The sequence below is a fragment of the Coffea arabica genome, chromosome 4c, assembly GCF_036785885.1.
Source record: "Coffea arabica cultivar ET-39 chromosome 4c, Coffea Arabica ET-39 HiFi, whole genome shotgun sequence".
Classification (NCBI taxonomy): domain Eukaryota; kingdom Viridiplantae; phylum Streptophyta; class Magnoliopsida; order Gentianales; family Rubiaceae; genus Coffea; species Coffea arabica.
The window spans coordinates 27,765,963-27,838,051 of record NC_092316.1 but is presented as its reverse complement, the minus strand read 5'-3'; the positions used below and the strand labels follow the sequence as shown (position 1 = coordinate 27,838,051).

Sequence of the window (72,089 nt, the reverse complement as noted above, 5' to 3'; positions counted from 1 at the left end):
TCATATGGAACAATGTCTTTCTTATGTTTTTAAAACGTTCCGTTAGCAAATTTAATTTTCGGAGGTTCGTTTAAGTGAGAAATAATAAGTACATGTGTTTCGAGGTGATGTTCTATTCGAGAGTGTAATTATCTTGGGGAAATTTATAATGATCAATAGTAGATTAAGAAAAGTTAATTGACGAATTAAAGGTGAATGAGTTCTAATTAAGTGCATACCGCTCGCGCGTCGTTAGTTTTGCGAAAGACGTGCTGATACAAATTTATTGGAGAGTTGAGGAAGTAATACTAGACTCATGTGAGGACCGCGAATTTACTTATTTTAAACTGCTATTACTGGCTTATTTAAATATTTAATTGGCCGTTTGCTCCGAATATTTTATTCCAACCTTTTTAGACCCAATTACATGAAACTATGGCTTACATGTATTTTTAAAATGACTTGTTACAAGAATTTATTTTGAAAAACTCGTTAAGCGAGAATAGTGAATACGCGTTGGGAGTCAATAATCAATTCAAGAATACAATAAGGTTGAAAAATTGGAGACTTGTACATTAGCCTTGAAATAGGTATTTTTATGTTTAATTGTTTAATTATTAGTTAGTGATACTATCGTTATAATAATCTCTTGAAAATTCCACTTTATCGCGCACAAATCGAGAGTTACGCGTTTTTGCGTGCGCGATTAATTGAGGGACTTAAGACCATTATTTCTAGACCATTAAGAGTGAATAATAATAGTGTGAATACAAGTGCATTAGAAGTTTAGTGCACTAGTGAAACAAACTCGAGAGGAATCGAGCACAAAACGCGCGTATCCGCGCACGAGAGAGAGTTGACTTTTGCTCAATTTTGGACCACACATTAAAGCTTCTCTTGGAAGCTTCATTTTGATCAAAACTCTCTCTCTCTCTTCACTCCATTCCAGCTGGCCAAAGGAGAAGAAAAACAACCCCAAAGCTCTTCCAATTTCTTCTTCATTTCTTCATCAAATCTCCACCAAATCACACCAAAATTTAACCACACTTTGCTAAGTACTTGGTGATCATCTTAAGCTACCAAAAGAGCTTCATTTCCACGGATTTTCTTGAGCATCTTTGGATCGAAATTTCTGCTTGATGTCACCAACAAAAGTAAGTGATGATCAACCTTGAAAATCTTGATTTATGGAAGTTCTATTGCACATATAAGCTCATGCATGCATGTGGGTAGCTTTATTTATGTTGGAAAGTTGATGTGTGGGTTCTATGAACTCCCACTATGGTTGGATGGACTGATTTGATGAGTTATGATGTTATTAATGTTGGTTTAGTGCTTAAGCTAGTGGAATAATGTTGTGTTGTTGTGGAAACTCAAAGGATGTGAAGAGGGAAATTTTTCCATTTCTGCCCCTGTCATTCCCGTGACCTTTAGTGCATTTTTTTGGTGGTTCTAATGACTTTCTTCTGATGTATATGTGTAACATAGGTTGTGTATGAAGTTTCATTAAAAAATTTCAAGATTTGGTTGGCCAAATGATATGTTTTCGGAAATAAAAAAAAACTGGAAATTTTCCCGTAACTGCTCTGGCAGTGTTTTTATTTTGGCTATAACGTTTTGCTCCGACGTTGAAATTGAGTTCCGTTTGCGGCACTGGAAACTAGACATTTTCATATTTCCAACGGTATAAAATTCACATCCTGGTTCCACCTGAGTAGTCCATACCAATTGTTTCCAATCGTTTGAACATGACTGTCCTGTTTCGCATCTACACTGGGAGCTCTGTTTTAAGCAGCGAATTGGTGCCCAAATATGAGCTAGTCGTGGACTGATTGTGGAAATAATTTCTTCTAGTAAATTTTAGCTTTATGAATCTAGTTTTCAACGCCACTAACCACGCTCAATTCCAAGTTGAATTGATTGAGTTGTGACCAAAATCCGAAACTGACTCAATGATTTGAAACCCTCTTTTTGGCTAGTAAATGTCTAAATTTTGATTGGGACTTGTTGTTTCGAAATTCTTGGTGTTAATCACCCTACCAAATGCATCTCGGATGTTTCTTAGACATTACCTACACAAAGGGACCGTGTTTGAGACATTTTGTTGGCCAAACATTTTGAAAACGGAAACCTCATGTACAAGACAGATTTGCCTTGGAAACTTGGAAACTTTGGTGATCTGGTTAACCAACTTTTCGTGCGTATTTTTCCATGAAAATTAATAGAGGAATATCCCTCATATGGTAGTATAATACTGCCAAATTTGGTGCCATTCAGAGTTCATTTCGATGCTCAAACAAAGTCCCAAAGTTTGTAAATTAAACCTGGAAATTTGCCTAACTGTCTCAATTTTTCAGCAACTTTAAGCCGCCATATCTTGGTGCTCAAAACTCCGATGCTTGTTCAACTTTTTTTGTTTGAAACTTTGATTGCAACTCTAATTGTGTTTCAAATCTGAGAGGCAAGTTCAAATTCTGTGATTTTTGCCGAATTTCCAAAGTTAGCGAAAAATCAACCTCAAAACTGTCTCGCAAGCCTAAAATAGTAACTTTAAGCCAATTTTTTAATGCCTTCCGTTGGGAATCATGGGAAAGTGTATTCTAAGAACTTTTAGTACTTTGGAAGGAGTTTCCAACGGTACCATGTTTTCCAATTTTGGATTTGTAGAGAGAGAGATACGATTTTTCAAAGTACGTACGACAATTCTGAAATTTCCTAAATTAAGGAAAATGGAGTTTTTCAAACTCTCTCTCTTCCATTGATATCGGTTGATCATTTTGTACTTGATTTCAAAGATGAAAACTATATTTCTCTTGTGTTTTAAAACCCCACTCTTGAGTCTCGATTTACGAGTAATTAAGGCTCGTACTTGTGAGATTTTCTTAGATTGTACTAGCATACTTCTCATTTGAAATGAATGGAATGAAATGTATTAAATGAAATGAATGATTGAATGATATTAAATGATTGAATAAAATGAAATGGTATGCTATGGCTGCATACGTCGCTGGAGTGAATCTCCTCAACTCACAAATGAACATGGGGGACGCCCAAATCTCACTGGCTAACCTTGGAATCGAGCCAGCATGGGCTTGGTCGGGCTCCTTGGTGAACCATGAGAAAATATAAGCTTGACCTATTGAGAGGTTTTGCTTGGCATACTCGAGCAGTATTGCCTCAAACAAATGACAGGCGGGCCCGATACAGGGGTATGTAATGGTGAACGGGGACATGATAACTGTGGTTCTACGGACTATAACCTACCCGATTGACAGAGTGTCAACTCGTGGAAGTTCTTGATCGTGCAAGTGGAAAATAGCTCCTGAGAGCTCCTATATCCTTGAATTATTTCTGTGTACTCTTCTTGTTCGAATTGTCGTTTACTTGAATATTATTGTTTTACTCGTTAATTGGGATTGTTACTTGGACAATGTGCTTGCATGTGTATTCTTCGCCTCACGAGCAATCGCTCACCCCGTAGATTTGTTTTCCTCAACAGGAACGGACTTGGAGTGAATCTCGGAGAAACCCTCTGGATGTACTTGTGTATTGGGGTTTCGAATGCAATTGGCTAGATATTTTGGCTGTTGTATATTGTGGGATTTGATGTGTATTTTGGGAAATCCAATGTAAGAATTGGATAATCGCTGTATTTTGAACTGGTGGTGTAAGACTTGGACAGTCGGTTATGGAAGCGACTTCTCTTTAGTAGGCTTGTATTAACTGTATATATTGTTAAGTTTGAAAGTTTCCACACTTTCTTACTTTATCTTGTCGGGATGGCTAATATTGTATTAAGATTGAATCGAATTGTCTTGAATCCTGGCGAGAGCTGGGCAGGCGTTCCGCGGATCCCCTTTAGTTCGCCTTAGGGAGAAGTGAGGGCGTCACATGTTTTGTCTCGAAAATCTTGATGTCCATTGCTTTTCAATTTCTTATCAAATGTTTCCAAAACACTGGTTTCAAAAATGAACCGAATTGGAGTTGATTTCATTGGGCAAAATGTTTGAAAAGGAAAGAAAAGCAAGAAGACAGATTTGCTTTGAAAATTTCCTAAACTTTGGTGGTTTTGTTAACTCCCTTCCCGTACAAGTTTCTACATGAAAATTGTCGGTGAATTAGTCCTCATATTGAAGTTTGAGTGTACCAAATTTGGTCATATTCTAAGACCATTTCGATACCCAACTGAAGTCCCAAAGTTTGCCTTTCAAATCTGGGAAATTTACCGAACCGCCCACTATTTTAGCCGACTTTGAGCTACTATATCTTGACGCTTAGAACTTTGACCTTAGTTCCATTTGTTTTTTTGGAAACCTTGATTGGAACTCTTAATGTGTTACGAATTTCAAGGGCTGTTTGCTAAATTTTCAAAGTTTGCCGAAAAACATGACTGAAACTGTCTTGCTTGTTCAGGTCAGCCATTTTGGGCTCAAAATTGAATGTCTTCTGTTTAGAATTTTGGAAAAGTGTCTTCTAGGGACTTTTAGTACTTTAGATCTAGTTTCCAACGGTACTAAGTTTTCCAATTTTAGACCTACGGAGTGTAAGATTTGATTTTCTAAAGATTGTCGTGCAAAACTGAAATTTCTTGATTTTGTATGAAACGCTTTTTTGAGAACTCAATACTCCTTTTCGATATTGATTGATCATTTTCAACTTGATTTCATGGAGGAAATTTGTGACGCCCCACATCTCCCTAAGGCGGACCAAAGGGTATCCGCGGACGCCTGCCCAGCTCACGCCAGGACTCAAGCACTTCCATTCAATTTAAAATCGAACTAAACACTTCGACGAGAGCAACATGAATACAATAATGCGGAAGCGTTCAAGCTTAATAAGTCACTTAATGTATATCCAGTACATCGGGTAATCATGAAACGACTCAAATTCAAAGTACACATCAGGGCCCAAACTTTTCAAGTTTACAATTTCCAAAAGTACAACCCAAACCAGGGCCTAGTCAAAATATATAACAGGAGTCTTAACAAAATTACAACGGATGGTTTCTCCATATCTCTCCAAGAGTCGGTCCTGTTAAGGAAAACAAAACTATAGGGTGAGCTAATGCTCGTGAGGCCAAGAACACACATGCAAGCACTTAGTCAAATAACAATCCCAGATTTAATAAATAAAGCCATGTCTTTTCAATAATCAATCAATCAAACAGGAAAAGTAATCAGAAACAATTCAAGGATATAGTAGCTCTCAGGAGCTAAGTTCCACTCGATCTGCCGTTGTCATTCGTATACCTTCCCGCATTGACCCTCCTGTCAACCGGGTCGGTATTTCCATTTCCGTAGATCACCACTTACTTTCCTCCGTCCACCGTACACCCCAAGGGCCCACAATGACCATTATTGGGCGATACTCAACGAGTATGCCAAGCAAGACCTCTTATTAGGTCGAGCTTATGTGTATCTCACGGCTCGTCCAAATCCCCGACCAAGCCCATTGCTGGCTTGAGTCTAAGGACGGCCTATGAGTTTGGGCGTCCCCCATTCATTTGAAAGTCGAGGAGGTTCACTCCAACGACATAAGCATTCATGACATAACATTGCATTTCATTCATTCATTCAATACATTTCATTCATTCATTTGAAATTAGAACGAGTGCGATAAAGTACGCACCCGCCCTTATTTTTAAAACTTTCAACAAATCCCACAAATAAGCAAGTATCAAAATTCACACACTTGACACTCACCGATCAATTCAATAAGAATTATTTTCCGGAAGTTCAAGTGTCCACGGTGAGATCCTCTTGAAGGTCTCCTTGCGCGCCTGGCAATTTAATAGCGAATAATCATACAATTAACCCTCTTATCAAGAAGATTGTACACTAGTACAATCTAAGAATTATTTTGCAAAAAGGAACCTCAATTATACGTAAATCGAGGTTCAACTTGCCCTTTATTAGGTATAATATTATTTGAGTTTTTATCATGAAAATCGAGGGCAAAACGTTTGAATAATACTAAGAGAATTAAGAGTTTTGGAAAAACTCCTTTGCCTTGAAAAGTGAGAATTTCAGTTTTATCCTAAATCTTTGAAAAATCGTAACTCGCTCGGTATAAGTCGAGAATTGGAAAACTTTATACCGTTGGAACCCTCTGAGAGAGTAATATAAGTTCCTAGAAGACACTTTTCCATGAATTGAAGTGAAAAGTGGTCAAAAATGAGCTTGAAGACGCAGGGTCGGTTTTCATGGCAGAATTAAGTTGGATTTCGGCCAACTTTGAAAATTCGGCACGATTCACACGTTGCAAACCGGCCTCTGAAATTTGCAGCTCAATTAGGGTTACAAGTGAGGTGTATGAAAAAACAAGCGGATCAAGAATCGGAGTTTCGAGCACCGAGATACGGTAGCCCGAAGTTGAGCAAATTCAAGACTGGATGAGAATTTTCCAGATTTGAACCTCTAACTTTAGTAATTCAATTGGGTATCGAAACGAACTTGAATTGGCACCAAAATTGGCAGTATTTCAATACTATATGGAAAGTATCTCTCTATCGAACTTCGGGGAAAAATACCTTCGGCAAGGTAGTTAATTAGCCCACCAAAGTTCAAGAAAAATCCTAAGGCAATCTGCCTTTGACTTGCATTTCCCAATTTCCAATCGTCTAACCAAGAAAGTTATCCAACCATGGTTCATTTGTGAAATAAGGGTCTAAGATACACCCATAATATCTTTGGTAAGTGTTTAATATCAAAAACATCAACTAACAAGTTCACTCCAAGATTTTGTTCCAAACCAGTCCAAAGATTAGGGTTTTCCAAAACAGAGCAGTCCACTTGCTTCAGTCACAACTCAGTCATTATAGCTCGAAATCGAGCATGGCTTACGCCGTTGGAAAATACATTCATAGAGTTAAAATATCACAGAAGAAATCGTTTCCAAATTCGGCACCCATCTGGTTCAAATTCGGGCATCAAATTGCTGCCTGAACACTTCATTCCAGAAGAACAGAGTAACAGGACAGCGAACTTAAAACATTTGGTTCGGCTTGCTCACAAAGAATCAGAACGTGAATTATATACCAAATTAAAGCTAGGAATGTCTAGTTTCAAACGCCACCGACGGCACATGATTTCGACATCCGAGGACAGAGTTATAGCCAAAATACTACTGCTGGTCAGAGCATACGCGAATCAGTTTTCCAGATTTGCTGGTTTCTAAAAAAAATTCATTTGCCCATTCAAACCTCATTATTTTTCAATGAAATTTTTCACACCTCTAATACATCATATAAGCATCCAATTCAAGCCATTAGTTCATTAAAAACTGGCCTTAAAATGACCGAATAAAACAGGGGTAGAATTGGAAGTTTTTGCTTCTTACACCCAATGAAGTTCCTACTAATTACCCACCACTAATGCATCATTATAATCACTAAACCAACAATATAATCACCATCAATCATCAAATCAGCAAAAACAACCCAAGTGTGGGAATTCCAAGAGCCCACAATCACATTTTTACACCATAATCAAGTAACTAAGGGCATGCATGAGCTTAATCTTGCCATATAATCTCCAAAAGATAAGAATCCAAGGGTTGATCATTACCTACTCCTTTGGTTTGCAAGGTCAGAATTTTCGGCCCTCTTGAAGCTCCAAGAAACCGTGAAAGCTCCCCTCCTCCTTAGCTAGATATAGTCTCCAAGTGGTTTGCTAATTGGTCTCCAAGTTTGGTGTGATTTGGATGAATTTTAGTGCATGAATTGAAGATGAAAAATGAAGAACAATGGAGAGCTCTTCTCCTTTCTTGTTGCACGGCCAAGTGAGGTGAGGAGAGAAGGAGTGTTGGTTCAATTGTGGCTTCCTAAGAAAGATTCATTGTGTGGTGCAAAATGCATCTCAAAGTCAACTTGAAATAGTGCAATTAGGATGCGTTTGGACTCGATTTTTCTCGCGCGTTTGGTTCACTAGTGCACTAAACCTCCAATGCATATATATTCATGTAAATATTATTCACTCTTAGTTGTCCCGAAATAAGGGTCTAAAGTCTCCCAAATAAATTCGCGCGCGTGAAAACGCGTACCGCCAAATTTAACGCTATAACGCGAAACTTTCGGAAAATTCTTATAACGATTGCACTACTAACTATCACTTGAATATTTATTCATAATATTACCTATTTTAGGACCATAGTACAAGTCTCCAATATTCCAAGCTTATCGTGCTACTACGCGGATAAAATCTCCAAGCACTATTCACTATTTTTACGAAACGCGCTCTAGGAAATTAATTTTTTGAAACGAATCATTTTAAAAATATAACGAAGTTACGTTACCATGTATTTAGGTCTAATAAGACTAGAAAATATTCCTTGGAAATAAAATCCAATTAAATAATTTATTAAGCCATAAATTAGGCATAAAATAATAGTTTTTGCGAGTCCTCACAAAATTAGTTTCTCTTGTATTATTAAACCCTCACTCTTGCATCTCGATTTTTGAAATATTGAGGCTTGTCGAAACATTGTATTAGTTTGAAAATGAACGTACATTCTTCCTTGTTTGGCAGGGAGTTTGTATGTATTTATGAGTGATTGTTAATTGTTATTTGCTCAGGCGCTCAAGAGGATCTTGAAGAGAATCCCGCAGTTGACTACTAAAGGCCTTTTGCACTTACTCCCTTATTTTGATTTGGTGAGTGTCAAGTGCATGTTAAATGCTTATGTGATTGAAATTTGAATTGTACAAGTGTTCTAAATAATACGTAAACTTGTCGAGACAAGTGTGTACTTTATTGCGCTCTTTCTCCTTTAAGTGATGCTACAATTGAATTATGCTATGTGAATTGATATTCGAATCGGGTGAAGTGAATTGTTATGTGAATTAAATGAAGTGTTGCTATTGCAAACCATATTTGTATTGTGATGTCGAGTGGAGTGAACCTCCTTGACTTATGTGTATAGTCGTGGGGACGCCCCTGTCCCCTCTTTCATTGAATTATGCGATATTTATTACATGAATACATATGATCGGTAATTGTTCATAAACATGTTTAACTCGTAAGCCCTGAGCGGATGCATGTACCACACCAATCTGGATGGGAGGTACCCCTCATACCGTCTCAGTGCTATAATCGGTTATCTGAGCAATAGCATGTATCACACCAATTTGGGTGGGAGGTACCTCTTATGTCGACTCAAAACCTTAAACAAATAATTGATTCTCTAAGCGATAGCATGTACCACACCGATTCGGATGGGATGTACCTCTCCTGTTGACTGAGTACCATAAACAATTGTAATCGGTTCCCTGAGTTATAGTATGTATCACACCGATTTGGATGGGAGATACCTCTCATGTCAGCTTAGAACCCTAAACCATTTTCAGTCGATTGAAGCAATGTTTCATCGACCACTCATACGTGCCATAATCGGTTCTCTGGGTGATAGTATGTACCACACCGACTCGGGTAGGAAGTATGTGAGAACCCGTAATTTTCTCATTTTCTAGGGTTTTATTCTATTTAATGGCTTGTTTTCTGCATTTTCTTTATTAGAAAAATTTTCTAGATAATTTTTATGAGTAAATATAGTTTTTAGGTGATTTTTCTAGTATCGGTTAGTTTTTGAGAAATTAAGAGCGTATACCGGATGTGGGACCCGCTAGTGCGAAAAGTTTGGAAAAATTCGGCCAACTAGGTCAAGTTTTGGATACTGGGCTTAAATTATTAGGTGCTAGGAGATAATTAGAGGATACCTTATGGATTAGAGTGAGAGGGAACAAAAGGATATTCATGCATTTAATGGGGTGACAAGTGTTACCATGTGATTAAATCTTGCCATTTTGACCACTATTCATGCCTTTACCAAATTAATATCAAAATTCACCAAAAATTCATCATTTTTCTCCCTCTCTTGGCCGGCCTCTTCAAACAACAAAAGAAAAGAAAACTCTCCACAATCTTGTCTTCAATCTTGCCCAATCTTTCAATTAAACCGATTAATCTTCCAATTACTCCATAAAACCTCTTAGTTTGGTGGAGTTAAGCTTGGTTGTGAAGTGGTTTGGAAACTTAAAGTGTTAAGTTGCTTCTTTCTTGACTTGGTAAGGTGAGTGGTGGAGGAACTCCTTTTCTCTCTTCAATAATGCTTAATTAGTGATTAATGTGAGCTTAAGTGATGATTTTAGTGGTTATTTTGTGATTTTTGGATGAAATTGGTGAAGTTTTATATTTATTTGATTGTGTGGCCATGTATGATGGTTGTAAATGATCTAAAATGAAGCTAGAGGATGTGAGTGGTGGTTAATTGTGGAAAATTTCCGCATTGAACGGAAATTTCGGAAGTTAGGGTTTCGATTACCCCCTTTCTGCCTGGCACTGTTCATCATAGCTAGAGGCCGAATTAGCCTTGGGTTAAAACATGAAAGTTGTAGGGAATGATATTTTAGAGATGCCTGCAAAATTTCAGGCCAATCGGAGTAGCATAGCTTGTGAAAAGACTGAAATACCCCTGCTGCCCTGTTTTTACCCGAACTTGAGAATTGCTTCTGTAATTGGCTATTTTGGTTGGGAATACTTCTGAATTGGTTGTTGAGGTCTTCTGAAGAAATGTAGCCTGATGTCTTAGCTTTCGGATGGCTTTGGAATCACTTGATTTGGACTTAGGTAGCCTGAATTACAGTTCGTCAACCAGAATGCGGTTTGTTCACCTGTTTTTTCTGTTCTGGTTTAGTATACTGCATTTTTGACCTAGTTACACTATGAACTGAACTGCGTGACCTTCTGTAAAATTGTATCCCTTTATATTAGCTTCGAAATGGTATAAATTACACCCCAATCCGATAAGCGTAGCTTAGGTTACGATCGAAACATCGAGAGACGTCAAACCTGCCTGTTTGGCCTATTGTCTTTTAAATTGGTTTTTGGTTACATTATTAACCTTGTGTTGTAATTGACTATATATGCATGGTATTGTGACCCTAATTAGATGTTTTTAATAGCTTGTGAATTATGTTTGAGGTTGTGGTTGATTTGGTGTTGAATTGTAGGGTGAAAAGTAAGAAAAACAAGGGGAAACGCTGTTAAAATTTTCGCAGGAACCCCGGAGCAGTTCTGGGAAATCTGCAATATCTGGATGTCGAAATATCAAAATTGAGTTCCGTTTGTTGTGTTTTAAACCATATTTACAGGGGTATGAACCGTGTAAATTTCAGTCTCTGGTTTGGTCTGTGGGATTTATGGTGATTTTTCAAAGTTGATCGAAATTGTATACCTGTTCTGCCTTTTCTGGTTACGACAGCAATTTGAGGCTCGAATTTGATTGGCTTGTGATCTGAATCTTCTAAATGTGTCTTCTGAGAAATTTTACCCCTTTGAGTCTATTTTCCAACGGTGTAAATTTTACCAATTTCGGACTTAAGAATCCTGAGATATGATTTTCAATTAGGGGTGTGCAAAACTGGAAAAAATTCTGTTTTCTTGGAATTATTCTCGCTTTCAATTTCACCTTGAGATATGAGCTAGTACACCATTGTAAGTATGATTTTGAGAGGAGTGAGGGGTTTTGGGGTCACGTATGTCCTTAGGACCAACCGTTTTCTTTTATTTTTAAGCCGTCTTTTATTTTTCGTACTAGTATATAACTTGGAGAGGTACCTGACTAGTAATCGAACCTCATTTGTGCATCCTATTTACTCAGTTTTGGATGAAGAAATGTCAACTGTTTTACCTTTGTTATTCTTAGGGTTTCATGGTGATTAGGCCACTTTGGGTGGAAATTTTTGGAAGTACCTGTACCTGAACTGGTGAGTGTACCACTCCCCTTATTTGTTACTTAACTTGATTTCTGTACTTGCAATCTGTGATCTGAATGACTGTGCTATCTGTTTATTCTGTTGGAGACGAGTACTCACTTGCTCTCTTGTCTGTCCATATGCCTATTTACTATGTATAGTCTGTTAACTGTATCTGAATCTGTTCGGACGTCGTTTGGAGGCTGGTATCCAACGACCTTTCTGTGACCTCTGACCTCAACACCTATGGCTAGTGACTCAAGTCGGGCCGGCAAGGGCCTGGTCGATTAGATAATGAACCACAGTAGTCTGTTCTGGGAATCTTTGGGTATTGAGACTCTTGATTCCGGTATACTCGAGTATTACCATTTCTGTACTGTATAGAGTTCGGGCCCGGTAGAGGTATGTTTGGTGGACGGAAATTGGTGTAAAGTGGGGTTTACGGACATGTTGGTTCTAATTACGTTGACGGAGAGTCAACGGGTTCGGATCAAGTACTACAAATGGAAATCTGGTACTGCAAATGGAGAGCCACTCGTATCCTTTTCCTTTGAACCATGGTGTTTAACTGCTTTCCTTATATCTGGTATATGTATCTGATTGATTCAACATGAAAGGCCATGATTTTATCCCTATATGTTTGGTACCTCATTGAGCGTAAGCTCACGCCTTTCTGTTACCTTTGTTTTCCTTACAGGGAACCACTCTTTGGAACTGTGACTTTGAAGCCTGAGTTGAGCTAGTTAGATATTTTGTATTGCTCCTCAATGGTTGGAAACCCTAATTGTACTTGCTCTTTTGAAAACGAAGCCCTAATTGTATTTTGTGTAGTATGAATACCTCGGATTGTACTGTATGTTAATATGTTCAAGACTCCAATGAAAATATATGTAGTTTCCGATTGTTCGTTTTCTTTGGATCCTTTCGTACGTACTATGTTGGGTTTGTGGGAATGGACTCCGTAGTCCTGGCGAGAGCTGGACAGGCAGTCCGCCGAACCCTTTGGTTCGCTTTAGGGTGAGGTGGGGCTGTCACAAAGTACCTCTCATGTCGACTCAGAACCATAAATAGAGTAAGAGAAGTTTTACAAAATTAAATACCTACCCGGTTGACGGAGTGTCACCACGTAGAGGTATTGGATCGAACTTGGGTAAAGCAATTGGAAATTAGCTCCTGAGAGCTCTTGTATCCTACTCAAGTGTGTTTAATTGTTAATCATGATTTGCTTGATTGTTATAGCTTTTCTCCTCATACAAGTGTTATTATTACTTGAACTACGTGTTTTCATGCTTTTCTTGACCTCACTGAGCATTAACTCATCCCATTCCATTTGTTATTCCTTAATAGGAAAGTGACGTGAAGGTTATGATTCGAAGAAACTAGTGAAGGCTAGTCTTTTGTGCAGTTTGGTATGTTGTAACTGATCTTTGAGAAAATTGTGAGATTTGGAACTCGATGTAGTTGACTGAGATTTATATCCACGGATGTACTTGTGCAATGAAATATTATAGTTGTGACACCCCACCTCCCCCTAAGGCGAACCAAAGGGTTCGGCAGGTCGCCTGTCCAGCTCTCGTCGGGACTCACTTACTCACTACAGTTCTCAAATGAATTACAAGATAAATCCCAAATATTACATCCAATTCTCCAAGAATTACATATCACGAGTACTAGAAAGTAAATTCTAGAAAAGCTGATAACTACAACCACCACGACAACTATATATATCTTACTCGTCAACTTATAACAAGTACAAGTTCAACTATTTTATAGCTCAAAAGTCTAACACCTGCCCGAGCGATCCCCGCATCGGCCCCCTGCTAAGGAAAACAAATAGAAAGGGATATGCTATATACTTAGTGAATAATTAGGGATAAAAATGTAAACTCACATAAGTAAACAAGTAAATCAGGATAACTCACATCAATAACCGAAAGGTAACATCACAATGATAGGATACGGGTGGCTCCAAAGCCAGTTCAATTCCCCGAGCTCGAACGCCTATTGACACTCTGTCAACCAAAATACTCATGGTCTGTAGACTACACTTAACTTTCCCCGTTCACCTTATCAACCCCCGCTGGCCAGTCAATAGCACACAGCAGCTCGAGCGAAACAAAATAACTTAGCTTTCGTCAAAGCTTTAACAAGGAACTAAATTCCAAGTTTAGCATGGAACTATCTTCGACCAAACCCCGACTGGCTCGAATAGTTCGTCTACCCTTGGAACCGAGCTGGAACCATGCCCTGAGATATTCAATCTCTCAATAAATGATATCTCTCGGCAAAGTACGCAACAAGGTACTTACCCCAACAGCACACAACAAAAAGGGGTTTAATTCAAGTCATGTAATCACCCCCATCAGCACACAGCAAAAGGGTGATACTCAAGTCATGTAATCACCCTCATCAGCACACAGCAAAGGGGTGATACTCAACATAAGGCATGTATTCTTACATAGGAAATCAAAACAAAGGATGGGCTTAGGTCGAGTGAGATAAAGTACACTTTCGCCTAAGTACCCATTTAACATATACAAAGCACTTTAACAATTCCACATCAATAACAACCCAATTACTCACTTGATAAAGCTTGGCACGAAAAACGATACAATTCACAGAGCTTGACTGTCACCGTCAAAAGCCTCACAATCTGTATTGACAGATTATATACACACATAAGTGAAACGGCCATACAATTGCAGTTTATAACTTAAACGATCAAATACGGTCGAAAACGGTAAAAAATAATAAAAAACGGTCAAAAATGATGTTAAGGCCAAAAGAATATCGAAATTGGCCGAAACAGCCAGAATGGTAACAAAATAACAAAAGTAGACCTAAACAGTCCAAAACGGCAAAAATGGTTGAGAAACGCACTTGCGCGTGCGTGGAAATGAAAATGGTACAAAACGGGTTACACGATTTTGTCCATAACTGGAGCTGTGGTTATCGGATCAAAATGTACTAGGTAGTGTCTCGAAACTTAAACAAAAGGTTACAACTTCCATGAAGACACCTCGACCCAGTTTTTAGTGTATCCAAGTTAAATTTGCAAGATACAGAACTAGAACTCCAAAGGCTAGTTTAGTCCTCTAGTGAAACTTTGGCGGCATGTCCCTTGTGTTTACCTATTTTCCAGCCATTTATGGCTTCAATATTTTCCTCAAATAGTCCCAAAGTCACACATGAAATAACCTCATTTCAATAGCCGTTCAATAGGCTCAAAGTCATACAAATACAAAATTAAACTAGGTACATGTCCGGAAATGAATGTAAGGCATAAATCAAAAGATAGATTCGCCGTCACTTAGCGTATCGGACACAACCAAAGCTACACTTATCAGATTGGGATACAATTGATACTGTTTTTAAGCTAAGACAAAGGCCTACAACTTTGATGGAGACCACTCAGTCTATTTCATGGTGTATCCAGGTCAAAATTTCAAATAACAGAACCAGAATCTCACATTCAGGCTAGTAAATCGCACTATGTGTAACTGACAATAACTCAGGCTACCGAAGTCCAATCGAGGCCATTCTAGGGGTCTTAGAAAGCTAAGACATAGCACTACAACTTTTATGTTTTGGCCAAACACTACTTCAGTACGCATCAGCGTGAACAGACGCGGTCAAATTGGTGAAATGTCAAAACTGTCCCTACAGTTCTTCCTATGGCAGTCAGGGGTATTTTTATCCTTTCACATGCTACAGTGACCTGATTGAGCTGAAATTATACAGGAAACTATAAAATATCATTATCTACAGCTTTTATGTTTTGTGATAAGCCTAATTTGGTCTCTAACATGGTGAACTAGAACCGGGCAGAACAGGGGAGGTGCAAAACCGAAAATCTGGAATTTATGCCTACAAGTGCTAATCTTCATAATTCTAGCTTAAAACACTACCTCACCTTCTTATCTACACTTATTTCCATCATAATCCATCTAAACAAGAAGAAATATGGCTGATCAATACAATCCCTAACTCACCAATTCTCCCAAAATCACCACAACTACTTCCATAGCTACCAATTTGACCAAATCATGAGTTATATAACAACTTAAACAACAGTAAAAGAACCAAAGATAAGGGACAGCCAATATACCTCAAGAACAAGCTTTCAAAGGATATCCTTCACCCCTCTTTGAAATTTTTGGTTCCTTAAGCTTCCCAAGCTTCCAAACTAGTGATTAATCGGTTTAATTTTTCTTATTTGCGGTTCAAACTCAAGAGCTCGGCCAAAACAGAAAAAAATGAGGAAGAATGAGCTCAAATAGAAGATAAGAAGGTAAGACTTTGGCATGGTCAAGGAACCATAGGTGGCCAACACTGTCACCACCAAAACCAACTAAAATTTTGTTTTCTTTTCCTTGCATTTTGGGTCAAATATTTTGGCTATAAGGGCTGAGAATGAGGGAGATATTTTGCAACAATATCAAGGATATGTGGTGGTAGGGAAGTGGTAGTCAAGTGGTGTGTTCAATCGGTAGTGATCGATACTCGTCGGTTCAATCTATTTTTACTTAAATCGCGTATACTAAGGTTTGAACTTATAATTCACTCACTTATTATTGCCACTTCTAATCACACATTATTTCTCATCTAAAACTCACTCTAAATCATCAAATTTAGTACACACCCCGTACCGGTTAATCACACTACGAAAAGACATGAAAACCCTAATTCGCGCTAACTTAAAAATGGAAAGGGAAAACCTTTACTTTCATGTTCATTTGCACTTATTGTGGGGTGATTAGGTGGTAGGGCTACTATAAAATCATAAGTTCCAAATAAAAGAGGATTTTTAAGAAAAACGTGAGGGGTTTTACAATTCCATAAATTGAATTTAGGGTTTCGGTTGAAATATGAGAAATTTGAGAAAACGGTCAGTCACAAGTGAAACTAGGGTTTTGATTAGACTTTTAGGGTTTCTAGTCTTTTAAAATAAAACAAGGTTTTAAATCAAACCTAAAGAAATAACTTTAGTTTCTTCTTTAAAACAAAATAATGGTTTAAAATAAAAATAAACTAAAGAAACCGTAATATCCTATTTGAGACTAAACAAAAGATGATCCTAAAAGTTGGGGTATCACAATAGTAATGTTATTATTTTTGGCATATTTAGATGAAATCATTGGAATTTATCTGTCTTTCATTTGAGGATTGAAGTGAGTCCCGGCGAGAGTTGGGCAGGTGGTCCACCGAACCCTTTGGTTTGCCTTAGGGGGAGGTGGAGTCGTCACAGTTGGTATCAGAGCTTAGGTTTCAGATCTTTGTAGTGTATCCTAGGCTTAAAAGTTTAGGATGCCGGACTGTGGGATTTGATTGTGTATTAAGTGCAATGTGATCTTGGTGCTTGAGGTTGTAGCACCAGTTTTGCTCACAAAATACTGTAAAACTTTAATCTTCAAATTAAGTTGGAGGTGAGTCAAGATTAGGAAATCTAAATGGCCATCTGGTGAGTTTAAGGGTTAAAAACCTTGCTTTTCCCACTATTTTGCTTGCTGAAATTTCAGAAGAAAAGTTGAACCATTTGAATAATTTTGGACTCCACTTTGAACTTGAAAATGAGACATCTTTTGCACTTCTTTTGGTTTGACTTATTACCCTAGCCTGTATAAGAACTTTCACCTTGAATTTAGTGAGAAAACTTGTATTCATTGGAAGTTTTAGGCTAAAAATTTAGAAAGTAGCTTAGGCTTTTGAATGGAATTTGGAATTTATCATCATTCGAATGATGTGGCTGGGTATCGTGGATTCTTCTAGTTCTATTCCTAACTAGGCTTATGGTTTTTCTTTTGATCCTGCCTAGGCTAGTAGGTGGTTCGCCTTGAGGCTTTTTGTAATTTGCTTGCATGTACTCTTATATTTGTGGCACTTAATTGTCTATGACCTGTATTTGATAGTACTATTAACTAATTATATGCACATTGACATGTGACATGACTTTTGGCTTATGCAAATATCTATGCCCGTGATTTAAAGTGTTCTTGCAATGTGTACATGTTTTTCAATTCATGCACTTATATTTTCCTCTTTTATTATGCGCTTAGAATCTTGCAAAAAGGATCGGTGAGGACGTGGACGGGGGCGTGGGCATGAGCGTGGGTTTCGGCAACCCTGCATTCCCAAGAGAGGTGAGGGATCCACGACTGGACCAAACTAAAACCCTAGAAACGAAAAGGGTGACCAAGTAGCTACGGCCATTAACCGCATGACAGATATTCTCGAGCGCTTAGCTGAGCACCAAAGACCTGAACCAGTCAACCAACCTAGGAACCAAGAGAGGGGTGGGGATAGAGCCCTAGAGCGATTCTTGAAATTCGCTCCACCTAAGTTTCATGGAGGGTCTGATCCCGAGGTAGCGGAAAATTGGTTTGAAAGCATGGTTGATATTTTTGCTGCTTTAGATTATACCAAGGAAAGGCAAGTGAATTTTGTTGTTTTCCAATTTTAAGGGGCAGCACGCTCGTGGTGGAATGTTGTTAGTGCAAAGTGGAAAAGAGAACAAACCACTTGGACTTGGGTAAACTTTGAGAAGGAGTTTAATGTCAAGTTCCTCCCACCAATTATACAAGAAAAGAGGAAGGACGACTTTATTAAATTGAAGCAATGATTATTAAGTGTAGCCGAGTATGAGGAGCGGTTCACCAAACTTTTCAAATTTGCCCCTGAACTTGTAGTCACCGAACAGAAAAGGATAAGGAAGTTTATTCAGGGGTTAAATGTAGAAATCCAAGAATCTCTAGCAGCTACCCAAATTACCACTTTTACGGATGCCTTGGATAAAGCACAGATGGTAGAGAATGCTAAATCTCAATCTAAGGCTTTTCATGCCAGAAAGACGGGTAACCCAAGTGATACCCCTAAACAATCCGAGAGATCTACCCAACCCATTAAAATGGGAAAAGGGGTTAGAGAAGTGAAGATACCTGAAAAATCAGGAGAAACTCTATCAAGCGAAACCCCACAAAAAGGAAATCAGAGTAGGCGAGGTCAACAAAAGGGGAAATCTCAAACTGGTCAAACCGTGACTCCTCACGTAACTTGTGGATACTGTAGCAAGATTAACCACACTGAGGCCGAGTGCTGGAGAAAGCAAGGAAAATGTCTGAGGTACGGTAGTACCGAGCGTAAGTTTTCAAATTGTCCTAGAGCTTCTAAGGGAGAAGGAAATTCTCAACAACCTGCTAAATAGACTACAAATCAGTCGAGTGCCAGAAGGAGTGATTAATGCTAATGATTGTAAGAGGGATCCAAGTAGTGGAAACTCTACGAGTAGGGGTGAATCTAACTCCATTCGACAAATAGGGATTGTAGTTTTACCCTAGCATAGACTGGCACTTTTAGAGGTTGTAATCTTTTGTATAGGGGATGACATCCTTTTGTTATATATTGCGACTTAACACGTTTTGATCTTGTTGTTTCCCCTTTTCTTTTGCAATTATTTGATGAACTTATTATAACTTAGTGTAACTATTATGATCTTTTATGACATATGAAAATTTACTTTGCTTTTAACTGGTTTTACGGTTTATATGTATATTTAATCTATTGCTCCACACCTCTAGATCTGTGATAAGATCATGAACGGCACCTGAGAATAGTTAAATTCAATAAGTGTGAGTTTTGAATGGGAGAAGTAGAAGTGATGAAAATTGGTCACATGAGGAAAGGGCCGGTAAAGATTTTGATCGAAAAGTGAAGGAGTTAAAACGCAAGCAAATCCCTCTAATGAAGGTTTTATTGAGAGATTATGGAATCGAGGAAGCAATTTGACAAGTTGAAGAGGAGACCGGAAGAAGTATTTAAGGTTATTCATACATCAAGGTATGAATTTCGAGAACGAAATTCTTTTATGGGGGGAAGGATATGAGGACCCGAATTTTATTTTCTTACTTTTATATTATTTTAATGGCTTAATTAATTATTTATTCACCCGTTTATTCCGAATAATTTATTTCATTCATTTTAAAACCTATTTGTATGCAAAAATGTCTCTTTTATATTTTTAAAACATTCCGTTCGCGAATTTAATTTTTCTATGGCTCATTTAGTGAGAAATAGGAAATACACATTTTTCGAGACAATATTCGATTCGAAAGTACAATGATCTTGGAGATTTGAGGACTCAGGTTTTCATTCCTAATTTAGTCATCTTATAAGTTATCTGCCATAGAGTTAGTTAAATATATTTTAGTGGCATGAATTACCCTTAAGTTTTGCCACATCGCGCGTGAATCGGAAGTTCTTGTAAATTGAGTCGGAATGATTAAGTGGAGATTTAAAAAACTTATACCAGACTACTAAGAGTGAATAATTATTGTGTTAAAGGAACTACATTAGAGGATTAGTGCACTTGTATAACAAACGAGAGAGAAAACAGTGGTATGATACCTGCGCGCAGCACTATTAAGAGTTGACTTTTGAAGAGCTTTTGGCCACAAATTCAATAATCTTCCAAAGGAAGATTCACTAAACACAAAACCCTCTCTCTTCTCTCTATTAGTGCCGGCTGAACTCCTCAAGGAAGGAGAAGAGAAAGCTCTTCATCTATCTTGCTCATTCTTGCTCCAAATCACTTCTAAATTTGAATCCAACCTCAAAACTACTTGGAGAATAACCTTGACTTGGAGGAAAGCTTCATCTTGCGGTTTTCTTGGTAGCTTTAGTGGTGAAAAATTTTTGGTTTCATCAAGAACATAGAGATATCCATCATCAACTTTGAATCCCTCCATTTAATGCAAGATTTACGGTTGGTTGAGCAAGGGTTTGAACCCTATGCATGAATCTAGGTAGCAGACTTGAGGAGTTTAAATTCTTGCTTTAGTCTTTAGGTAAAGGTCTTGAGGTGGCCTATTGGTAGCTGGCTTGAGCTATAAATTGCTTGCTTTTGATTGTTACGTGTTTAGATGGAAGGAATACTGTTAGAAATGAAGAGAAAATCAAAGGAAAGTTGGTACATGAAACTGGCCGAATCTGTCTTGTACTTGTCTTGCTTGAATTTCAAAAATTTGTTGGTTATTGGGCTGTGAAATTGGTTGATATATGTTGTGTATTTTGTGTAGAAATTTTCTACCAAAAATAATTTGAATTGGCTGAGCAAAACTTGAATTTTTGAAACTCTAAGAAATCTGGAAAACGTGTTTTGGGCTGCTTAACAGTGACCCTTTGATCGAACATATCTCTTTGTACAAAAGTCAAAATCAAGTGCCATTTATGGCATTTGAAACTAGACATTTGTAGCTTTCCAACGGTATAAAGTTCAGCTTTTAGTTCGAACTGAGTGAACTGTATTGATTCAATAAAGTTGACAGCCTTGTTAAAGTTATCTGTCCGAGAGGAATGGAGAGCTGCGTTTTGTGGCACTGTTTTATCTTACTTTTGAACTGATTTTGGAAATGATCTCTTCTAATGAAATGTATCCTTTTGAATCTAGTTTCCAATGCCACCAACCATTCCAAATTTGAATTTGTATTGAGTGAGTTATGGTCTGATTTTGAAAGTGCAATAAAGCTGGAAATCTGGAAATCCCTTCCTTCTTGCTGGCCGACTGGTCTAGCTTGATGTAGGATGTTTTGTCCGGAAAATCTTGATGTCCATTGCTTGTAAATTGCTTATCAAATGTTTCTAGAATACTGGTTTCAAAAATGAACCAAATTGGAGTTGATTTCATTGGGCAAAATGTTTGAAAAGGAAAGAAAAGCAAGAAGACAGATTTGCTTTGAGAATTTCCTAAACTTTGGTGGCTTTGTTAACTCCCTTCCCGTACAAGTTTCTGTGTGAAAATTGATAGTGAAGTAGTCCTCATATGGAAGTTTGATTGTACCAAATTTGGTGATATTCTAAAACCATTTCGATACCCAACTGAAGTCCCAAAATTTGCCTTTCAAATCTGGAAAATTTACCGAACCGCCCACTATTTTAGCCGATTTTGAGCTACTATATCTTGACGCTCAGAACTCCGAACTTAGTTCCGTTTGTTTTTTTGGAAACCTTGATTGGAACTCTTAATGTGTTACGAATGTCAAGGGATATTTGCCAAATTTTCAAAGTTTGGCGAAAAACATGACTGAAACTGTCTCGCTTGTTCATGTCAGCCACTTTGGCCTAAAAATTGAATGTATTCCATTTAGAATTTTGGAAATGTGTCTTCTAGGACTTTTAGTACTTTAGATCTAGTTTCCAACGGTACCAAGTTTTCCAATTTTAGACCTACGGAGTGCAAGATTTGATTTTCTAAAGATTGTCGTGCAAAACTGAAATTTCTTGATTTCGTATGAAATGAGTTTTTGAGAACTCATTACTTCTTTTCGATATTGATTGATCGTTTTCAACTTGATTTCATGGAGGAAATCAGTTTCTCTTGTATTATTAAACCCTCACTCTTGCATCCCGATTTTTGAAATATTGAAACTTTTCGAAACATTGTATTAGTTTGAAAATGAACGTACATTCTTCCTTGTTTGGCAGGGAGTTTGTATGTATTTATGAGTGATTGTTAATTATTATTTGCTCAAGCACTCAAGAGGATCTTGAAGAGAATCTCGCAGTCTACTACTAAAGGCCTTTTGCACTTACTCCATTATTTTGATTTGGTGAGTGTCAAGTGCATGTTAATGCTTATGTGATTGAAATGTGAATTGTACAAGTGTTATACATAATACGTGAACTTGTCGAGACGAGTGTGTACTTTATTGCTCTCTTTCTCCTTTAAGTGATGCTACAATTGAAGTGTACTATGTGCATTGATATTCGAATCGGGTGAACTGAATTGTTATGTGAATTATGTGAAGTGTTGCTATTGCAAACCATATTTGTATTGTGACGTCAAATGGAGTGAACCTCCTCGACTTATGTGTATACTCGTGGGAACGCCCTCGTCCCTTCTTTCTTTTAATTATGCAATACTTGTTACATGAATACCGTCTCAGTGTTATAATCAGTTCTCTGAGTGATAGCATGTACCACATCAATTTGGGTGGGAGGTACCTCTCATGTCGACTCAAAACCTTAAACAAATAATCGGTTCTCTGAGCGATAGTATGTACCACACCGAATTGGGTGGGAGGTACCTCTCCTGTCAACTGAGTACCATAAACAATTGTAATCGATTCCCTGAGCGATAGTATGTATCACACCGATTCGGATGGGAGATACCTCTCATGTCGGCTCAGAACCCTAGGGAAACATTCGGCCCTCTTGGTGTCAAGATGGGCTGGCCTATGCTCTACTGAAATAACTAATCCAACTTTATTAAATACTAAGGCCCTACTCAGCCAACTCTCTTGGAGGCCCACTGGACTCTTCATGGGCTTTGATCATGGTGTAGATGATTTGATTGTCTCCTTCCAAGACCTCAATATCTCTATGGACTCCATGTTGGTCTTGGACAATGCAAACAAGGGCTTGGAGCGATTCTTTGAAGAGCTTGGCCCATGCACGTGTAACTGGGCTCAATGGATCCCGGACTGGGTCATTACGTGGACTGAGGTCCGTGCACACATCAGTTTCGCTTAAAGAAAATTCAAGTAAATAAAACTCGTTCAAGTAGTACTCATTTTACTTAAACCCTAGAAAATTTATGCTCGTTCTTTTGGTTTCGATAAATAAGCGTTTAAAACTTTTAAATTCACAACTTGGTATAAGAAATTAGGAAATCGCGTTTAAGGCGGGTCACAACTTTCTCTTTATCAAACATTTAGGTTTTTGCAAGAATTTCAATTTATACATCCCTACTAAAGGCAACTCAAATACCCTAAGCAATCCTAGTTCAATTCACCCAAGAATCACCGGTCAAGTTCTGTTTTCACTCGATTGAATTTCAAGAAAAAAAAAAAACGAACAGCACTTCCTTTGTGTTTCCCTTATTTTTCAGCCATTTTCAAGGTTTTATTTTCTTCTCAAATCAGCCCCAAATCAACACACAAGTAATAATATAAAGATAGTTCTTAATCTAGGTCATAAACCATCCAATTGTAACTCATTTCGAGCAAATAATCATCCAATACCAAAGTTGGAAAATTCTTAAGAAAGCTGGAATTTCCTCTTTTAAAACTAAAAAGGCATAATAAGGTTACTAATCACCTCACAAGTCCAGAACCAAGTTCAAAACCAACATATCATGGATAAACAACATAAATCAAAGCTGAAAATTGCAAAACCGTAGTTGAAATTTCACTAATCTACACCAAACCTAGAGTATCATCCATAATATTCCAAAATTCATGTCATCTATACCATATTTTACAAGAATAAGAAAGAGAAAGGAAGTTGTTGAACTTATACCGTCAAAACCTCTTGAGAAGTGAAGAACCAAGCTATTTCTCAAAAAACTCTCCACTCCAAGCCTCCTAACTCCCTTGGTGCTAATTTAATCGGTTTAGTTTTTGTAATTTCAACTCAAACAAGGCAAAAATTAAGATGGAAACTGAAGCTCTCTCTCTCTTTTCTCCTCTTGAGGTTCGGCCACCATGAAGAAAGAAATGAAGAAAATTTGGCCAAGAAGAAGATAAGAACAAAGAAAATGGTCTTGGTCAAACATCCCTTGATCATTGACACTTGGCATCCAAGTGTTCCTTCTTTTTTTTCTTCTTTTCTTTCCTTTTCCTAGTCAAATATTTTGGCTGACTTAAGGGGTAATTTAGGAAGGATTAAATGAAATAAAATCAAGGAGATTAAGGTAAAAAAATATTGGTCAAATGGTGTACTCAACCGGTAACAAACGGCACACATCAGTTCAAGCCTGCTTTCTTAACTCTCTTGTACTTTTATTTTAACTTATGATTCACTAACTTATTTTAACACTTCTAATCACACACTTCCTCTTACTTAATACTCGTTCTTATCCGCCCAATTTAGCACACACACCTCACCAACAAATCACACTACCAAAATGAACAAAAATCCTAGTTTACTCTAACTATAAAAGTAAAAGTAAAACTTTCGATTCCATTATTTCTTACAACTAGTGAGGGAGTAAATTAGTAATAAAGGAATTATAAATTAACTTATTCAAAATAAAAGAGAATTATAAGGAAGATATAGGTGCTTTACATATATAATGATTTATTATATTTTGATTAGTGTAGAAGTACGATAGATCATAACATCTTGTCAAACAAAAGTTTTTCAAGCAATTTGGTACTTAACACCCTAATAAAAAAATGATAAAATAAAAAAACCTAATAAAAAAAAGAATAAGAAATGACATGGTCCTATATTCTCCCATGATTGTAAAGCAGTATTAACTGGATTAGATGATTATCTCTATTTATTTGGCAAATGCAAGCCTCCGTTTCATTCCAGCAATTGAAGATGAAACTGTAGTCATGAATCATGATAATAGTGCTTTGAATTTTTTTTTCGAAAAATGGTAGTGCTTTGAGTTATTTCCTCAAGGATAGAGTGAAAATTTGACAGTTATGTCCTTTTATCATAGTGGTATGATATTTGCTGATTCCTCCTAACCTAGATTTGCATCATAAAACACATTTAGTCAGATCTTTGATGAGAAACTCCACTACAAAGCAGCCATTGGACAAACTCTTGAAGATTCAAGATTGTTTAATAGCTTAGGAGACAATGTCAATGTGTTTTAAGTTCAGCTATTCCTGGCAACTCATGGTTATTTATCTATTCTCGAAGTTGTTCGAAACATTGTATATCATCATTCAATTCATTCACTATGATGAGCAGTTGTTTGGGTAACATGATCGAATGGGGAGATCTGAAGCATACATACATGGACTCATTTGATTTTAGGAACATCGAATTGTTGATGCATATTTTGCTTACAATTACTATTCATCAAAGTTGATAAACAGTAGCTCCATAACAGTTCAGCCACTGTTACCATAGTCATTTAACCTTTGATTGTAGCACATATACAGTAAATGAGCGAAACTTTTCCGATTGATAAAACACAAAAGGAGTATTCACGTTAGTAGGCATGTTCCTCCCCACAATATTACTTCTAAATAATTTGCTTGATCTCGAAATTCACTACTTATCAGTAGAAATTAACATACCATAACATATTCCAAATCCATGATGTCTAGAGCATATTCAACACCTTACAAATTCTCTTAAAAACAGATGTTTGCTCAAAATTCCCCAAGCTGGTTCATTAGCAAACAGTATAGGAAGCGAGTCTGCAAGCTGTTTGCAAATATAGAAGCTAAAGCTTTCCTCAAAATAGAAATATAATAAGCATAAAGGACAATGACGTCCAGATACGCAATGAAAAGCACTTTTCTACAAGAGAAATAATACAAATGTGTTCAAAAGAATCATTAGAAAGAAATAGCACAGAATGAGGAGAGGAAGGAGATGCCCGCTTAACTAAGAGAAAGTATTACCAATCTGAGTAATAAATTTCAAATTGGTAAAAAGCTGCTAAAAAAATCCAGTCAATTTCTTGAACCTTGGCTTCTAATCCGCCACAAGCATGTAGACATATAATCACGTTTGATGGTTGCATGGATGAGAATGTGCATAACAAAATATAATGTGTGAATGACAAAGCACAAGGTAGATAATGAAAATCTCTATCCATCCAAAAGTTCGAAGTAACTTCAATGATCTTCTAGAACCAACACCTTGAGGCCTAGATAGCGAGTTTTAGCTGAACATGTTTGGAAGAGGTCGTACTGCCATAAATGCATCAACCATCTGACAAAGACAAGAAAGTAAACTATTTGAAATAACTGAGAACAACTACAAACATCTCAGCCAATTACTTGAGTTAGATAAAAGAAAAACTTAAAAAACTTAAAACAAGTGGAAGCACATCGTTTGACAAAACCCAACATATACAACATTGATGGCATTCAGAAATGCTCCACAAGCTAACAATTAAAAAACCTGACGTTTTAGGGGGAAAATAACTATCTCTAGTACTAGCATAATGGATGATAGAAGGCAAAAAGTGTTGACTAAAATTACAGACAACTGGAAAATATATACTAATCGAAGCCCTTCCCACATACAATGAAGGGAGAACGGAAAGGAAAAATGGAGGAAGTGAAGGATAGGAGCAGGACATTTCTCAGTGTAAAATTCCACAAGTTTCTTGGACGGTGTGTTCTAGACACACTGCTGTAACATAAATTCTTTTCCTTTGGTCTTTGAATCTTTGCTAGCCAGTAGCTTTGAATGCAATGTTCAAAAGCTCACGTCAATGAGAGGTTCCGACTCTAAAGACATGCACTTGCAATGGTGTGTAACTTTTAAATTAGATAATACAAACATCTTATTGGGAAAAGAAATATGCACCAGTTCGTAATATGATACATACTCACTACATAGTATTTTCCTTACTCTTGGAAGCCCAAGACATGATTATTGCAAGGACACATATAAAGACGAAATCAAATTGAGCAGAACCACCACGCCGAGGTATGCATGTTAGCTGTATATACACATATATACAAATCTATGCAAGTATACATGCTAGCTGCACATGTAGACACACAAATATGCCTGCAGGACTGGATACATGTTAGTTGTATATATACATGCATATATATAGATGCATTTATGTTAGCTGTATACACATTTTAGTGCAGTTTGACAGCTTGCAGGATGGCCAGCAAAGCCATGTTATCATGAGGGTGGGCAATTGACCCACCCCCCTTCAAATTTTGGAAAAATCCTAATCCTTTGGTGTCCTATAATTATTTTAATTATGCTTTAAATTAGATATGATTAGTTGTTTGCACCCCCTCGAAACCACAAAAATTATATATTGCAACCTCTCAAACAAAAAGTGAGGGGCAACCAGTAAGAATTAAATATATTGAAATCCAATGTATCAGAAGAAAGAAGTCAAGAAAAAATAGCAATTAAAAAAACAGATAATATAGACATAAAATATCAACCCACCATGATGGAGTGGGAGCAATAATTAAGGAACGCATGGATGAATATAACTGATGCCTCTAAGAAAGAAACAAGCTAGTTATGTCGAGAAGAGTAAATGGACAGAGAGAAAAGGCTCAAATACTGTGTAACAAAATGCACTTGAGATATTTCTTTTTCTTTTTTTGAATTTGAATTACTCCTACCTCTTATCATCATTTTATTTTGGTCAATTAGCAACTAAGTTTTACTTCGACGATTTTTGATAGTGTATCTTATTTATTTATTAAACTGTTTACAATTCAATGGGTGACCGATTACAAATTAATTTGTGTAATACTAGTAATCATGATGCAACTAATTGCTATAAAACTTAAGATGCCAAATTTACTTTCGCTCAAGCAACACTAACATGAATAATGCAAGAAATTACTTTGAATACTAAGACAAATTAAGTACATTATAGGTATTAGGATTAGCCAATTTGATTAACTGCTCCCTCATAGTACATTAATTCACAAATTGTATAACTAATTACTAAACCATTTTTGCATACGTGGTTACAGGTACTACTGAGATATTTTCTTCAAAGGCTCAAATGTTCCATTACTTAACTGTAGAAGATTGCAACCCCTGACTTCAGGCCCTAGCTCCTTCACATTATGGATGGCCAAAGGTACACGTTGAAAGAAATAAACATCCACTAAGATCAAATGAAAGCTTCTCTGCCTTAAAAGTTTCAAAAAAAAATTTCTGAAAGCTTCTCTTGAATATTCTCCATTCCAAGGAGCTATCAAAGAGGAAAGACAGTTAGCTACACTTGGGTTTTACAACAGAAGCAAAATTAAAAAAAAAAATAAAAATCTTCTTGTTGTCCATACTATGAATCAAAGGATTCAAACTCAACTTTTTATAGTCATTTAAGAACTATTTTGTCAATACTTGAACCAACATGAGGAATTCAAGATAAAAATGGCAGTAGTCTGTTACCTCATCAGTCACTGCAGCACGGGCTCGGCGATGTCTTTCTACCAATTCAGTTAGAACTTCAATAACCCGCTTTTTAACTTCACCTGTTAGCAAATGCCCAGCTCCATATTCCTGAAGAGAAAAAAAAACACAAGTTTTAAGGTGAAGCTAAACATCTATCGCCTATGGTTTCTGAAAATGCAATTTCAAAATTAAGCTTTGGCCAGAAGAACACCAAAAAAGTAATAGATGGCTGCTTACCCTCCTAATCTGTTCCAGTTCAGCATCATCATCAAGAAAAAACTCAAGATATTTAATGGGTATATCCACCTGAGAGAGAGAGAGAGAGAGAGAAAGAGAGAGAGAGAGAGATCAGGACATATATACAGGTACAAAATTAATCAATTGTAAAAACAACCATAACCCACAAGTCACTAACAAAACCCATACATATAAGATGTATCTGAAGAAGAAAAGTTGCATATGGATGTCATAACAATGATTTCTTAATAGGTTGGAAATTGGGAAGATAACTACAGTTACCAGTATTTTGAAAACCAGAATAGGCAGGCCATTCCAACTGGTTAGTTCAAGAACTGGATGACCAGGCGGTGTGAATACATGTTACAGCAAGAAAATACAATAAAGAAAAAGAAAAACAGTCAAACTAAGTCAAAACTGCTGAACCACGCTGACCAGTTGAACCGCTGTGCACAGTGTAGGCCCACATTTTTGGGTTTTCAAACATTTCACGTGCATACGTCATTAGTCAGATCCATTGTAGGAACTACTCCTAAACAAAAATGCATGTTCCCTAGCTTTATTTTATTTTCTTTTTAAGTCTCTCTTTCTTTTATTTATGTAACTCCATTTAATAAACTGAATTTAAAAAAAAAAAGACCCAGAAAGAGAACAGACTAAATAAATGAAGAGGAGCACCACTTCTCAAAACAAACCCCACTACCTCAGATTCTCTTCAGCTCCTCTGCTCCTCGAAATGAGAGGTGATGTCAGTGTGGTGATGACAAAGATGTGAATTTATTGGGATCTTATTATAATGAAAGATTTTAACTCCTTAATTGGCTAATTTACTTTGAGAAATGAGAGTTTCAAACAACTATGAGTTGTGCTGTTTAACTTGATTTTCTATTCGTAAAATTTATCATTTTAACTGTTTTCCTTATTTTTCAATAATTATAATCACTAACAGATCTTTTTTCCCGAGCTTTCATTAATGTTGTTAAAGTTCATTTAGGGGAATTAGCAATTTCCAGATTGTTCTTCATTATCCCAAAAGTCATATCGAAAGTTTTAAACCTTTGGCAGATTTTCTAACTAATTGTCGTTCTGTACTAGCATAACACGGTTCTCAACACTGCTCAATGGAAGCCCGATTGGAGGCTTAGAAGTATAGCCAGTTAATGGATGTGATCCATTACAGTCCTCGCTAGTCCAGTTAATGAAAATCCCTGACAACTATTTAATAAGCAAAGTCACCTTAAAGGTAACGGGGAAGGAAACTCTCATGGTTACCACCCAAGGGGGTTAGCTAAACTGGGTGCCCTTTCTGCCCTTTTTCAGGGGAAAGATCAGTTAATGTTATTGTGGTTCTGAGAAGAAATTCTATCATCTAAAAGCTACTCTAAGTTGGTTAAAAACTAGTAGCTCTATGAAGGAATGCAAGATCAGATAGTTCCACCTTTGATATGAAATTAAGTTCTGGATATAGTGGGGAGAAGAATGATCAGAAGTACACACTCCTTTACCTAATTTTTTTATCATTTTTTGCTCTGCAAGCCTCAGTTGCAGAGATGCTAGAGCAAATACGAAGAAGTTTTGTAGGATGCAATGATGCAGGAACAAAATTCCCATCTTTTGCATTAGGCACATCTGAGAATCAATACCTAGGTCTTACAGATATCCGAAGTTTAGCTCAAGCAGAGGAAGTAATGAGAAAAGGAGTTTGAGCAGACAAGTTTAATTAAAGTTGGGCAATTTAATCTACTTTTGGGGGTGGAGGGCTTGGGAGTTGGAGAGGTTCAAAAGCTCTTGCCCGGCTGTTCTTCGAAAGGGAATAAGAAAGGTTAAGCATGAAGTCTCCAAGTTAACAGGTTGTTAACAGGCATATGGTTGGATCTCGGCTAGTATACGCTTAAGAATGAAATTCCAACTAAATTTCATATATCCAAGGCAAGGGGTACCAGGGATAAAATAGGGACTGAGAGCAATTTATTTTCAAGATATCTACATGATTGGGATTTGCAATCTTTCAAGGGCTATAAAAGCAAACCCTGTAGGAGGAGAAACATGGATTAAGGTAATACTAGAGACTCACAGTCAAGCCCTTTGACATGATAATGCAGAACAGGAAATATAAATTATACAAGGATAATTTGGACACCAGAACACCTAAAAGAGTCACCCTTAACTGTAGTGAATAAACTGGATAGGAAGTGAATCTTCATTGGCTTCTTATGTGAGGCTAGACATAAAATTAATTGCCAACATGACCACAATATATTGTATTGCATAAGGGTTATGATGTTTAAGCTTTTGAGGCGCTACTTGATGGTGCTAGATAAATTCCCAGATCAACCGCTATAGAAAGTGAAAAAGCGATCATGAAAAAAAGATGGACACCTGTTACTGCTATAGAAAAATAACAAAGAGCTACATATAGTAAATACACCAATCCAGTCCTTAAAAAACTATTTACAGACTACATTATTTTAGAACTCATTTCTGGAGTAGGCAATCCATTCAGACTTGTAGCAGTCTTGAATTTTATTCTCCAAAAATTTAAAAGTACAAAGGTCCAATTGATTCTATTTCTTTTGCCTCACTTACCGACAAATGCTGGTTCATTCAACTTAATGTTTTTCCTTTGTGCTTGTTAAGCAACAGTTAATTGATAATACCTTAGTGTAAACAGAAGGCATACAACCTCAAACATTCTTAAATTTTCTAACAAGTTATAAAAGACAAATCTCCAGAACAACTGGATACAGAATTATTCACCATATATCCAAACTATATATAATCATCACAGTCTGTCTTATCAAGAACTTTCTCAACTTGGGTTTTGTATATTTCATAAAATGAAAACACCAGATGGGCTGAGCTTCATCCAATTCACAGAAGCATAGAATCTCTTCAGAAATCCAGTCAAACTCACTTGTCAAAAAAGAGAGAGAGAGAGACAACATCGTGTGCCCAATTATGAAATTCAGAGACGAGGAAAATGTAGGAAAAACTCATTTTTGGCCACTAAAATGCTACAAGAATAAAGTCCATAATACTAGGTAATCAGTGAAAGGGTTTTAAAAAAACCAAGTTAACCTAAAGCTGCATCAAGAAATGAAATTGTACAAAGTATGCAACATGGGAGAATCGGCCAATAAATGATAATAAATGATAGTTCTCTCATTTATAGACTGGTTCTATAGAGGTCAAAGGATGGGAGCAAGTTCTACAGACACCAAGTATGGTAGATGAGCAAAGCTAAAAGTAGCATGTGAAAATTGGAGTAGGAATAGAACTCTGAGGAAGGCATTGCCTGATCTGCAAAGCTATGTAGTGAAATGCGAAGCTAAAGGGGCTGATGTTCAAGCAACATGTACAATCCAGCCTGAATCTGACATTCAGAATGTTGCTCGAACACTGGAGGTTCTCTTCAGCAATACTCTTTAGCTAAAATATGACAACTGGAATACTCTACATACAAGCACAAGTGGGAGAATAGATCAAATGAGTATAGGTATGGAAACCTACACAAAAATTAAGATTCACAGCTAAGTTTCCTTCTTTTCATGGTATGCAGCTTGTGATTTTATTTTACCAACATAACATCTGACCAGGGGTGCAGGGTTACACATTAGCTGGTTTTATGCCAGGATAAAGAAGTTGAAGATACTACTTGCCTCCTACTGCACTAAAGTGATTACTGACTGCATACTAGTAAACATTAAAAGCCTACCAAGTTGCTAGAAGTTCAGGGTAGAAATATGTTGAAAGACTGCATGTCTTTTAATCACGAGAGCACTTCCACGGACCATTTGATGGGTGTGGTTAGATAACCATTTGACACTTTTGAGCATCCTCATAGAGAATTCAGGATAAATGCCTACCCTATTTTAAATTTCCTTGTGCTTCTTGGAAATTGAAATCACTACTTTTATACACACATTCATCGATTCCAGAAACTGTGCACTCTACCAATGGACACAAGTTGCTTGCCTTTTGGCCCTTTCCTTCAATAAACAAATTGACAAATCCAAATATTACAGTAAAGCAATAATGAACATAACAAACTGATTATGGAAACATTCACTATGAAGAGTAGCAACAATTCAGCAGTTATATCTTTTGCATGCAGCAGAGTTTCGTACCTCAAGGTTTGCTCCAAACTTCCTTTGTTTCTCTATAGTATCTTGTCCACCAGAGAAGGCATATTTATTTATCTGTGGAATGCCATAAAAAAGAAAGTGAACTGACAAGTAATATGACTTAATAGCTGTAAAAAATTTGCTTTAAAAATAAACATATAGACAGGCTTGGATATTCCTCTGACAAGGTGTTTAACAGATAAGAAACAAGCCATGAAGCACACCAAAAACCCTATGCACAATACATGAATATCAAGGTGTCAGTAATTGAAAATAGCATTCTAACGTTTAAGAAAAAGAACGCATGACGAGTAGCAAGAAAAATCAATGCATTCAACATGATCTGATAAAATGAAACACAGCAGGAAGTGTCAAGCAGTGCAGCCTTACTTTTGGTCATATATCCAGATAAATAAAAATTTCTTCATGTTAGCATATGTACTTTGTTTTTCAACAGAAAAAAAAAAATAAATTGCTCGAATCCACATGTGTTTTTGCTGGCAGACTACTTCATAGTATGACTACTATTATCTCATCAATCATCAAGAGAAATAAAATTCATTTTGGAGTACTTAAAATGATACACTAACCAGATTTAAGTACAATGTATTAATTACAAAAAGAAATTATTTACATGCTGGAAAATAGGTACTTAATATGGTGGTTTTTCTATTGACCAACCAGATAACTACATTGTAGAAAAGCAGGCATATGGGCACATTTGAGAAGCATAAAAGCACTGAATAAAGCAGCCATCAAGAGTGCTGCCCCTTCCCCCAAAAAAACCCAGAAACTGTGTTGTGTCACTTAGACTTGAACACTAAATTGACTCATATAGCTAGAAGGATTCTAACTGGAAAATGATATATGCACATTCTGAACATGGAAAATCTTCATCACTAAAAGTTGTTTTGCTCTCTAAATGATGAAATGTAATGAAAAAGATGAGAAAATTCTATTCCTGATGTCCACCATTCCAGGAAATCCATGCTCCATTATACCAAATTTCTTGGACCACTAAGAACAGATAGATGCCTATATTTTGCAGATAAGATTCCTTCATAATCTGAAACATGAAAATGTTTAACAAGAAATGGTTTATACAGAAAATAGTTAATCTAATTGTAAAGATAACATCAATAAGATCAATAAAAGATAACATCAATAAGATAGTTTCCACATCCCCAAGATGGACCCATAAACAACTGACTATCTACAAAAAGGCAAAAGTTGTTTGCTGGACAGTTTCCACATCCCCAAGATGGGCCCATAAATAACTTATTATATACAAAAAGGCAAAAGTTGTTTGCTGGACAACAGGAAGGCCAAATATTCCTGTGGACAAAAGATGGCAATTTTTGGTCTTAACCAATTACTAGCACAAAAACCAAGCTGTGGGAGAATCAGGATTCACATATCGTGAGCTCCATCAGTACAGTTACTTTATATATCCCACTTTGAACCTTTTGATTCATTATCTTTGATGCATTTATAGAGCCTGGAAAACTATAAAAATAAATAAATAAATAAATAAATAATAAAATGAAAAAGAACTACAGGAGAGGAACATGCATTGATTGTTGTGAATATTGAATCTGGAAAAACACATGAAGAAAAACTCTAGATGACCTTGTTTTTTATGTCCTTTGCAGTATCTGTCACATATATAGCAGAATTTGAATCACTAGCGCTCATTTTGCCAGTCTCTCCCTGTAAAATTTTCAAGATAACAAAAGTTGAATGTAAATTATAGAAATCAACATGGAAACAACATGCAATAAGTGCCACAAAAAAATGGAAGGTTCCATATCTGCAATTATTTGGTTCAGAGATAGACAGTCTAACTGTGTGTTTATTACTGTAAAACAACCCTTGCTAAATATAATCAATGTCCAACAAGAGAATACAGAAGCTAGAGACCATCAAGTTGATTGGGCAGGATATTGCCAACTGCTATTAAGTTATGCAAACCTTGATACTTTGTGAATATCTTAAGGAGGTAAGGAATCACTTAAATTAGTAAAACAATCATTTAAATTAGTAAAACAAGTTATATTTCATATAGAGTAGACAATCAATGAACAGAACTACAAATATCAAAGTGTTGGATCCATCATACATAGAGGAACATCAGTTTAGCCTATATTTACAGTAGGACTTTCTGATGCACTTTACGCAAAGTAAGCTCTTATCCTCAATCAAGCCTTTGGAACGTTTCTTTTGTAGAAAAACTACAAGAAGATTTCCCGCAGGTCCTTGCTAGCTTAACCAGCTTCATCATATGATCCACATTCATAATTCTCTGTATATAGTCTATTTTCTGAAGTCCTCCCACTCACCTCCTGCCCCCTCCCCCCTCGCAACTAGGAAAAAGGAAAGAAAAGAAAAGTGAGACAGTAAAAGAGCTTTATCTAAATATAGATGGTTACAAGGTTTACGGGCCATCAACTCTCACTCCTTATTTTTGAGTCCTGCCTCCCAAGTGCTATCCTCAGTCAATTCCTCAGGTATTCTAAACTAGTTTATATCGCATTCATATCCAGGAAATGAAACAAAGTGCCGTAGATCATGAAGGGAACAATCATGGACAACATTCAAGTTGTAAGATCAGCTTTTTCCAATTCACACTCTGATTATAAAAATTTGTACAGTATACATAGCTTAAATTCTAAATTACTGATTATTCAACTAGTAAATTCATCAGACTCTCAAATAGCTGCTTCATGAAACAAAAGGAACACCTAGAGCTAAGCTTTAGGAAATTTCCAATATATTCTCTACAGATGCCTGTATACATCCTCAATTCTAACCAGAATTCATGTTTTGTAGCAAAGACCGAACTTCCCATCTGTAGTTGTGCTAGAGGTATACAAAGAAATGTAGAGTTATATCCTTCTCATGGCTACTTGCTCATGCTCAGCCAGTTTTCTTTAATACTAATTTCACCTATAGCAGAGTGAATTGTGTGCAACAGATTTATGTTTCTTTAATTTTCAAGATAGTAAAAACTCTTATTGTGAAAGAAAATGCAGCCCTGGAAGAATGAAAACTTGCTGCATTCTGAGCACAACATCACAAAACTGTCTCTTTTTTATAATATGACAGACACTAGAGTTATGAGAGCCATGGGCACAGGGCATACTCTTTTAGCTTTAACTAATAGTATATCAAACTTTTGATATACTATTTTTTTATGCTACATGTGATTTGATCTCTAACTAGTGGTATAGCATTAGACTGATTTAGATAGCTTGATTCCAGGACTTGATAGCTTGATTATAGAATGTAGATTAATTAGCTTGGTTATTAAGATCTAGATTTTGATTCTTAGATCTCTATATGTTGAAATTTTGTACTTTCAGTAAGGTAGTGTTCATTTTATCAGACACTAAAGGAACCTATGAGATTCCTCACTCACCTAATTCTACACGTAACATCTGCAACCATTAAACCTAGATCATATGAAACAATTCACAGCTTGTAAGTATTGGACATTCAAAAGGGATTTTTGAGTTCTCATAACCAAGGGAAAATGACTTATTTAAACTTCCATCTTTTGGAACAGAGCATTAACAATTAACAAATAGATGAAAAGGCTAATGATATGAGCAATAATATCAGCTTTTATCAAACTTTTGAATGCTAAACTAAAAACCTAATTGTATCCACAAAGGAGATTTTAGAAACCATTATGGCAAAAAAGACAGTATCATTGCAGAAAAAAGCAGTAAAACCATAAATATATCCTCAAGTACTTTGCAGACAGAAGTGCCGACATGGGGCGAGTTCAATTTATAGAACACTCCTATTTTATAGCAGAAATATTAATTCAACCATGTCCAACAGACTATAATTACACTTAAAACTATGAGTACATTAGAATTTGAAGAAAAGTAGAGAAAACCTGAAGTGCGGGAAAGAATGTTGATTCGATCAATGAGGGCTTACTGTATCCTATTCTAGGAGCAACATCTCGTGTCATCCGAAAGTAAGGATCCTGAAGAAAAAAAAAGTTAAGATCTACGAAAATCCAGAAAAAGGAGACTAATTGAAAAAGAATGGCACGTCAATCTAAATATCTGAAAACTGTCAATCTAAATAGAAGCTAGCATGCGAAACTATCTCCTCATTTGGACCACTTCAGACCAAATGTAACTTTTTCAGATCCATAATTCTTTTAGATGCCCAAAATTTGAGACTGGAACACAAAGACCCAGTAAAACTGTAACAACATAGCAAAACCATGCAACAATCAGCAAACATTGGTAAAAGCACCTTGGTTAGAAAGAGTAAGACCACATAACTCGATTGCATACATACACTAAACTCAAGACTAGGGGAAGTGACAGAAGCACTGAAGCAGTATACAAGAAACCAGCAAGCAACTTCATGGAGCACACCAAGCTAAAGCTAAGATGTCAAATCAACTTTAGGCAGATAATTCCCCGCCACAATTCTTCTTCTGAAGATCATAAAGACATCCTTTGCCAAGAATTTTCCTCAGAATAGCAATGAAAAAAGTGCATTACACGTAAATCTTTATAGGCTCGCAATATTGCCTCTAGGAAACCTTCTAGAGCTCTACAAGTTTAATTCTTCTACTATTTCATATGCTATAGTGTCTGCTATAGGAAACCTTCACCTAGAACTCAAAATTTTTTTTTCCCTTCAAAATGGATGCAAGATCAGGTGTGGAACAATGCACCATCAGAGACTATCAGACCTGTATTCCCAGATATACAAATTCCTCATCTTTTAACCAGGTGTTTAACCAGCCTCTACACTTGGCTGCAAGAACCACTACCTGAGTGCTTTTTGGAGATACAATGTTCATATAATGATTAATCTGCAAGTAATGCAGATGATGGATTTGGTGAATGGTTAGAAGGCATATATATGTGTTAGCCTGGGCAGATGGTAGCTCTTTCATATAATCTTTATTCTACAGCCAAAATAAGGCCACTAAATGTGTTTCAGGTTTTCCTTTTTTCTAATTCATGCATTCTTCAGGTTTTATCAGCATATGCAAAGGACAATATCCATAACTGCTATGTGATATGCATTCTCCCTGTACAATAGGAAATTACCAAGTATATCATCCTTCGCCCACTTATTCAGTTGACATTTGGTTGTGTAAAGATCATTCAGCTGGAGATATCCTTATTTACCTCCTTTCATACCTCCATGAAACACAAAAAGCTTCTTTTTGCCTTTGCAGAAAGGTTGTATTCTTGGATATTTACTTCTCTAAAGATACACTGAGGGAAATTAGATGAATCAGTTCCCTCGACCAGTCTAAATCTGTCTCTCACATCAATACAAATCTGAGGCTAATTTCTTGCACCACATCATTTTAGTATTGTATAGTAAACCAACTGGTCTGAGACCTTACTACTGTATCTTTAGTTAAGTAGCATGCTTCTTCCATATGGAGCTTGGGGAATATGAAAAGGCTGTATTTGTATATGGGAAAATCGTTCAAAACATCCCTCACATTTTATAAAATAACTTTTTGCGCCCCTCACTTTTAAAAGCATACTTTTACGTCCCTTACAAATTCACATTGGTTAAATTTGGTCCCTATCTAGGTTTCTGACTAAGTTTTAATCAGAATCCACCATGTGCCTTGCTTGTAATCATTTTTGAAGGCCAAAATTGGCAAATCAAAGTTTACATAATCCCATCCATAGTCCCTCATATTTCACAAAATGAATTATTTCGTCCCTCACATTTCACAAAATAAATTTTTTCCATCCCTCATATTTTAAAAAATAAATTTTTTCATCCCTCATTGATCATGTGTACGAATAACTAACTTTTTTTATATTTAATATATATCTATTTGATTTCACTTGAACAATATGAATAGCATATAATATATCTCTATTTTATTTCACCTGAACTTACTGTTCAAGTGAAATTAAAATAGATATATACAGGGGTTTAAAAAAATTGTTAGTTTTTTACTCGTGTTCATTCCTTTTACTCAAAAATTGAAAACAAAAAAGATATTTAATTCTAAACATTATCAAGATTTAATATCGAATTAAATTTGGATAGAAAAAATAAACAAAGGAAAAGTATGACAAAATGAAGTAAGTGATCGACACTTTTAAATTTTAAAATAATCATAAGGTAAGAAATTCAACTATTGGTCTTAAAGGTGGCAAATAAAAATTTCAGATTTAAATTGCAATTTGTTAGCATGACTATAAAATTCGAATTAACATTGATTAATTAGATGGTCTTATTATACAACTTAATAAATGAATTATTACCAAAATAGAAAAGGTTGCATATATTAAATAAATTTACATGGTGAAATCAAATATAAATATATATGGGTTTAAAAAAATTATTAGATTTACACTCATGTATATATCTATTGAATAGCATATGCACAACTACAATTAGTCTGTTTAAGTGAAATAAAATAGAGATATATTACATACTATTTATATTGTTCAGGTGAAATCAAATAGATATATACATGAATTTAAAAAAAAAAACCTATTTGTGTACATGGTCAATGAGAGATGAAAAAATTCATTTTGTAAAATGTAAGGGATGAAAATTTTATTTTGTGAATGTGAGGGACGAAACAATTTATTTTGTGAAATGTAAGAGATTATAGATTGATTATGTAAATTTTGATTTAGCAATTTTACCCCTAAAAAATAATCACATGCAAGACACGTGATGAATTCCAACCAAAAATTAGTCGGAAACCTAGGTAGGGACCAAATTTGACTAATATGAATTTGTAAGGGACGTAAAATTACACTTTTAAAAGTGAAGGACAAAAAAATTCATTTGACAAAATGTAAGGGACGTTTTGAACGATTTTCCCTTTGTATATTAGGGCAACTCTAGAAGACAGTTTATAGGTGAGTAACAAGCAGAGCATTCAAGCAGGACATCGAAAAGTTTATATAGGTAAGCTTATGTATTTTTTAATGGAATGTGACAGACAAACTGAAAAAATACATCACACGTCAAAATTGGCCTATGTGATAAATTTACATTTATGGAAACAGTCTATCTATACTTCTAGTTTTCTCCAACCACCAATGAACAAACTTGCAGACCACTACCAGCACGTACATTACCAACACCAGTTACACCACCTTAATTAGCACATCATAATGTAGACTGTTAAAAATAATTAATTCATTAAAAACCTTAACCTGACAACCACACCAGTTGACAGATCTGGGGGCCACCACACCACCCAACCCATCATCCCAAAACCACCCTCGAGCACTGGCTGCTTTACCTAAAGCCAGCCAACCCATTTCCTGCCCCTTCTCAAGTCACATCACCCATCTTTCAGAGTCACCATCAGGCCATATTCACCATCTATAACTTGCTTTAAGCAACAAAGTCCATAAAAACACCATGATGTAAGCAAGAACACTCCCAAAATCTTAGCAAAATTGTGAGTTTGTTCCTCCAAGATTTACTAGCAACTTGGTTCCTACACAAAAACGGTAAAACATCCATTTCAGGGACTAAGCAATTAATTGGAGGAAACTGGAGAAAGTAGAGATGTAAGGAAAAACTGGGGAAGCAGAGAAATGGGAAGACAGCAGTAGATGCAAAGGCAGGAAGACGTATTAGGTAGCCAAGACAAGGAGAGAAAGATGTCTGACAGAACAGGGGAGCGCGAACAGAGCCCTGGAAGAGGAGGGGAGGGCCAGAGAGAGAGAGAGAGGAGCCATAGAGTGAAGTAAGGAGAAGACGGATGCTTCTGAGGTGGGATATTGCACTTTGATGTGTCAGTAAACACTTTGTAAGATTCCTCTCTTAAAAACTAATTGCCTGTGAGTAAGGGAAGAAACCTCAGGAGTTTGTTCCTCCAACATTTACTAGCAACTTGGTTCCTACACAAAAAGGGCAATATATCCACTTCAGGGACTAAGCAATTAATTGGAGGAAACTGGAGAAAGTAGAGATGTGAGGAAAAACTGGGGAAGCAGAGAAATGGGAAGAAAGCAGTAGATGCAAAGGCAGGAAGACGTATTAGGTAGCCAAGAAAAGGAGGGAAAGATGTCTGACGGAACAGGGAGGGCGAACAGAGCCCTGGAAGAGGAGGGGAGGGCCAGAGAGAGAGAGAGAGGAGCCATAGACTGAAGTAAGGAGAAGAGGGATGCGTCTGAGGTGGGATATTGCGCTTTGATGTGTCACTAAACACTGTCTAAGATTCCTCTCTTAAAAACTAATTGCTTGTGAGTAAGGGAAGAAACCTCAGGAGTTTGCACTGTAAACAAGGTTAATTTTTTAGACAGACCTGATGTCTATCTTGTAAAGGAAGATAATTCGACATAAAATCAATTGAGCAACGAAATTCCTTGAATAATAATAAGGTCAAAATCACCACAAGTACCACGCAGAAACATGAGAGTCCAGAAGTTTTACAAATTCAAAAATCAAGAAACATGTGGGAATGAGAGTAAACCTGGTCAATTGCACATGGAATCAAGCAGCGAAGATTCTCTCTACCAGAGAAAAGATGTGGAAATGAACTTGGAAAGGATGGAACAGCCTGTAAATTATTCAAATGTAGATCACCAACTAGAAGCAGAATGCTTTCAGGCCAAGGTTCTAAAGCGTAAAAAAAATCAAACAATATAACAAATGACTGATAATAAGGATAAAAATCCTCAACCACTGTATCATATCTACAAGGTGCACTGAGATTGTTTATGACTTAATTTGCTTTCATTTTTTGATACTGACTTGCAGAATATGTCTTTTAACAGAAGTACACATATCTTTCTAACTGTAGTTACTTTCCATTTCCTCCCCCTTTTTGTTTTTCATAGGAACCTTTCCTTCTAGATGAGAATTGGACATCCCCCAATGGTTAAGGGTCTTTGTTATTCATCTTAAAACAATGGATTTGTTTTCACTATCTTCCTTCTTCCTTCCCATCCATTTCCCCTTTCCAGAAAATTACCCAAAAGCTTAAAAATTAAAAAAAAGGGCAAAAAAGCTCACCTTTCTAGTTTCTGCAACATAGTTTGTATTTCAAAAAATGCATATAGAACTTAGAATTTAAAAGGTCAATTAAAAACCTAGTGTTGCCAGGTAAATTTAGTATGTTCCAAAATCTTTTCAATGATGTAAACAACTTTCATCTGTATCAAAGAAAATTTCAGCAGCAGTCAACCCCTATATATAACACAGAGCCATGGAATCTAAGAGCAAGTCAACATAATTACAGAAGAAACAAGAGGGAGGTCTCTCTGATTTGATAAACTCAACAAAAGTCAACTTAAAGATAATTCCTAGACATGTTTGCATCTTATTATTGAGTTCTCTACCGTTTAAAAGGTGAAATATTTATGATTGTGCACAAAGGCACACTACAAACTCACCAAAACATAGATATAAGAGAAACAGATATAAGAGAAATCATCACGAGATTGGTAAGAATTCTAAATGGGTCAACTAAAATCTTAAAGTGACTAGTTAAGTTATGCAATAGATCTAGTACTTCCCCGATTAAATGACTAAGAATCAATTGCATCCACAACTAGGAGGAGAAAGGAAGCATACACAATGTACAGCAAAGTTCTCACCTTTATTTTAGATTTAGATCTACTAGACTACAGCAAAGCTTTTTCACATTTATAACTAACAAAGGTAGCTTTTAACATGGATAAACATAAGCATTTAAATGCAATCCACTTCAACAATAGTAGATGAATAATACTGAAGTAGAAAAGGATTTTCAGTTTGAAAATTTGCGTCTAGATCTCCCCTATCTTGTCCTATATCACTAAAAACAACTCAGACATTAATAGGCACAGCAAATGCTTTATGCAAAAGTACCAGAAAAAACTACTTCTAACAGTCAGCCTCAAACACATGACCATGCAAGTGTCCCAAAAGCACGGCATAAAAATGCACTGCATAAAAATGACAATGAGTTTGTTTGGATAAGAGTTTATTTGGATGATTTATTTGAGATAATTACTGTAGCACTTTTTGTGATGTGATGTATGTTAGATAAGATTGGGATTTGTGAGGCAAATTATTTTTTTTCAAAACCTCTCTATCCAAACACACCCAATACTATTTACTAGACCGCCAAAAAAAAATCCAACACTCCTCTTGAACTGTTTGTGTGAATCATTCCTTCAGGCAGCGTACACAGATTTTAGAATATAAAGTGCAAAAAATTGGAAAAGGGGAAAAAATAAAAGGTAATCGCCTCCAATCAGAATGGAATATTTACTTGAACATTCAAAATTGTGAAACAAAAAGCAAACATTAACTAACCATTTCTTGAACAACATTACAGATACAGCAGAGGTTACCATGTAAAATCAAGTACATTCTCCTACCTGAACAGGAGGAAAACTAACTTTTCCAATGTGATCTTCCCCAGTGAAACCAAAAATGCCAACAACCTGAAAGAAAGGAACAATTAATTCTACTCAGGAACCCCATTAACAATAGAATTCATTAGCAGATAGCAACCCAGCATGATGTGTAATGCCTTTTCAGACGGATCACCTTATTGTAAGTGACGCATTTTGCAACCCTCACCATGTTCTTGTAGAAGGCACTAAACAGAAAATCCTCAAGTAAGAATACTGTAGCAGTAAATAAGAAATGCAACATTAAAAAGCAAGGATGTCCCTTTCTTTTATTTGGTTTGGTAAGAAACCAATATCTCCAGCAATGAACACCATGATCTGTCTCTTAATCGACAATCAAATTGGAATCCATTCACCTTACAATCGGGAAAATGCATATTGAATTCTACATTTCTATACGAAACCTGTTTTTCAGAACAAAATCTTTTTTTCAGAACAAAATCAGTTTTTCAGAACAAAATCTATTCGGACCAAACCTGTTTTTCAGAACAAATCAGGATTCAATAATAGTAGATATATCTATGCCTATACATATCTTCACTTATTTATAATTTACTTGAAAATCCATCTTGAAAGAAGTGTAACAAAGAGTACCATCATTATTCAGATAATCTGTCACTAGGAGACTATTGCTTGCTTCATATTCAAGTTCCAAGCCCAAAAAAAATTGGTAGGATCCCTACATTCCTTTTTAATCTCAATAAAACTATCTCCTAATTGCAATCACCATTTCTATATTGTACCTCACAAGCACCAGTGGTCAATAACGATGAGGAACTACTTTTCATGTAAAGGTTCCATTTAAAGATGCTTCAGAAAAGAATTAGGGTATGAAGACTATAACAACCTCGTAGATAAAATAGCAGATAATCAAAGTTTATGTTAGTCTAGTCAGATGTATGAGCCACACCCTCAGCCCTTTTTTGGCTGCATGGACGACACAAACCCAAATATTGTTACACAGATAACCATAGCAAATCAATTTGCTATGGTTGAAATTCATGACTATCAGGAAGCCAATGTGAAAGACTGTCAGCATCGATTAGCCTACAAGATTGTCTGCATCTGAACATCCAACACTTGTCTATAGAAGACAAGGAGATATTCTAAACTTTGGCTAGTATTCAAGCACTAAACATTGGATATTCTAAACTTTGGCTAGTATTTCAAGCACTAAACATTGAAAACTGAAATTATAAGGCAAGGGCAAGACAGAAGTAATGTACATACAGAATGTTTAATGAAAACGTATAAATCATGTTTTGATAGTCACTATGACTGATTAATGTTGTTAAAAGGAACTAATGGATAAAGTAAACTTTAGCTTTAAAGCATGCATTTTTACTACACAAGCATTAAACCGATTTTTACTACACAAGCATGCATGAAACAGTATTAAACTGATTTTCAATGCATTACATGAACCCACATTGTGTATCTCCCAACATCCACTGCTACCACAGTTAATACTCAACTGTATACTTGAACTCGTATGCAATTACCTTTCAATAGCAAAATCTTGAGATGCAAGAACAAACAATAATATGTCTACATCATGAGGCTAAACAATAAGCATGACCAACTTTGCTATTGGAGCCCCAAGAACAGGATAGACAACTTGTTTCTTCATCCATCTGAAAGAAGAATTGTTATACACCAAGGAGAAGTACTCTCGCATCGGCCCAGTTAGGAAACCTAACCTTGCTTAAATCCAATTCCACTCAACCTAAAACTAAGAGTAAACATCTCTAGTTACTAGTTGTGGTAATCAGAATTTTCTCCAGGTTAGTGGCCGAATTTTTTATAGGCATATCGTACAATTTCTCTAGATGTTCTTTCTTTCACTGCCTTTTTTCTTCATTCCAGCTGTTTAAGCCCTGACAAGTTCAAGAACATCTCAGTTTCATTCATCTTCATGATAATCATTCCCTCATAGGGCACAAGCTTCTCATCACAGACATCTCCCAAATAAACTAATCAATTTTTAGTGCTAGCAAATCAGCAATGAATATCCATGTAATAAAGTGTTTTTTTTTTGGGCAATAGCATTCTTACTTGATAAACATGGAACTTCAGGAAGTTAAACATCAGCTTGGTATTGCATATCAAATGAAATAAAGCACTTCAATAAGATCCCATACCTAGAGCTAGCACCGTATAACTCAATTGAGACATTGTGGAAAAAGCTAAACCTCTTTTAAGGGGAAAATTTATAAAGATAAAAAAAATGATTTTTGCAATAAGTCGATAAAAGTTAAAGATACATCCATACCACAGAAAGACATATTCCAAATCAACAAGCATACATGAAGCAAGGCATATATCCAGAAGCAGTGTGATATAACAAGCATTTTAAGCTTTCAATAACAATTACGTAGACATATAACATACAAAATTGTGAAAAATTAAATTACCACGATGTCAACTCTAAATCTTAAAATGAAGTAGAGATAAAAATAAAAAACAAACTCACAAGTTAATGAACAAATAACATACCCACCAACATAGTCAAAATCACAGAAAATAAAGGTCCTCGAAATGTCGAATCCACATGCAATCAGATCCTTAGCATTCTCTCGTGCAAGTCTCTGACTCTCCTCTACTGACAGATTCTTCCACATGCACTTCTCATCATCAGTCAACTGTATTACAAGTGGAACCTTAAAAGCATCCTGCAAGTACCTGCAACCAACTAGATTCCTGACTTTCTACCCTGAAGCTCCACCAGTTGAAACAGAAAAACCAACAGAATAACACATTCCAAACTAAGTCAATTCTAACTCTTTTAAACTAACATTTCATTTGACTGTTCACTGTTCAAATTCGACTCCAAATCATACATCTGAAATTTATATCAATTCAAGAAAGAATTTGTACAAAAGGCAAAAGTTGCATAAGCAGAGAAACCTAACAGGAGAATATGCAACTCCTAATGCAAGTATCTGGAATAAGACAATCTCAACTTAGTTTTACCCTAAAAGGGTGGAAGAACTACCTCATTTTTGGGGAAAATGATCGTTTTGAAGTCAAATTTTCTAATATATTCTCTATCAATGCAAAATGTGATGTTCTTGCATTTCAAAGTAGAACAATTTTCCGCAATTTTTATGATATCAAAGGACTTGAGACTACCTACGAAGATACAAAAGTAAAATACAGCCCAAAAAAGATACAAATTTTCCAAATATAATAAAATCATATGCACATCATTCGAAAAAACTAGCTGAGACTCAGAACCTAATTCCACAAAGAATCAACGAGGTTTACTCAATTTCAACACAATGTCATCCGGAACAAGACATTCAATTCAATAAAAGCAACAAAAAGAACAAATTTCTCAAAATATTTCCAGAAAAAAACTGGCAGTAGGAAACCCCCCCCCTCCCCCCCAAAAAAAACAAAAAAGAAACATACTTGGTGAACATAAACGGAACAAGATGGCCGAGATGCAGGGCTTCGGAAGAAGGTCCACGGCCGGTATACAAATAAAACTTGTCTCCTCTTTCGTAGGCGTCGAGAATATCAGTAAAATCCCGGTGCGCGAAGAAGACGCCGCGGCGGAGAAAAACGTGAGGAGGCCGATTAGTGAGGCGTTGGACGCGGTCGATTAAGGACTGGTCGAGTCTTTGACAGCCAAATTGATCAATCAGTTTGCCGTAGTCAATTTTGCCGCCTTGCTTGGCGGATACCTCCCATGGAGTCACTACTTGTTCTTCTTCTGCTACTTCTTCTCCTTCGGGGGATAAGGACGTCGACGACATTGGTGGTGGAAAGTGGCGAGCTCGAGGGTTTGAGGATGGCATCACCTGCCCTAGAGTCTAGTCTCGTCTCTGTGCTACTAATAAGAGGACTCACTGAAGCTGGGTTTTGGCCGTTAAGAGTTTCTTTCTTTTTTTCTTGGCCGGTGAGCGCTTTTTTTTTTCTTTTCCAAAATGTCATTTATAATTTTTTAGTGTAAGTAAACAGTAGGACACTCCCTGCTTACGCTCATTCTTTCGTACCACCCATTCCGTTCTTTTTCCCTGCATCTCAATATAATTAGTGTTTTTAAAACATTTACAATTTGGGACAACTATCCTATAAATGACTTATGTCACATTCACAAGACACCGGCCAAAATCACATTCCCACTTCACATTTCTAATCATTTTGGTGGCAAATTTTGTCAAATAATGATTAATAACATTAAAACTCCTTAAGGACAAAAGTAAAATGGTAGAACCAAAAGGAATTTTCAACTTTCTAATATTTTGAATGATAGTAGAAAGTATAGATTCATCCTCTACCTCCCCATTAATAGCATTTACTACTTCTTCATAATATGAGAATATACAAATAGAAGCTAAACTCTTACCTAAAGCAAAAGTGAGAGCAATTTTGATTGCCATTGCCATGGCCTCTACACAGCCACGGATTTAAAGGGGGGCTGGTGGGGGCTTAAGCCCCCCCCCCAAGATTTGGACGGTAAGGATAAGATTGCATTTGTCAAAACAATTTTTCTGAGTCCGTTGTTTCCTTTGTCAATTAATTTCTTACCCTCGTGACTGCTTGTAGTCAAGAGTAAACATTTTGGTTTAGAGTAGGCCAAAAAAAATTTTTTTTTTTTTTTTTTTGGGTTAGAAGGAAGAGTAGACCAAAGTTCAAATAGAAAAGTCAATTGTTGCTGTTGTCCATGGCCCATGGATTTGACTGACGTTGGGAAAATGGACAGAAGGCCCATCGAAGCGTGCAATTCTTCAGCCCAGCTCAGCTGGTGTCAAACTGTCAATTGTTGCTGCCTCAAGAAGTCACGAGTGGTGCCGTTGGAATTAAACAAACATTTATTCTCTTCACAAAAGTGCTGCTACGAATGTTGCCCCGGTTTGGCAAGTGAGTTTTTTGGATTTTTGTCTAAAACTTTACTGTATCTTACTATAGAAGTTTTTTTAAAAAATTTTGAAGTGCGTAAATTTTTGAATATTTTGAAGTGTGTAGTTTAAAAATTTTGAGAAATTTTTGAGATTACTATAATTAAAGTTTTTAAAAAATTTGTAGCAAATAAACTTGGCAAAGCTCTGAAGCTGCCCCAAAGTAACTGCTGCTGGGAATCCTAATCCATTATATTACGGTGGTAGGTAAGAGCAGAGGTCCATCTTCCGACTGTGCTTTTTTTTTTTTTTTTCCTGCAATCCCATCGAGAAGGATATTTTTGCAACAATTGAAAATGAGCAAATATTGCAGCGTTTTCAACGGATGAAGACTCGCAGAATGCAATTGCCTCCTCTTCGTTATTCGAGTGCAACAACTACCAATACTTCAAGTGTTAATCAATAACAAATCTTTGGGTATGTATAATTATATGTTTTTATTATTTTTATAATTATTGATTCTAAATTTTACTTATTAAATATATTTATTTCGTCACAAAAAAAAATTTTTAATACACTTCAGCCCCCCCAAAAATAAATTTCTGGCTCCGTCCCTGCCTCTACAATTGTTGGTTCTCTGCAATGGTGAATAGGAATGGTCTAGGTTGCTTTCAAATTGTCCATATTATCCCATATTCCAATTCCCAAGCCAACTCTCTCTTTTATCACAAGTTCCATCCGTGAATAGTTTCCATGCATGTTGGGTAGTTCTTGGTTCTTGGGTTGCTGAAATTCTCATATTAGCTTCAGTTTCCTCAGGCGAGATCACCACTTGGTTTGCTAGCATGAATTCATTCCATTCATCCAAAGCAACTTTGGATGCCCACATTCCTGATTATTGTTTGGAGATGAAATTTGCTTCATTTATGCATTTCCAAATTTGCCAAAACAAGTTTGCTAGCAGAGCTATGTGGTCTTTTCCATTCTTCCTAGTTTTAAGCTCTTGTAATTTTGTCCACCAATGCCAAAAATTTCATTTATGATCGTGAAGGCCATCTCATTGAAGCGGGAAAGCCTTCCAAATGTCCTGAATTGATTTGCAAAAAAATAACATATGTTCCAAAGTTTCAATTTCATCACCACATTTCCTATGCATTGGGCTTCCTTTACCTATTTTTTTATGGATATTTTCATTGATAGGGAGGATGTGATGAAGACATTTCTAGGTAAAAGTGCTTTATTTTGTGCTTCATATTAAGTCTCCACAACCTTTTCCATACTTGTGCTTTTTTGCTTCCTCTGCTAGAGTTGCCCCCATCTTGTCTAGCTTCTTTGTCTTTCCTGCTACATGTTTTCTTGAAATCGTAACCTGATTTTACAATGTATAAACTTGATTTGGTATAGTTCCATCTCAACCTATCTTTTCCTCCAAATATATTGAGTGGGATGCTTTGAATCCTTTTGCAATCCTCAGCACTAAAGAGAGTATTGAGAAGTCCTATATTCCACTGGTTCTTTCTCATTAGTTGCTGAACCCAGATGGTTTCACATTCCATTGGTTTAAGTGTAGAAACTTTACCACTCTTAGACTCTAGAAGCCATCTGTCCTCCCAAATGTCTATGTTAGCTCCATTTCCTACATTCTTTCTTGTTCTTCTTTCTATTTGTGGAATTGTAGCTAGAAGACTCTGTCAAATCTGACAAGCTATACCTGGTGACTGGGCTTTAAAGATGATGGTGTTAGAAAAATATCTACCTTTTAGGACTTTACTAACTAAAAAATTTGGTTTGGTTACGATTCGCTAGATTTGCTTAGACAATAATGTCAAGATGAAGTATTGTAGGTCCCTAAATCCTAGTTCTCCTTTCCCCTTGACCTTTATCATATTTTCCCAACACATCTAGTATATCTTTTTCTCCTCTTTTTCAATTTCCCACCAAAATTTTGCCATTGCTGAACAGAGCTCTTTGCATAATCCTTTCACTTGTTTTAAAATAGATATGGCATATGTAAGCATTGCTATTGCGACTCAAATTATTATAATCTCTTGCCCTGCTTAGCTGAGGATCTTCTTTTTCCATCCTTGAATCTTGCCCATGACTTTGTCTATGATGAAATTAGGACCTGAATTTTTTATCTCCCTATTACCAGCAATAGTCCTAAATACTTTCATTGGTGTTACGACTTGAATGCCTCTTAATTAGTTCCTACATCATTTCTTCTCCTGTGCTGCTATCCACATTTTTGTTGAAAAAAGCAATGTATTTCTCCAAGTTGATTTGTTGTCCGAAGGCATTTTTATAATACTACAAAATTCTATCAACCTCCTCAGCTTCACCTACTTTAGCTTTGCAAAACAGTAATGATTCATCAACAAATAGTAAATGAGTTAAGCTTGGACAATTCCTTGAAGTTTTCAAACACAAGAGATTTTTCTTTTCAATTGCTTTTTTGAGAAGACTAGTGAGACCTTTAATGTAGACAAGGAAAAGATAAGGGGATAGGGGATCCCCTTGTCTAATAGCTCTTGAATGCAAAACATTTCACCCTATTAATATTCAAAGAGTAAAAGACAGAAGTCAAACAATTCACAACCCACTTGATTCAGAGATGACAGAAGCCCATTTTGCACATCACTGGAGTAAGAAAGAGCTATTCTATCATATCATATGCTTTAGACATGTTAATTTTAAAAGTCATAAAACCATCAACCCATCTTCTTTTATGGTCAAGGTAATGAATACTTTTATGAGCTAGAATGATGTTGTCAAGGATTAGTCTACCTAGGACAAAAGTTGCTTGGGAAGGGCTAATACAATTGCTGAGTACTGGTTTGAGCCTATTGATTAAGACCTTGGGTATGATTTTGCAGACAGCATTACGTAAGCCAAAGGGTCTATAGTGTTTAAGCTTAATTAGGGAACCACCTTTTGAAATCAGGGCCACAAGGGTCTCACTTAGAGCTTTACAAATGAAACTAGAATGATAAAAGCAACTAATAGCATGCCCAATATCTTTACTAACAATAGGCCAAAAATTTTGAAATAATATAGAAGACATTCCATCTAGCCCTGGGGCCTTGTTGGGGTGCATTGAGAATAGAGCCTTTTTTATTTCTGCTTGTAATACAGATCAAGTTAGGTTCTTATTCATGGCCTATGTTATAGCTCTAGGAACTCCACTTAGAATTTTTCCATAATTTGATGGGTTGCTTGTAACAAAGAGAGTATTGTAGTAGTTAGCAACTTTTTATCCTATATGGTCTTTAGTCTCACATGAACCCCCATTTTGACTCTACAGTGTAGATATTCTTTTTCTTTTCTTGCAAATAGAAGCACAAGCATGGAAAAATGCACAGTTTCCATCTTCTTCTCTAAGCCAATTAATTCGAGCTTTTCGCTCCAGAACTTTTCCTCTTTGTCATAGGCTTTTTTCAATTCGACTTTGAATCCTGCTATTCTTTTTGCTCTGTCATTGCTATCCAACTCTTATACCATTTTTATTTCTTGTTTGAGCCTTCAGATGTCCTACTTAGCATTGCCTCTTAGCTTCCTATTCTAACCCCTTAGTGTCAATTTGCATTTCTTCATTTTCTTTGTTAACTTGAAGACTGTGGGTCCTTGCTATTCCTTATTCCATGCAATTTTTATCATCTTTTTATTTCTAAGAACTGTAGTCATCTCTGATTGAATTGAAACCTGCTTCTTGTTGTTCATTTCTTTTTATAAAATCTTAGTCCCTAAAGTTCTGATTGCCTCCAACTTTTTCCTTCCATTATTCTCCATTTGAGATCAGATCATTGAAGTCCCCTATACTAACACAACTGTTTTTTCACTGACTTTTTCTCTTGGTAAGCATGTCCCGTTGTCGTTTCCTCATTTTTTTCATTAGCATTATCATAGAATCAAATGCACCACCAATGTTTCCTATTATCATTATTCTTAATCTTAATTTTAATAGAGCAATCTATGAACACGATTTTCTCAAATTTCTAATGGTTTTTCCATAGTGCAAGTCAGGCCACTGGATTTTCCAGTTGGGTCCATAATAACTAATTCATCATAACATATTTTTCTTTTGAAAGTCACCATAAAATGAACATTATTTTTAGTCTCTCTAAGATAGATAATATCAAGAGAGTGGAATTGGATTACCTCCTTGAGTTGGGGAATTGTTAAGGAGCTCTTCACATCTCGACAATTCCACGCTAGGACTCTTATTGGAAATTGAGGGACCAGTTCGAGTTGGTCCCCTCTACCTCTACATTCATCTTTAAACTGGTCTCTTCCCATGCTTTGACCTTTTTCCATTGTTTGACTTGTCTGTCATGGTCTTATCTTTTCTTTTGACTTGCTTATCTCCTCCTAATGCATTAATATCTAAGATTGTTAGAGGTTCCCTAGTGATGTTTCTCCCATGTTGTCAATGGAACATTTTTGTAGCTTTCTTTTGTTTTGATTATGGTTTTTTGATTGTTCCCTCATCTATCCCCTCTTGTGCAATCAACTTCCTAACATTGACTTGCATGTCTTTATCAGGTGTATTTGTTGTTTTCAATTATGAATTGTCATCCCTTCTATGAATTGTTTTCCATCATGACTACTATTTTTTCTCCATCTTTGTCTAGCATTCTAGCCTTTTTTGCTGCTGACATCTCCTTGAAGGTTTGGTCCCTAATCATTAGATTATAATGAGTACAATCTGTCTGTTTCATTTAGTTCTAATGTTTCCTACTTTGTCTCAAGATTTCTCCCAACTATCTAATTTGGATTCTATATTCCTCCTGAATTTGATTGGGTTTCTCATCATCTTGTACACTTGATCTGCTTGCTTTCTCCTCTGCTATTGACAAGTTTAGTTTTCTTTATATTTGAAACTCCTATGGGTGCCCTTGGTCTAATTGTGGTGGACGTTGGGCTTGTATCTTTCATGGAAAAATTCAAATGCCCTGAGCTCTCATTCAAACCCCATATTGTATTTGTTTCTCTCTCATCCATATCCTTTACTATTGTTTGACAATTTTTTTCTTCGTCACCTATAATGTCATAATTGTAACAAAAATCAAGTACTTTTCATAGTTGAAATCAACCCAATTGATCTTGCCATTTAGGTTCACCGTTGTGCCTCTGAGGAGTGATTGACTTGTGTTGATCTTACGTGTGATGACCCCGTCCCCTAGGGCGAACTCAAGAGTTTGACGGACCGCCTGCCCAACTCTCGCCAGAACTCACTCACTTACATTCTTGAAATAGTCTTTCACATCTCTAGCTAAACATAGAAGTTCCATTCAACCAATAATTCACACTTAATTACAATCCAAAAGTGTAACATAAGGGTACATTGCCAAAGATCCCCAAATACATTTCATCTACAAATGTACAAGTACATGAAGATTGTATACACTATTTCACGCTTACTTGCTTCGGATCTCCACTCCTGTAAGGATACAAAAACTAAAGGAATGAGCTAAAAACTTAGTGAGGTTCTTAAACAAGTAATCAGGTAGAGAAACCATAAAAGTATTGCATTTAACAGTTTGAACACTTTGCACAGTAATAAACAATCATTCAAGAAATAAACATTCAATCATTGGAAGGATATGTGCTCATTTGGAGCCATTCATTCAGTCATTCAGTAGTCGACCATTTCCCTTATTCGTCTAACAGTGAAAACTCCTTCAGTGTTCATTTCAATCATTGCATTGTATTCACTGGCCAGTTTTCCGCCAGATATCGTGGTCATATTCGAGTATATCAAACACTGTCCCAGGGTCACTAGCTACCTGACCGAGTTTGCTTTTGGCTCAAATCGACTGGCAACGAAGGGCAAGGGTCCAGTTCAGCCAAAGGCTTACATTCATGCACAAGTAATATTCAATTATTTGGTCAATTAAAATTTCACATTCACTTAGGTCGAGTAATATTCAATGATTGTAATTACATACTCGCCAATCAAAAATCCATTTAGCAATCATTAAAAAGCATTTAACACTCAAACAAATATTCATAATAATCCACATAGTCATTGGAAGCACAACGTGCAAGGAACACTTACCACTTGACCTCACCAATTGGTCACCCTGATTCTTCCTCTAGAACATTCTCAAGTCCTGTGATCATGTAATCCGTCAAGAGTCTAGTAAATTAAAGCCAAGATAATGAGAAAATATGAGATTCGATACTTCACTTAGCAACCACAGAAACTACAGGTTTAACCCTAATATTAGAAGACTAAAAGGGCCACGATTTCTTGTTTAAATCAAGATCAAATCAAGTGAAATATTTCATGCACGCTAAGGTTAACATATCACCAAGTATTTTAAATCAAAATATGCAAGATTTAACCAAAACAAGTTAGGTTTAAAACCCAGAAAATTTTTCCCAGAATTTTCCAAGTCCCACTCAATTCATTTGATAAAATTTTCAGCTTTGATGACATTCTTTGAAAAAGTGTAACTTGAGTTCCGTAGGTCGAAAAATCACAAAACTTACACCATTAGAAAATAGACTCGAAGCACTAATAGACTTTAGAAGACATCTTCATGAAATTTAGCTCATAGGTTAGTCAAATTTCAGTTCAAACTCACTACTGTCTCATGTGCAAAGACAGAACAGTCATGGTTTTTCAAGAAACTTTGCAGATTTGCCGGTATTTATAGGAGTTGAACCAACCATTGAATTTTATACCGTTGGAAGCCCTATGAGTCTAGTTGCAAACGCAATAAACAGAACTCAATTCCAACTTTTCTATACGAAGTTATAGCTAACTTTCAAAAACCGCGCAGGGCTTCCTGCGAAAATTTCCAGCAAATGTAGAGTTTGAGGAAACAAAGTTTCCCCCCTTAAAACTCTTTATTTTTCACTCAATTCCAATATGCATCTTTAGATTATATTATTGTAAAGTATATTGATTAAGAAAGTAAGATTTACTAGTTACAAATCATGGTGAAAAGCTGGACAATTTCCTTTCTCCTAATCGGCCAACTCTAGCAGAAATTTTAGCAAAGTTCCCCCAAGTTTTTCCAACAAAACTTCCAACTTCCAACCTTAATTCCATGGCAAATACGCAATATATCTTATAGAATTTAATCACAATTGCAAACATAAAAGTTTGCCCTAGACTATCACTTCATGCCTCAAAATCAGCCATCAATAGCTTAGAAAACAAACAAAATCTTCCATAAAGTCTTTTCCTTTTTGGTCACAAAACTTCATATGCTAAGTATAGGAAAAGAAAGATAGATTGTCTAGCAAATTTACCTCTTGTTTCCCACAAACTCAAGATGAAAAGCAACCAAGAAGTACTAAGAGTTTTTTCCTCCAAGAACTCCAATAGCTTCCTCTCAAACTTGATTCAAGATTTGATGGAGTAAATTTAGGTTTCTCTCTTGTTTTCTAACTAAATAGGCAAGGACTCAAGGATAGGAATGGAGTTGTTTTCTCTCCCTTTTCTCCCCAAATTTCATCTAGCCCAAGAAGCTTAGTGAAGAAGATTATTTTGTGGTCAAATGGAAGCTTAATAAGGATAAAGATCAAGCTTTAGTCTTGGTCAAACTTGGTGGCTTACTGACAAATGGCAAATCAAGATGTAATCCTTATCTAGTTGTCTTCCATTCACCAAAATATCCATTCCATCTCTAATTATCTCTTAGCAATTTGTAACATAATATTTCTTTTACCCAAACTCCCTCTAATCCTCCAAATTTATGATACGCACCTCACTAGTCGATCACATTACTATTATGCACTATGAGACTTAACATGCATCAAATGAAACATGCACCAAGTAAAATAAGAAAATAGGTCAAAATCATGATTCAATTAATAAAATAACCAAGAATTCAAGGCAAGTAAATGAAAATCAAAGAAAATATGTAACTAACTGCTGGGTCACAACACAACTTGTTAATATCTATAAGTGAGCAAAAATGAACAAAACATTTTTTTTTCTTGGTCAAAGCTAGGGTTTGAAATCTCGCATGTTAAAATCTCTTTCTTTCCATAAATATGTCATACCACAAAATGTTAGACAATCAATTAAAAGAAACAATAAGGTACAACAGTCCATTATCATTCACTATATTTACAAGCAAGTAAGCCAAAATGAAAGGTATGAAAATTTTGGGTCCTCACATTACGTAGTATCTTTATATGCTTTCTCTCTTTACTACCTTCTTGAGGTATGATAATATCCATCACTTTTACAAATATACTTCTAATTTTCCTGCATATCTCCTTGGTGATGCAATGTACTTGTAGTTCCCAATTCCAAATCCATAGGAGTGGTACAATGAAGGTAGATGGCTTTCTGTCTATGCCTGCTTCCCACCTTTTGAGATTCAAAATTTGATTGTCAATTAGGTATGGCTTTCCCGTTAGGACCCTTGGAAGATTTGCCTCCTCTATGAAAGTGAACTGGAAAGGTCCTATTTCCACTACTTCTAGTTTCTTTGGGTAAATTCCATAGGGGGTTTGTGACATTCTTGAGTTTTGCCACTTTCTCACTAAATACCTTCCCATATAAGCTTTGCTTTCATTTCTCAAGCCTTTTATTAGATCTTCTCCTGCCATCTAAACTTTGCTTCACTCTTTGTTGACAATGTGAATCTTTTTTGAAAACTTTAGCTAGTTCATCCGTCATGATGATTGAGAGACTAAGTAGAGTTCCTAGAACTTAATCAATGGATTGAATAGATGCTTCACAAATCTACAAAAGAAGATAGCACAAATAAGTTAATTCACTACTCCAACAAAAATGGTAACAGAAAAGGCTGGAAAGCTATGCCTAGAATAAAACCTCTTTCTTCATCTTTTTTTTTTGCCTTTTGTTTTTGGTGTTAAGGTTTGGGTGGGTCAGCGAATAATGGTCAGGGAGTGATGCGTATGGGTTAGTGATTTTGGTTTTGTTGATTTTTAGTGGTTTGAAGTAGGGCTGCAAACAAACCGGCTTGAGTCAAAGTTCGACTCGAGTTTGGTCAAAATTGAACTCGAGTTGAACTCGAGTGGCTCGTTTACGAAGCGAGTCAAACTCGAGCCATCTGAGCTTAGGCTCGTTAGCTCGTCGAGCCGCTCGACGAGCTTTATGAAATTACAAAAATACCCATATTTGTATAGCTAATTACTAAGTTGGTATTCAAGAATTAGTGGCTCAGAGCAAAAGTTTCATTTCCACAAATTGAATTCCATTTCTAATTGCTTCTCCCGTATCTCTCTTTCGGTCTTTCCTTCACAATTTCTCACACAAACCCTAACCACCACCGCCACGAGTGCACCACAGCCACCACCGCCACCGCTACCCTTCAGGCCTCAATCAATTGCTAACACTTTAGGGTTACGAATTCTGACATTCTTGGAAACCTTCTTCCTTTGGAAGCTGTGGACGTTAAAATTTCGGGAGTAGTCCCGCCTGCAATTCGACTTCTTCTCAGACAAGGTTAATCACTTTCTTTGTCTTAGCTTTTCTGTTGTAAAGTTAATCGCCTGCAATTCGACTTCTTCTCCTCGCTTTATTGAAGTCTTTTTTTTTAAAAAAAATTCCTCACTTTATTGTTCACTCTCTCTCTGGAATCATTTGAACAAATGGATGCTTTGATCTACTTATTTGAAGGCCATTTAGTTCTTTTCCTGCTCTATATGTATTTTTTTTGTTATTTATTGGTCCTGCTACTGCTATGAGGACTCATGTTTTTATTCTTAATTTAGTATATTTTATAATTATTTTGCTCTAGTGTTATTTAATTTTACAATTTTTGCATGAATTTTCTTAAATTAAGCCTTTATCGCACGCGTCGAAAGTTTCTCGAAAGTCGCACCGACACGACTAATTGGAGATTTGAGGATTTAATACTAGGCTAGTATGTATGAGTAATTGTAGTGCTAGAGGAACTACCTTGGAGGGTTAGTAGTTAAGTGTATCAAACAAGAAAGAAAGTGATAGTGTACAACACTATTTGGCCACTATTAAGAGTTGACTTTTGGTACAACTTTAAGTTAGTTTCTTCAACACATTTCTTCCACAAAGATTCAAAACCAAGAAACCCTCTCTCTCTCTCTCTCATTTCGGTCAAACCCAAGCAGGAATAAGGGGAAGAGAAAACTTCATCTTCTAGCTTGCATCTTACTTGCAAATCCTTAACCAAACCACATAACACTTGGAGTTTCACTTTAGCTTGAAGAGTCTTGTGGAGTTGCTTGGTGAAAAATTGGAGGAAACCCTCACTTACTACTAGGGTTTAAAGCTTAGAGAGGGTAACCATTTCATCTCCTTTAGCCTTTCAAATTTTGCTAAGATTAGAGCTTGGACTTTATGGGTTTGAAACCCTAATCAAGTTTATAGGTTAGCGGACTTGAGAAAACTTTTATCTTGCTTTAAATCCTAGGCTAGCGGTCTTGAAAAGGCCTTTAGGTAGCTGACTTGAGGTCTTATTGCTTGATTGTTGTTGTTTATGTGGTGAGTGATATGATTTTGGCTTGAGAAGATGAGAGAAAGTTGAAAAAAAATTGATGTGGCCACTGCCTCCAATCCGGCCAGGAATCCGGCTGGGTATCCGGCCAGAAACCAGCCGGATTGTGACGTGGCACTTCGGCAGCCAAGTTTGACTGGCTGTTTTTCCTTCATTCTTATCTTGTTTCTTGGCTGATATTTCTTTATTTCTTCCCCTTCTTGGCCGGCTGTTTTGAGAGAGAAAACAAGTGAGGAAAACTTCACTTTCTTGATCAAATCTTGAGTTTTAACCGGTGAAATCACAAACTACTCCATACAAGTGTATACTAAGGAGGAATAAAGGCTGTGGTGGAGTGATTTTAGAAGAGGAAAGACTAAGCTACCATTTTCATTTGAGGTTCTAAGGTATTTAGCTAAGAACATCTCTCTTTGTTTCTAATAATTGGAAATTAGTGGCTTGTGGTTGCCACTTTGGTAGTTTTATTCAGTATTTCTTGGATTGAAGTGGTGATATGTGAATTTTTAGTTTTATAGTGAATTCTGCCCATATATGAAGTTTAAAGGCTAGCCATGATTTGCTAGTTTTGATATGAGAACTATCTAGTGTTTTAGTGTTAGTTTACTTTGCCTAAAAGAATTTCCAGCTTTTGTGCCTCAATCTCAGTTTAGGGTTTCTATTATGAGGTGCTAAGTGATGATATTTTAAGGGGGTTTAATAGTTTATTATGTGTATGTGTGATTGTGGTTGATGGTTATGGATTTGGTGATTGTTTGTAGGATGGAAAATAAAGAAATTAAGGGGAAATGCTGTCCGATCTTTGAAAGCATTTGATTGCTTTAATTTGAGTTGAAGGGCTTGAGTTTGATCCACGAAACTGTCTATGATGGATGAGAATCATGAGCTGTGGTTGGTGAGTGATTCCAAAACTGTTTCAAAGTTACTCTTGAACTATTTCTTGCATTGTTACTCGATTTCATATCATGAGTGTTTGCATGTGATCCATGACATGTTTTGACTCCAATGAGTTCTTTGGGAAGTCTTGTGCTTAGAACCAACGTCTCCACCACTGTTTACTATTTATTTGGAGCACTAATGGCTCCCTATTCCTGTTTCACTGTTACTGGATCTCTTTGAGCGTTGGACGTCTAAGTACCATGATTTCACTGGCTCACAAGAACAATAAATATACATTTGATTACTGATTCATGACATCATTGAAATGAACTATTGTGAAACTTATTTGCTTACTGATTTTACTGGACACTCGCTGAGATTCTAACTCACCCCAAAATAGTTTTTCCCCTCCACAGGGCTCGAGGCAAAGGAAGCATGTGAAATAAGTTATTAGTTTATCTGGATGAATTGTCTCCTGTACAGTTGAATTCAATTCACTTGTGGTATGAATGTTCGTGGAACTTTTGAAGACGTCATATTTGAGTTTTACGTTGTAATTATTTGAAAACAGAGGACTTTCGTTATATTTGGGATTGTATTACTTTTGAGATTGGAATGTAAGTAAGTATACGTTCTAAGCTTGGGAAATGTTATTTCGTTTATTATTGAAGTTGTACCCTATGTTATTTGATGTAATATTTGAGATGTATATTGTAATTTATTTGAGAACTGTAGTGAGTGAGTGAGTCTCGACGAGAGTTGGGCAGGTGGTCCGCCGAACCCTTGGCTCGTCTTAGGGGTAGATGGGGCTGTCACAACTTCAAACTTATCTAGGTTCAATATGTTTCTGTTGCTGATCAGAGGAAGAGAAGAAGTTCGTGACATCAATGATTGTGCTTAGTTTGTACTTTGTAGTTCAATATGTTTCTGTAGTAAGAAGTTATTGGCCTGCTTTTGGTTGTTATTTACTTATTTTCTGATGTTGACCTTTGTGATCGAGAATGTTGAACTTGTATGAAGTGCTGGGCATTTAAATTCTAGACTTTTTATGTGGCATGTATTTCTAAATTTATGATTGTATTTAGTGAAAAATTTGTAGGCCTTTTTCGATTATGATTATGTGAAAAATTATGGTCAATTGTAGCCATGAATTGTAGGCTATTATTATGCTAATAATTTGGTTAGGAATAAGTTGATGAAATGATGTTTTTGTTAGATTAATTTCCAAAAATTTGAGCTAATGAGCTGCTCATAAGTCAAAAATTCGAGCTGCTCGCGAGCTAGAAATCGAGTTTCAACTCGCGAGCCTTATCGAGTCGAGCTCGAGCCTAGCATTTTTTAGTCGAGCCGAGCTCGAGCTCAATTCTCTAGTCTCATCGAGCTCAAGCTTGAACTCGAGTTCACCTATTTTTAAGTCAAGCTCGACTCGATAAGTCCAAAACTCAACTCGACTTGGCTCGTTTGCAGCCATAGTTTGAAAGAGTGGTCATTTATAAGAAAGGTTGAGTGGGTTTGTCTCTATCGAATTCAAAGCTCCTATAGAGAAGAGCTAAGCTCTAGTTTTGAAACTAGAGAGAAACTCTTAACTAATGAACCTAATAAGAGAGGTCCGGTTAGTGCTTGACATATGGGAAAGTTTGGAAAAGGGGAAAGCGAGAAATGGAATTATGGTTGCCAATATTTCACGTGTTATAAACGTTTATAAACTAGTTCTAATCTTTCAATGGTTTCTAGAGTTTTTAAATTTAGGGAGATTAATTAAAATAAGAGAACTACTATGAAAATCGAATTTGGAGTTAGTCACAAGTTTTGCTTTGTACTTTGGTTCCTAATTTTTGAAATTTTGATCAATATGGTTTGCTAGGGAAAAAGAGAGCAGAGGATGACTGTAAAGAAATAGTTTTTGTGACCAATATATGCTGAGAGAGAACAACCTTATGCTTACCTACACACCTTCTTCTTCACTATTTTCTAGCAATCTACAAGTGAAATGGTGTGAAAATTAGGTCTTCATGATCCTCTTCTTCTCTGCAATAATTCTAATAGTCTTATTTTTCTTCTTTTTGGTTTTTTTGCTTTGATTTGTGTTCTCCCTTAAAAAATTATGACTCTTTTTAGGGCTTTTGCTATGGTTTTGTTGCTATTGGTTATCACGCCCCAAATTTGCCATGATTTGGAGCGTACATGCCACGAAATTTAGGCAGCAACTTCCTAACTACCGTAAGGTATCTTGCCTTTACTATCCATAACATTCCACAAAATTTCCATAAAATTTGAACTTTTATAAGTTAACATATATCTATCATCAATCATAACAATAAAGATTCAAATCTGACTGGACAAACACCTCTTATTACATCAATAAGAATGATAACCATAGCTAACAAACTATTCTATAATAGGGATTCAACTTCATCAACTTCCTGCAACATACGAACTAGTCATTATCCTCCACCATGTATACTAACTCATATTTGTCATTACCAGCTACAAAATTTTAGGAGTAGAATGAGCATACACATGCCCAACAAGTAAACCACCCTATCCTTGTCGAATTATGAGTTTTCATATATAAATATATATGTGTGTCTGTGTGTAATTGCACAATAATATTAGAAATTAGTACATTAAAATATGTCATTCCATAATAGTAGTCATACAATACAATGTTCAATTATACAATTCATAATTCCATAACAATTCGATTTCCTTGATTAGGGGATCATGCATTCATCGATCTCTATGTACACAACTTAATGTTTACCCCAATTAAGGGATGGTCGACACAGTATAATGTCTAGTGTTTAACCCCTACTAGAAGGGTCAAACAATACAATACAATAAGAATGTTGAATATAGTTATGGTTATAATCAAGATTGGTTCTTGTTAATTCACAATGCACTATTCAATACATAATACATATCCATTTAAACTATACGGTTCAAAAGTATCATTCAAATCAACAGATATGATTTGGATTTCATATACTAAAATAGCATTTAACATTCATAAAAGTATTGGTTCCAAAACTCAAGAGTAATGAGGTTCACTCACCTCAATTTTCGACATCAATATTCCAATTACCACTTCTCACAATGCCACTCATACATGATCCTAGAGTACCATAACACTATCATTTAGAAATGCAAATTAACTTACCCAACCATGTGAAGTCATATCGAACTTGTGCCCCAACCATTACACCTATACCATACTTAGGGAGAATTTTCCAGATTAGACCATAGTTCAGTGTTTTAGTTATAACTCAAAATGTATACTCTAGATTTACAAACAAAAGATACTTTCAGAAACTAGACTCAAAATTCCTTAAATTCTATGAGTAGAACTTTTCCAAAATCTTTAGCTTTCTGGTTCAAAAATCAACATCAAAATCTAACTAGAGAACAGACATATAATTTGTCTGTTACTTTCTTTGAAAATTGTAACTATCATGACCAATTCAATTAAAGATTTAAAGGTACATCTCATTCAACATCTTAACATACCTTTTCACAAGTTTAAATTCATTAAAATCAATTATCTTAATATACTCCATGAAATTCTAATTTGTGACTCAAATTCATTAAAAATCAATTCTCTTAATATACTCCATGAAATTCTACTATGTGATTCACACAACTTACCCCGAAATTTTTCAGATTTAATGAGTCATATACTTTTCATGGAACCCATCTTAAAATACTACGAAAAAAATCAGTTTTTGCCATGCATCCAATACGAGATAAAAAGTACCTTAAACTGTGGAAAATAGTATTTTCCATAGATTTGCAACGGTTTTGGAGGCATCTTGTATATAGCCATCATAAATGCTTTGCAACAGTTTTGGATCCGTGATAAATATTTTTTACCACGGAAAAATCACGGGTTTACATTCGTCATAAAAGAATTGTGATATATGTCATTGACCATTTACCATAGTTTTGAACACGGTTCGAAACTGTTACTAATACTTTTTGCAACAAATTGCAGTCATAGTTTGGAAAGCATTGAAAAAGGTCATTGTCATGGGCTAATTTCATAGTTTTGGTTCTGTGGAGAAAGGTTCTTATTAATCATCTTGATTTCCAATGTTGTTAAAAGAAATATCAAAAGATAAATGTTTAAGATCTATCACCATAATTTATGCAAGTAAAATAGCTAAAGTTTTTATTGAAAATCTCACAAATAAGTGCGTACAAGTTACCAAAAACATAGCATGTATTGCACGAAATTATGCCAATCCAAAGTGAATGCCATTTGAAGGCTAATACAATGGTCTAACCCTTTAGAATAACATCTCTAATACACTAACATTTTGGGACCACCCAACAAAGATTTCATGACTACAGACAGCCACGGATTTAAGGGGGGGCTGGTGGGGGCTTAAGCCCCCCCCAAGCCGCCGGAAAACCCCCTATATATAAGGGATTCCGGCGGCCAGCCCAGCCCAGCCCAGCCCCCCACGGTGATCCAGATCTACCGACTACCATCCTCCATGGCTCCATGAATGCTGCAGAGGAAGTGAAGAAGAGCTGGAAAGCCGCTGCCGTACTGACTGCTGAGGAAGAAGATGACCCATTTCATTTTGAATTTTTTTTTTGCCCTCTAAATACAAAACGACGTCGTTTCACTTTTAGTGGAACGACGTCGTTTTGTATAATGAGGGGAAAAAAAAAACATCAGATGAAGTCCTAAGGCTTCATCTGATGGAAAAGCACGCCGCCAGTGCCAAAGGGCAAACAAGACTCCAACTCCAAGAAGAAGACGCCAGGCTCCAAGAGGCAAGAACTCCAAGAAGCTTCAGTTGAGATTCTACCATCCTGCTTCAAGCCTTCAATTCAAGGCTCCAAGACTCCAACTCTCCACCATTCCATTCACATAAATCTTTTAGGTTAGTTTTTTGGTTTAAATTACAATATTCATCTTTATATTTTTGTTAATTATATGTTTAAATTATTTTTGAATTTTGAGTATCTTGATATTAATTTGATTAAGATTAATTTTTATTTAGTTTATGTTAATGTAATTTAAGAATTTGAAAGATTACATTAAAAAATTTAATGATATTAAATTTAAATTAGAAATTAGTTTAGAAATTGTATAGATTTTAGGTTGTATTTAGTTTTTAAAATTTTGTTAGTTTTATATTTGAAATTTTAAGAATTAATTATGTGAATTAGAAATTTTGAATGTAAATATAAATTCAAAATTTTATGAGATTGAATTAGAGATTATATGGGTATTTAGTTGTACCTTATTTTAACTTTTTGATAATTTTATATAATGAATTTTATAAATTGAGAAATATAAGTAATATGAATTTATTATTAAATTAAAGAATTATTTATATGAATTTTAAATTAATTGATTATTGAATTGCATAATTTTATTGAATTTAACCACAATTATTTAATTGTGACAGAAAATGGAGAGATTCTTTAAACCTAAACGAGTCCGTAGTGGTGAATCTTCAAATGACCCTAATATTAGTGAACCAGTTCAAAATCAATCTTGTGTGGAATTGAATTTAAATGATATTGTTAGTGATCCGGGATTACGAAAATCAGTTGAGAAATTTGATATTTCTCTTCGAGACCATGTCCGAAGAGAGTATTTGACTAGGGGACCTTGCTAACCGATTGGCCATATGAATCCAAAAACATCATTTGGTAAACAACATAGAAGTTTCCAAGATAGTTGGTATCAAAAGTTTGTATGGTTAGAGTATAGCATATCGAAAGATGCGGCGTTTTGCTTTTGGTGCTTTCTTTTCAAAACACAAAATAAGGGAGGTCGATATGCAGAGGATGCCTTTACAAAAACGGGATTCAATAATTGGAAAAAGGCAATGGAAAGATTTAATGAACATATTGGAGCTGTGAATAGTTGCCATAATGATGCTAGAATACAGTTTGAAAGTTTTCAAGATCAAAGGCATAGTGTGTCAAATGTGCTACGATCTTGTGGGCGCGAAATAGATATTGCATATCGCACCCGTTTAACTGCTGCTCTGGATGTGACCCGCTTTCTTTTGAAGCAAGGATTGGCTTTTCGTGGAAATGATGAGTCAACTAGTTCTTCAAATAGAGGCAATTTTCTTGAATTGTTTGAGTGGTATAGCCAGCGAAATACTGAGATTTTTGAGGTTGTAAATCAAAATGCTCCTGCAAATAATCAACTAACTTCTCCAATGATTCAAAAAGATCTGGCACATGCTTGTGCCTCAGAGATCACAAGTGTTATAATCAATGATATTGGAGACAATTATTTTTCCCTAATAGTTGATGAGTCTCGAGACAGTTCAGTGAAAGAGCAAATGGGAGTTGTTTTGAGATATGTGAACAAAGAAGGGCGTGTGATTGAACGTTTCCTTGCAATTGTACATGTGTCTGACACCACATCTCTTTGTTTGAAAGATGCAATTGATTCTTTATTCGCGCAACACGGATTATCATTATCTAAATTGAGAGTTTAAGGATATGATGGAGCTTCAAATATGCGAGGTGAGTTCAATGGTTTGAAGGCCCTTATATTACAAGAAAATCCCTATGCGATGTATATTCACTGTTTTGCTCACCAACTCCAGTTAGTTATTGTTGCTGTTGCTAAGGGAAATATCATTGTCAGTGAATTCTTTGTCTATGTCTCTATGATTGTCAATTTAACTGGAGCATCATGTAAAAGGAGAGATCAATTAAGACAAATAGAACATGATAAGATTGTTACACTTTTAGACAGTGGAGATATTATTAGTGGAAAAGGCAAAAATCAAGAAACTAGTTTAGCAAGACCAGGGGATACTCGTTGGGGATCACACTATCTAACATTACTTCGTCTATCCTCTATGTGGGCTTCGGTGATTGGAATATTGGGAAATATACAAGATGATGCCACCACTTCTGACAATAGAGGTATGGCCAGGGGTTTGATTGATAGAATGAATGATTATGAGTTTGTTTTTGCATTGCACCTGATGAAGTATTTATTGGGAATCACAAATGACTTGTCACTTGTTTTGCAACAAAGGGATCAAAATATTGTCCAAGCCATGAGTTTGATTGATACTATGAAATCTCAATTGCAAGACTTTAGGGAAGAGGGATGTCAAATAATTTTAGATGAAGTCAACAATTTTTGTGAGTTGAATATGATTCCCGTGATTGATATGGAAGACAGTATAGCAATCCGTGGCAATGCCAGGCGCAGTCGCAGAGGTCAAACCATCACTAATTTTCATCATTATCGCGTGGAAATTTTTTGTGAGGTATTATTTTTGAAATTATTATTTCATTACATTTGTTACTTGTTAGCAGATTTTCTTAGTTATTAATTTTATTATTGTTGTGATGCCAGGTTGTTGATTTAATTATACAAGAGATGAATAATCGTTTCTCGGAAGTTAGCACGGAATTGCTTAGTTGCATAACATGTCTTGATCCAAAAAGTTCTTTCTCTCAATTCAATGTGCAGAAACTACTCCGTCTTGCTGATTTATATCCTGAAGACTTCTCAAGTAACGATTATTTATATCTTGAGTCTCAACTTTGAAATTATATTTATAATGTGCAACGCGATCCTCAATTTTCAGAAGTTGGAGATTTGGGAAGTCTTGCTCAACAAATGGTTAAAACTGGTAAAAATACAGTTTTTCCATTGGTTTATCGTCTGATCCAGTTGGCATTAGTTCTACCAGTTGCGACTGCTTCTGTTGAAAGAGTATTTTCTGCAATGAATATTGTCAAGACTGATTTGCGCAACAAAATGGGAGACGAGTGGATGAATGACTGTCTGGTTGTATACATCGAGAAGGATATTTTTGCAACAATTGAAAATGAGCAAATATTGCAGCGTTTTCAACGGATGAAGACTCGCAGAATGCAATTGCCTCCTCTTCGTTATTCGAGTGCAACAACTACCAATACTTCAAGTGTTAATCAATAACAAATTTTTGGGTATGTATAATTATATGTTTTTATTATTTTTATAATTATTGATTCTAAATTTTACTTATTAAATATATTTATTTCGTCACAAAAAAAATTTTTAATACACTTCAGCCCCCCCAAAAATAAATTTCTGGCTCCGTCCCTGACTACAGATAACTTCCAAAAACATTTGAGAACGAATCAATTGGATGAAATTTTTCACAGTCCCCATTTTGTTTGAGTGAGAATGAAAGAGTGGGAGAGCGCAGGCACTTAAGCATTTTTTGTTTGTGTACGTTTTCAAAATATTTGGGTTTCAAATTTCAATGGGCCAATTTTTCTTCCATTTGGTTTGAATAAATTTTGACTTCACCAATTCCAAAATTTAAGTCATGAGTTATATGTACATGTGTGCCAATGTATATTATTTAGAGTAATCACCACTGAAAATTTTTATAATTAATCTATTTATTTTTTTATTTGTTCAGCCAATTCATCATAGACCTTCATACATAGCTCAATTAACAATTAGTTTACTTTCGTCTATAATTCAATGAACTATATATATATTTATTTATTTATTTCATTCGAGTGCAAAAAATTCACCATATTTATTAATATATTTATTGATTATTAGCTAGAACTAATTCAAAACTAGATTGAAATTTATTATTGTACACCATATGAAAACTATTATTAAAGTAATTCCTTTAACCACATATTGAATAAACCATGATAAATATAAATTATTTACCACAATGATTAATCAATCGTGGCAAATAGTAGCATAATTACCATGATTTATGGCTGTGACCAACAAAAGTGTGGTAAAAATTTTTTTGACATCACAACTGCTAAAACCATGTCAAAAAGTCACTTTTACACATGAATTGAAAATTGTGCCAAAAGACAGTGTGGTAAATGCTAATTTTTTTTTTGTAGAGTTTCATGTCCAAAATTTTTATATTACTCATATGCATATGATACTTTAATTCTATGGTTAGCTTTTATATAATCTTTCATAAAATTCATGATTTAAGCCTTTAAAGTTGCAACAGTATGGCAGGTCCAGATGGTTTCTCGGTAATATTTGACCAGTCATGTTGGGATATAATTAGAAAGGATTTGTTGTTGACAGTTGAGGATTATTTCTTAGGGGGAATTCAACCTAAGGAGTTTATCAGTACAATGTTAATTCTTATTCCGAAAAAGGCAGGAGCAACCAAATGGGTAGAATTTCGACCAATTAGCCTGTGCAACATCAGCTCTAAGATTCTCTCGAAAATCCTGGCGAATCAAATAAACAAGGTCCTCCCAGGGATTATCGCTCCCTTCCAGTCGGGCTTTGTACCACATAGACACATTGAGGATAATATACTGCTAGTCCAGGAGATGTTGGGGGACGTTAATCGTAAACTAAAGAGCCCAATTTAATTCTTAAGTTAGACATGGAAAAAGCCTATGATAAGTTGGATTGGTCCTTCTTAATGGTGATGCTGTGAGCTTTTGGCTTTGGAAGGTGGTTTATAGATCTGGTATTCCGTGTGCAATCCAACAACTGGTTTTCAGTCTTAATTAACAGGGACCAGGCTGGTTTCTTCAAGTCGTATAGGGGGGTGCGGCAAGGTGACCCCCTTTCGCCGGCACTATTTATTATAGTTGCGGAATTTTTGAGACAGGGTATCCAACATTTGTTTACTGAGGGGAGATAGATGTATTATCAGATGGGGGGTGGATGGATTCCAATATTGTTTTTTGCCAACGATACTATGATCTTTACAAGGTTGTCTAGGCATGGCTTGGAGGAACTAAAAGGATTTTTAGATCGCCATCAGCAAGTGTCGAGGCAAAGAATAAATGTTTCGAAAAGTGCTTTTCTTTGTTCTCATACCACCCCAGCATTAAATATTCATTTAGTGCAGTCGATCCTTAGTCTTAGTAGAGAGCAATTTCCTATTCGATATTTCGGGACACCAGTATTCACGGGCCATTTGCGAAGGGTGTTGTTTGAAGGAATTCTTGATAAAATATGCTCGAGAATACAAGGATAGAGTACTAGATTTCTGTCGCGGGAGGGGGGGAACTAATTTTGATTAAACATGTGTTAACTGGTATGCTAGTCTATTTACTCCAGGAATTAGCTCCTCCTAAATCACTCTTGACTTTGCTAGAGCGGGTGCTAAATGGTTTTTTGTGGGACACTATGCTTGGCGATAGAAGAACCCATTGTAGCCCTTGGCTAGGTTTGTGCTTCCTAGTAGAGGAGGCGGGTTTGGGCTTTAGAGACTTCTCCACTATGATAGACGCCTTTGGGATCAAGTTGTGGGTTAGATTGAGGGAAGGTAAGTCGCTATGAGCCAATATCATGTGCCAAAAATATTTTCCTCATTCACATCGTCTATTGGTGGATGGGACCAAGGGGTCTTGCACATGGCGAAGGATTTGTACAGTGTGAGAAATGGCAAAATCCAATGCAGCAGCGAATTCTTTAGATGGCCTACGGCGTGGTGGCTCATGTTTTTTTGGGTCTTTGTTGTAACTACCCAAGGTTACTCAAAACTTGGTCCATTTGGACAACTCTGTTTGCGCAGCTGTGAGAGCTGTTATTGTAAGGGAGTAGTACTCCTTATTTATAGCTTTCCCATGTACCAAGCAACAATTCAGATTTCGTTGATTAATAGAATTTAAATAAATAAAAACAAGCTTTCAAATCTGTCCAAAAATCTGACAGATTAGGAAACTAGTTTTCCAAAATTCAAGAAACATATGTGATGTGAGGCTTTGAGTTATAAATTCACCTAATTATATTCCAATTTAAGCCCAATATCCTCAATTTTTCGTAAGTATACGAATCGTTTGATTGAATGTAGTGATAACTAGAGGTCGATCCCAAAGGGAATTCTCTACCAATTACCAAGACCCTTAGCTTACTTCTATTATCTAACTCAACAAGAATTATAATCAAACAAGACTACAATTAGACTAGTTCAATGCAAATAAAGATGATAACTAGAAGAAACTCAACTAAACACAAGTGTTCTAAGGAATATAATCCACTACTCACACCCAACTATGAAAGAAATAATCAACCATTGCCAAGTTATTGTCTTGCTAAGGATGCATTTCACTAAAACTATTGGAATTTGCTTTCCCTAATGAACCAAACTCAGCCTCATACTCAAGTTTCCCTACTTCCCTGGTGAAATCTCAAGTATAGACTTAATCAAGAGCAAGAAATGTAACAAACATCCACCTAAGTATATCATTACTTTCGTGTGTCTACCTTTAAGTATCATTTACTCCTTTTCCATCATTGTCAACTATTCTCATAGATTGACAACAACTAAAATGACTTGTAAATAGTGATCAATAACTCACAAGAGTTAAAGCAAGATTAGATGAACCAGCAAGAACAAAATATAGCAACAATCAATAACATTAAACCATAGTTACAGCATAAATACCTTCATCTACCCCTAGAATAGATAGATCTAGCTAGACAAAGTCAACATGACCACCCAGCTCCATTCCTTGAAGTAACCAAACATCATTCAAGCTAAGAGAGTTAAAGGGGAGAGATGCTTATTCAATAGAAGAAACAAGCTTTCCAATCTTCATCTAGTTCATTGCCATCAAAATGTTGGATAACATCAACAGTTTTTCCGAGTTTCTTCAATAAAAAAAGAAGGGTTAGTCCTCTTCTCCTTAAGAGAAAAACTTGGAATATGAAAAAACTACTTTAACTATGTCTAACTATGCTAATGAGTGATTGTGTGTGTCCTTTTGTTCTCTACGGCCCCATTTGGCAAGTGAATTTTTTAGGTGTTTGTCTAAAATTTATTGTAACTTACTGTAGAAGTTGTAGAAAAAATTTTTGAAGTGTATAAATTTTTGGATATTTTGAAGTGTATAGTTTAAAAACTTTGAGAAATTTTTTGAGGTTAAGATAGTTAAAGTTATTAAAAAACTTGTAGCAGATAAATTTGGCCAAAAACTTGCTTGCCAAACAAGGCCTACTTTTTCCTCCACAAAAAGTGCTTCTTGGAATTCACCAATTTGCTTGTCATAGTCTCCATAGTACAAAGAACAGCTATCTAGCCGAAATTCTCTGTGAGAGATGAGTCAAAAAAAAGTGTGAAATGTCCACAAGTTGTTTTGCAAGTTGCATAGCCGCAATTGTGATCCGAGGCCACAATCCAAGGTCGGATCGGTGAAGGAACCCCTCGGATCTCATTTCCTTCATTTTTTATTTTCACTACACTACAGAATCCAAGGCCTAAAGTAGATGGATCCGAGCTCGAATCCTCCTCTCAGATAAGTCCTCTGATATCGAAAAATAAAAATACGTAAAATAAACATGCTAAAATACACACTTAAACATAGCAACTAAATTAAAAGACTTTTTAAGGGAAGCTGCTAGGTTTACTTCGAGAAACCCGTTTACTAAGTATTCCCCTCCTTTTTATTTTAATAAATACATATACATACACAAATAGATATACTATGCAATAAACCAATTTTATATAGATATACATTAATTTACATATACATTTAGAAACCACATATCATTAATTTAAAGATAGAAAAATATTTCTCTAGAATGATTAAACCATAATTCTTTAAGAAATCACTTTTGTAGCTGT

The 72,089-nt window shown here is 35.9% G+C and overlaps 3 protein-coding genes across 3 annotated transcripts; 2 read left to right on the top strand and 1 right to left on the bottom strand.

The window, feature by feature from the left end:
- Positions 1 to 25,966: 25,966 nt before the first annotated feature.
- Positions 25,967 to 47,249, bottom strand: LOC113740021 (tryptophan--tRNA ligase, cytoplasmic). Its single transcript, XM_027267499.2, has 11 exons — positions 46,749 to 47,249; positions 45,831 to 46,016; positions 43,471 to 43,522; positions 43,299 to 43,364; positions 41,405 to 41,491; positions 36,851 to 36,943; positions 34,576 to 34,656; positions 32,950 to 33,021; positions 28,823 to 28,891; positions 28,583 to 28,693; positions 25,967 to 26,404 (listed from the first exon to the last, which is right to left on the bottom strand). Exons 1-11 carry the CDS (start codon positions 47,135 to 47,137, stop codon positions 26,354 to 26,356), a joined length of 1,257 nt encoding a protein of 418 aa, XP_027123300.1. The 5' UTR covers positions 47,138 to 47,249; the 3' UTR covers positions 25,967 to 26,353.
- Positions 47,250 to 65,369: 18,120 nt separating this feature from the next.
- LOC113739125 (uncharacterized) lies at positions 65,370 to 65,996 on the top strand. Its single transcript, XM_027266369.1, has one exon. It carries the CDS (start codon positions 65,370 to 65,372, stop codon positions 65,994 to 65,996), a length of 627 nt encoding a protein of 208 aa, XP_027122170.1.
- Positions 65,997 to 66,002: 6 nt separating this feature from the next.
- Positions 66,003 to 67,250, top strand: LOC113738403 (uncharacterized). The gene is made up of 2 exons (XM_027265589.2): positions 66,003 to 66,785; positions 66,875 to 67,250. The coding sequence occupies exons 1-2, from the start codon at positions 66,018 to 66,020 to the stop codon at positions 67,067 to 67,069; spliced, it is 963 nt and encodes a 320-aa protein (XP_027121390.2). The 5' UTR covers positions 66,003 to 66,017; the 3' UTR covers positions 67,070 to 67,250.
- Positions 67,251 to 72,089: the final 4,839 nt, after the last annotated feature.

Coding starts and splice junctions, on each gene's coding strand:
- LOC113740021 (XM_027267499.2), bottom strand. CDS start 47,137: ATGCCATCCTCAAACCCTCGAGCTCGCCACTTTCCACCACCAATGTCG. Junction 41,492..43,298: donor TTAGTTTTCCTCCTGTTCAG/GTAGGAGAATGT, acceptor AATAATTTACAG/GCTGTTCCATCCTTTCCAAG. Junction 26,405..28,582: donor GTGCTGCAGTGACTGATGAG/GTAACAGACTAC, acceptor TGTCTTTGTCAG/ATGGTTGATGCATTTATGGC.
- LOC113739125 (XM_027266369.1), top strand. CDS start 65,370: ATGGAAAGATTTAATGAACATATTGGAGCTGTGAATAGTTGCCATAAT.
- LOC113738403 (XM_027265589.2), top strand. CDS start 66,018: ATGCGAGGTGAGTTCAATGGTTTGAAGGCCCTTATATTACAAGAAAAT. Junction 66,786..66,874: donor GCGTGGAAATTTTTTGTGAG/GTATTATTTTTG, acceptor TTGTGATGCCAG/GTTGTTGATTTAATTATACA.